This window comes from Dipteris shenzhenensis, chromosome 10 (assembly GCF_047967505.1).
Source record: "Dipteris shenzhenensis isolate YYH24624 ecotype China chromosome 10, Dip_SZ_1.0, whole genome shotgun sequence".
In the NCBI taxonomy this organism is placed as follows: Eukaryota; Viridiplantae; Streptophyta; class Polypodiopsida; order Gleicheniales; family Dipteridaceae; genus Dipteris; species Dipteris shenzhenensis.
Window position 1 is genome coordinate 10,215,611 of NC_141605.1, and position 72,089 is coordinate 10,287,699.

A 72,089-nucleotide genomic window follows, 5' to 3' on the forward strand; every position below is an offset into this window, starting at 1 on the left:
TTACACAAGGTGTCTCCATACAACCTTTTGATAGCAACCTTTGCTGCTTCTTCTGGTCATAGTACATGCCGCACCCTGTGGATCCTTTGGCCCATAATGGGGGCTTGTTAGTAGCCTAATCTTGCTACTCATGCTACCCACATGGCAACCTGCATGCTACACATGTGGCAACATTGTAGTAGCCTTTTCTCTACCCATGTGGCATCTCTCAAACATTGCTAGTACACTTCTCCCATGTGCTCCTCATTTGGGGGCACACATGTGGTGAGGTGACCCATCTAATCCCAATAGATAGTAACGTAATAATTATCCTCATCATAAGCATAATGTGGAGACTATCTTAGCTGATTGCCTTAATGTTGATGTGGATCTCTAGATCTTTTGTTTTGACCATTAGCTAGGTCTCTATGTTTCCCTTTTCACAATCTTGAATAATTATAGTTGCTTGTTCTCTTCAAGTAACTACAATGATTTTCTCCTTTTCTAGGGTTTCCTTAACCTCTAGGATTCCAGGCAAAGGACCATGGGATAATTATGGTTTCTTGATGAGGATGGATACTATATGACATGGCTATGAGAAAGTCTTTCCCATGGCTTGATTGTTGAATCTACCAGTATTTCTATGCTTGCCTCTATGGAATCCACTTCTTTTGGCTATGAAAAGTCTTCCCTCATGGCTTGATTTTTGAATGTACCAGTATTTCTATGATTGACTCAATGGAATCCTCTTCCTCTAGCTAAAGAGGGATGATCATGACTCTTTAAATTAGTGTTTGCACCTTTTCTCATGTGCTCCTTTGAAAGCATATCTAACAAGATTTCAAACGAAGGTAATGCACCTCTAGTGACCATTCCAAGTCACAAACATAATCATAAAATTTTCCCTAGTTCATTGAGAGCAATTTGTACTAGCCTTTCTAATGTGATCTCTTGATCTCTTGACCTATTGAAGTCAACTGATCACCAATTTCTTTCAATAAATAGATAGTTTGCTCCTATCATAGTTTGCAAATTTGATTCATTATTGAGTTGGTTCTCTAGTAGAATGATTCTCGAGTAGAATAATTTTCCAAATTTGATGCCTTGTTGAACTAATTCTCTAATATTAAAACGGCTCTCAAGAGCATTCCATGCATTCATGGTAGATGTTTGACCTCTGAGAATGGGTATCATAACCTTTTTAACATTGAAAGTGATGATGTTAAATGCTAACCATGTCTTCTCATCTTGATATGTCTTCTCTTAACATTGAAAGTGATGTTGAATGCTAACCATGTCTTTATGTCGGTTGCTTCGCTATTTCTTGAAGCTGACCAGGAGTAAGTAGAGTTGTCAAAGTTATTAGAGGTTCATGCCTCTTTGTTATCTCTATGATTATGCCCCACAACTTATTTGACTAGAAGACATCACCATCTTGAATTTCTAGTTGCCAATATTAGTATCATCTAGGAAGATAATATCATCATGTGACTTCACCATATGAAACAACTATGTTAAAAAGATCAGATATATTGCAACAACATGCCAAAGATAGCCAAAATGGTTTATAAGGATGATGTAAGCAACTACAGGAACCACTGTCAAAATAGTCAACTAGTGACCCAAGAGTGGTATGTGAGATGCAAACGAGTACAACTATCCTGAAATCAAGTGTCAAACTGCCAAGTGAGTCACAAAACACTGACATCTTAGTACCAAGTTACTAGTCTACAACTAGACTAAAGTTGGTATGAAGAATATACCAAAATATGTACTTTCTTTGTTTCTTTTATGTGTTGGTTTTGGAGAGGCTACAATGAATGAGGCAGTGGTTCTTATGATGAACACGTGTGAATCCTCTGTGAATCTGCACACGGTGTATATGCCAAAAATCAAAACAAAGGAAAAAAACTATGTAGAGCATGAGATGCCTATCATTTTTGTGTTTTGCAACTCCTTGAAATTTCCTAAGAATCAAAGGTCATGGCTATTTGAAAAATTGCCAAACTTTATCGAGGGGTAGGGGAGAGGAGTGCTTCAAAAAATGATGATGCTGCACATGTGTGCATATGTGCTAAGGTTGCAATATGCCACTTGGGAGATGCTAGTTGACATGGTAGAGCAACATGGCAATGCTGACGTGGTAACGAGGATGTGGTAGAGTAGTGTGGTAGTGCTAACATGGTAGTGATGATTAGTAGCATTGATGTGGCAATGTGAGGTGCTACTATTGACAGGGCTGTAGTGTCTGGTGGGTGATTGTAGTGTCTGATTATACTATCTACCTATTGGTTGTACTATGTGATTGTTAGTCAAATCATGATGACAAGGTGCCATGTGACAATCATATGCAATATGGTTGCTTCTTAGGTGGCTAGTGAGGAGAGTATGGAGCAGGGCTAGAGTAGGGTTTGCATCATGCAAGCATGACAAACGATGGTCATGCTAGTTGGCATGCTTGACAACAAAAGAAGTAGGGTTGATGTGTTCGATAATGATGGATAGGGGCAAAGTAGGCTTGTGGCATTGACAGACAAGAAGAGCAGTGAGTGCAACTAGTATAGCGATGCCGAAGCCGTGGACAGAAGAATAGTGATCCATGTAGCAACAGTTTTGAGGCTATATGTGTAAAATGATGGCAATTGTGTAGAAAGAGAGGGGGGTTCATGGGGTCCGACAAGTGAGGAGCCAGTCTCAGTGGTAGACACAACTTGGGGTTTGAATTCTCATAGTGGGATTTTGAAGTTTTAAAATTGAAAATAAAGGGTGGCTACTTTTGGCTATCCTTTCTTGCTTCCTTTGCAAAATAGGGTGACCTAGAGAAGTTGCCCTTTATGGAGAAAGGGAACCCTTAAAAAGCTGCCCTATCTTCATGCATGCATATTTTGCTCCATATCTCCCTCTTGTAATAATTTTATGATTGATCATTTAGTTTATGTAATGACCTCCTTTGTCCTTGTACTAAGAGAAAAGGGTATGAGTTTCTTACAAGGGAGGGCATAGGTTGAAGATCCCTCTTCTCTAGATGTGCATTTAAATGCAAAGTCTATGTATGCTTGTTGTTAATGAATGCACAACTGGTACTCAACAGCTCTCGAATATGGAATTAAATATTGTTCCCAAAATACCACCTATGTTGGGAGTACATACATGCCAAACAAAGAATATTCCATTGTTTTCAAATCAACTAGCTTATAAATTGTGCTTAAGCATAGTAGTGATATATTTTTTCCTATAATCACTCACCCCTTGATTCGGCATTGCATAGCATGCCATGAAGGGAATAAGTTAATGTCAGCAAGATATCAACTTTCAAATCCATTCAACAACAAAATTTCATCACTTTTATATGAGAAGCACAAAAGATTGCTTTGGGAAGCTTTTTTAGAATGAATTTCTCTTTGTTGTCCTTTGTGGTATAAGCATTGTCATCATCACCTTTCCTTATGTGCCCACTTTTAATGAAAAGATAGCACTTGACTATGTGACTTTGAATTTGATGTGCATTTCATTTATATTCTTTTTTGCACTCATTGCTTAAGTTGATCATACTTCACATCACTATATTCTCAAAGGGCTCACCGTCGCCATCCATATCATCTTCTTTTTTAGACAATTACATAGTCACTTCAATGTTTCTTAACTTTCGTCACATGCATAAGCCTCGAAGCGTCAATCCTACAATTCAATGCCATATTTTGTCAATGAAAGATTATGTGAGAATTTCTTGTAAACAATTATGTAAACATGCATGTTTTTCACAAAAGAAAATATGGCAAGTTATGTATTGTTGCAAGGACAAGACCAAAAGGTGCTAAGAGTGGAGACTTTTCTCCCTCCATTTTCTAGTTTTGTTGCATGAAGGATAAGGTGAGGTCATGTAAAATACATATGCTTATTTAGCGTTGTGCAATTGTTTGTCCTTCACATTGACAAAGCTTTTTTGGAATATGGATTTTTAAAGACTAACAAATACTTATTTGAAGAAGTGGTAGGTTGGAAAAGTTCTCTTTTGGCTAGGATGCCTTATTAGTGCACACTTGTAGTGGATGTGAGCTAAGAAGGCCATTCTTTAATTTTTGGAAACCTGCATGTGAGCAAGTGAATAGCCATTTAAACCTTTGTTTATGGTGGTGGTTGTCATCGTGGGTTAGCTACTTGTGACTCTAGTTTTTGCTCACTATGCAGACTTATTTTTCATGAATTTTCAATCACACATGGTAGCCCCAAACTAAATACCCTTCAAATTAAGAAATTCCTACTACTCAATAAATTAAATCTCACCATCATGGAATGTCAAAACACATCTTTACCCCAATCAAACATCCCAATTGCTTATAAAGAAGAACTAGTGCTAGACATTTGTAGGGTTCACATGGAATTTTTGGCAATTTATGGATGGGGGGCAATTATTTAATCATGTGATGTGATAATGCTGTTGAGATGATGTGGAAAAAGGTATTGTCATATTGTACCATGATGGGGAAGAAATACTCTCTTGGATCTAGTGTGAGAAGACTTTCATTGGTTTAGAGTTAGATGTGACGGAACAAATAGGAGAAGAGCAATAATAAAGAAGCAAAACAATAAAGGGCCCCTTGGAGGTTGGCAAGTAAGACAAACACCACATTCCCAAGTGGGCAAAATGTTGGAGTTCTCCATTGCTTGAATGCTTCCTAATTCAATGTGAATTGCCAACACTATAATATAGAGGGTTTTGGGATTTGTTGGGAAGGTCGTACAATTTTTGAGGTTTTTTGATATTGCTTTGTTTCATCGATTTTTCCTAGGAGGGTGGGCGTCTAAAGGATATAAAATCCAATGGAGTATCTAGATCATAGAAAATGGGAAATACATTAATTAAGAAGAGTGACAAAACTATGCTCCTAAGAGGTGCCCATCATACTTTTTAGATCTTAGTATTCACCGAATTTCTTGGTGCAAGTTTTTGAGTGGAAGCATTGAACTTGATTTATGTGAAGTGCTGCCGCTCATTGCTTTGAGTTTCTCGCTTTTCGCTGAAAGTGGCCGCTGTTGTGAGCCATGACAAGAGCCCCATGTTTTGGTGGTGGGTCAGCCGAGAGCCTCTAGGTTAGATTATGGTGCCCCCTAGTATGAGGGGAAATGTCACCTAATTTTGTGCATGTTTTCACTAAGTACTCCTCGTAGAAAAAGATGAAGTTCACTTTTTTTTAAGAGGGATAGTGCCTTAGTATTGGCCATCGTATGAGCTAAGCGCCCACTCTCATAGTTTTTGAAAGTTTAAAAACAAGAGTGCACAAGTGTGCGTGGGCACTCTCTTTGCTAGTATCGTGGTAAAGAAAGGGCTTTTGGATACAAAAAAACCAAGCAAATTATTTTTAAGGGCATTGGGCTATTAAAAGGCAATTTTCATAGGATGATCTCCATAAATGGGAGTTTCAAACACACAACTTAATCTTTTGTAGGATGATCTCCATAAATGGCAATTCAATTAAAATTTTAAATAAAAGGTTACACATAGAAATTCACGAAAGGACTCTTAATCCTCTCCTCCGCTATAGCCTTGCCTCTAATAAAAAGGAACGATGAAATGCTAATAAAAGTAACTCGCTATTACTATGGAAATTCACAAAAGGAGTTTCAATCCTCCATTTAACATTGCCTCATCAATAAAAAGTCACTCCCTAATATTACTATGCGATGAGATTAGGGTTGAATTCCAACTTCATTAAGGCTATTTTTGCCCCATGAATTAGTGTTAAAAAGATAGGGTCCCATAATACTGGCCTCTTCAAGGGCACTACAAGGTTTGGATAGAGCGAGTGTTAAGGGGGTGTTAAAGCGGGATTAATGGATGTAAGAGGCTATTGCTAAGAGGTTGCTTTTGTATTGATGGCCATAACAATAAGTGCCCACGACGAGTTTTAATGGGGGGATTAATTGGTAGGGTGCACCTGTCGAAAAAGTTTAGGCGAAATAACCTAAGCTCCTTACCTTGCCTTTGCTCATAAGCCGAACTAACCTAAGGTGGAAAAATTTGATTAATGGCAGTGGCACAGGCATGTTTCAGAATGTTCCTTCTTCTTAGAGGCTTCTAGGTTGCCCCGCACGGGCAGAGGCGATCTATCTGAGCGTGGAAAGGGGGGGGAAGAGTGTGGGAAAGGAGAGGGGCAGAGTGAGGAGGAGGGAGAGAGGCGATGAGTGGGAAAGGGACTTTGGTTAATTGGTGAATAGGCCGATAGGAGAGTGAAACACACGTAATTAAACGGTTGGAGAGTGAAAAATAGGGCCCTCTACCTTATTGATAAAAAAAAAATTGCTCCTTTGATATGAAACATTCATGGCAAGAAGCTGCTAAGAATTCTCAACGTGAATCAACTACAAAAGAAAGCATAATTTAATGTAGAAAATTCCCAAGGGGCTGAGGTATGAGGAGGGAGAGAGGCGGGGGATTGGTGGGCCGAGGGGGGGGGGGGGGGGGGGGGAGAGACTCAAGAGTAAGAGCTTATTATGTAATAAAAGAAGGTTATGAAGAGGTTGCTTTTTAAAGTGGTGGTATAATAATTGTTGTGAATTGATGGAGCTTGTGGGAGGCCTTGCTGTTGCTTCTTCCTCCTCAGTCTCCACCTCCCTTCGGTCATGCCCCCTCTTCTTCTCAAAAACAAGTTTCCTCACTTATTTCTCTCCACCATCTCGATTAGTAGAATTTGATACCCTGCTCCCCTGCAGTCGCATTGCAGTATTCCAGTATTTCCGTCCCTGCATCCCCTCTCCCTCCAGACTTTCTTTCTGTCCTCTCGTCAGTATCCTTCCTCCAGCTTCCGTGATGTCCTCTCCTTTCCCGTCCGGATCGTTCCCCGGACATGCCTGATTGCACCGGGTCCCCATTTCGAGAAAAGTAAGAATCTTGTTGGACCGCATGCCGCTTGTCCCTTCGCCTCTTCGCTTTCTGACTCCCTCTCCTCGCTTCTGCTCATCATTAACTTCCCGTGTTCTAGATTACCGCAACCTTTGTTCTCTCTTCTTGTTCTAGAATGCTTTTTCCTCCTTCCCCTAATGTTCTGCTTTGCATCTCTCTATCGTTGCTGCCGCAGATTATGCCCGTAGGTAGAGTTCCGCTCATACGATGGCCCGGGCTATTGTGCCATCTGTTGCGGATATGCAAGCCTTCGCCAAGAAGAAGGCAGCTGCTTCCCGAAATTGGATACTCCTCGATTCTAGAGGAGAATCCATGATGCTGGAGGTGGACAAATATGTCATAATGCACCGTGTCGGCATTCATGCTCGTGATCTTCGCATCTTGGATCCGTTATTGTCATATCCGTCAACAATCCTGGGTCGTGAGCACGCAATAGTTCTGAATTTAGAGGTGAGATCAAGCTGACACCGATTTTTCTTGAGCATTGTGACGGCTTTGAGTGTAATAAGAGCAGTATTTAGACGCATTCGTCCTATCCGCAAGTTTACCAACTTCGATTTTTGAAACCCTTATTCTTATAGTCTTTACAAACTTATCTGTGCGCATAATCGGCTTCTTGCTGTTTAACGTTTCATTGATTGATTATGGAGGAGGACAAGAGTTTAGCATGATTCTATAGCCTCGGTTGCCTTGCCGCTGTCAGCGAGTTTCAGCTTTTTATGATGCAAGTCCGTCTACCCCTTTGAAAAGCTTAACGGACGTTCCAACCCATTTCAAAGCCGAAGTGGCGTGCCTCGGGCTGAAGAAGTTATATTTGTTTATTACGGCTCAAACGTTTCACAGGGATTATGTTTTCCAGCCTCAAGGCTCTTTCTTACTCCAATCGGCACATTAACTGTCCTAAGCTTCTATCATAGTTATAAAGGATTTCTTATTCTTATCACGTGCTGTCCAAATCACAGTTAAGTGCGTGCCGAAGGATTAGATACATGTTTGTACACTATACTCTTTGTGAGAAACTACCGAAGGATTAGATACATGTTTGTACACTATACTCTTTGTGAAAAACTGAACAATCCCATCTTTGGTGTGCAGACCATTGACACAGATTGAATTTCACAATTATTAGACTAGAAAAAATTATGATCATTTCGAGATGATACCATAAGGACCTCATCTACAAGATTCTAGATCCTTCTACAAAATTCTGCTCAGCTTTCTTGATGTAGAAAGCTGACTTATGGATGTTGCATTGTGGATTCTAATTGGATGATATCCATTTTTGAGGTCATCTTGGAAAACACTTGAATTCCATTGAGCTTTTCAAGATATAGTCGAAATCATTAAGAGGGTGATAGTCCACATGTAACTTGGAAATGTTCTGATGAAGAGGATTAGAGTTGCATACGGAATTGCATGGTTTGATGAAACCAGCTTTGAGTAACTTCTCAACTATTGATCTCGTGTATTTGTACAATATATTATTGGCTCTTGTGAGGCGCCAAGTCACAAAAGTCAAGATTTCACCGCCAAGTCACAAAAGTCAAGATTTCACCTAAAAAAACAATTCGGGGAAAGAGTGAAGTTTCTTTATTCTTAAATCAATCCTTACAAATAAAACACTTTATGTAGAAATGGATATTGCTTGTTATAAAGAAAATACTTGGAGGCAAATAAAACAATATTGAAGACAATTAATGGCTGAAGAAGAAATATATATCACAAACGGAACTCAGTACAAGTGAAGATATGAGAGAAGCTCTGGAGGAAGCAAACGTCAATCTTGACAACTGTAGTGGACTTCTGCACTAGCTCCACAAGTTGGAACCGAACCAAATCTGAGACAGCAAACTGATGCAGGGGTTACTGCAGATTTGGAATAGAAAGAACATAATCTGGAGCGGAAATTGGAGGTAGATCTGGAGCAGAATTTGAGGGCAGATCTGGAGCAGAAGTTGGGACAGATCTGAAGCTGAAAAAAAGGCAGATCTGGAGCAGAAATTGGAGCAGATCTGATGCAGAAAGGAGGGCAGAACTGAAGCAGAAAGGAGGGGCAGATCTGGAGCAGAAAGGAGGGGCAGATCTGAAGCAGAAAGGGAGGCAGCCAGGAGGCAGAAATTGAGGCAGCAGAGGAGGCAGCCAGGAGGCAGAAGTTGAGGCAGCAGAGGAGGCAGAAGTGGCTCAGGGTGTGCAGGTACCTCTGGAGCTAGAAGAGAGGAGATGCAAGAATACCTAGCCCCCCCCCCCCCCCCCCCTTGAAATAGGAAGGGGCTTAGTCGGTCAACCAAGAGGTTGACCCCAGAACTGACCGACCTGGTCAGATTTGACCGACCAGGTCAATCTGGTCGGCCAGATTTGGTCAGCCAGCAGAAACTTTTTTTATATTTTATTTATTTTTTTAAAATTTTGTTTAACCTCCGAACCGGGGCTTTTGACAGATTTTTGGTTGAGGATTTTGCCTCCGATCCGGGGTTTCTTTGATAGGGTTCGGAGAGTCACCAGTGGTGTTTGTACCTGTTTATCCTGTCCTCTAGAATTGGAGATTGCCTGGCTTAACACCCCCTCTCAATGTCCAATGTAGACAGGAGAAGCAAAGAGGTGTTCCATGAGTGATCTATCTTCTTCATCAGCCCTTTTTTTTTTTTTTAAATTTTTTTTTATTTTTAAAGAAAGGGTTTTCATTTAGATGGAGATGCCTACAAAGTAGGTTTTCATCTTCACTAAATGCCCAGATGATGGTACAAAAAAGAAAGACTTGAAGGAGTGCCCTCGCAGGGGATTTGTTCACTTCCTTAAGTACACAAAAAGAAAAAACTGCTAAGAAGAAGGAGGAGGTAAACCAATCCCCAACCGTGGGCAGAGATGCTCAAGAGTAGGGCAATTAACCGGCTTGGTAAGAATATCAGCATGATTATCGGCAGCTGGAACATAGATCAACCGAATAGTACCTAATTCCACTTGCTCGCGAGTAAAATGAAAGTGAACACCGACATGTTTGGTGCGGTTGGAAAAAATGGGATTGCCTGCGAGAGCGATGGCACTTTTGTTGTCGACGTAGAGGATCGTGGGTTCAGTACAAGGAAAGTGTAGCTCTGCCAAAAACTGTCGGAGATATATGGTCTCTGTGGTACAATCATACAAGGCCCGGTATTCAGCCTCAGTAGAAGAACCAGCAACAGTTTCTTGTTTACGGCTAGACCAAGAAACAGGTGCCGAGCCAAACGAGAAAATATAGCCGCCATGAGAACGACGATTGTCCGGGTCACCAACCCAGTCGGAATCAGTGTATCCCTGTAGGGTTAGTCCTGGTCTGAAATGTAAACCATAAGAGTAAGTACCACGAATGAACCGCAAGATACGAATACATGCATGCCAATGAGTGAGCTTGGGTTCATTAAAATACTGACTGAGAATAGAAATGGAGTAAGCAAGATCAGGACGAGTGTGAAGGAGCCAGAGGAGTTTGCCAACAACCTGGCGATAGAGATGTTCATCAAAGGGAGGAGACTCCAAGTCTTTTGAGAGCTTTACTGTGGGATCTAAGGGAGTGGCAGCCACCTTAGGCTCATGAGGAATGATTTGATCAAGGAGTTGAAGAGCATATTTCTGTTGAGAAACAAAAATACCACCAGAATGTTGTACAACCTCCATGCCTAAGAAATAGGAGAGCCGACCGAGATCAGTCATTTCAAAAGTGATGCTGAGTTGAGTTTTAATAAATTGAAGTGTAGTGGGAGTGGAGCCTAAAAGCAAAAGATCATCGACATAGAGTAAAATAAAGCAGACCCCCTCTGACGAATGATGGATATATAAATTTGGATCAAAGGGAGTAGAATGAAAACCATTAGTTTTGAGGAAGGTGTCTATCCGGTGGAACCATGATCGAGGTGCTTGTTTAAGCCCATAAAGAGCTTTGCGGAGACGGAAAACCTTATTTTCATGGCCAGGAGGAGAAAAACCTGGTGGGGGAGTCACATAGACTTCTTCATCAAGGTAGCCATTGAGAAAGGCACTCTTGACATCCATTTGATAGATAGTCCAGTGGTGATGAGCAGCTAGGGCGAGAAGAAGACGAAAGGAAGTTAACCGAGCAGTAGGGGCAAAGGTTTCCTCATAATCGATACCATGTTTTTGGCGGAATCCTTGCACTACTAAGCGAGCTTTGTACTTGTCCAGTGTTCCATCGGCTTTGAGTTTTGTTCGGAAGATCCACTTGGTTCCGATGACCTTTTTGTGAGTGGGTCGATTGACCAAGATTCAGGTCTGATTGCGATCAATACTTTCAAGCTCCTGTTCCATAGCACGATGCCACGCAGGATTTTTAACTGCTTCCTGCCAAGTGGCAGGTTCAGAATGTATGATATAGGCCGTGGTAAAAAAAAAGAGGCAGTGGTAGAAGAAGTTATTCGAGTAGAGCGGCGAGGACCGGAAGGAGGAAGTTCGACATGAATAATCCCGGAATCCTTCATAGTTTGGCGATACCAGCGTGGCAGCGGGTCGTGAGGAGAAGCAATGGGTGGGGAGAGAGATGTTTCGGGAGGAGAAGAAGGAATTTCGGGTGGAGAATTGTCGGAGGGAACAGGAGTAGATACTTCATCAGGAGAGAGAATAGAGGAATTTTTTAGCACTGCTCTTTCATCGAAGACCACATCTCGGCGAACCAAAACTTTGTTTGTGCGAGGATCAAATAATTGATAAGCTTTGGCTTCTGCCGAGTAGCCGACTAGAAGAAAAAGTTCAGCACGAGGTTCGAGTTTACCGCGAGTATCATTGGGAGTATGAGTGTACGCGCGGCAGCCAAAGATGCGAAGATGAGAAATAGAAGGACGGTAGCCATAGAAGGCCTCAAAAGGCGTCATGTTCAGGATGGGTTGAGTAGGACAGCGATTAAGGATATAGACAAAAGTATTGACGGCTTCTGGCCAGAGACGTTCAGGCAACTCGGCTGCAAAAAGCATGGAACGGGCCATGTTCATGACAGTACGTTGTCTCCATTCGACACGAGCATTTTGGGAAGGGGAATTTGGAGATGTAAGATGGCGTTGGATACCATGCTCTTGAAGGAATTGAGTGAATTCATGGGAAATGAATTCACCACCATTATCACTACGAGCAATCCCAATAGACTTTCCCGTTTGGTTCATAACCAAGCGAGCCCAAGTAGCAAAGAAAGAAAAAGTGTCGGATTTCTCTTTCATGAAAAACACCCATTGATAGCGAGAGTAATCATCCACAATTAAGAAGAAATAATGTGAACCATTGAGAGAAGGAACATGAGATTTGCCACTAATATCGAGGTGAATTAGACGCAAAATCTCACTGGCTCGAGAAGTGGAATGAGAAGGAAAAGGAGTTCGGCTTTGTTTACCTAATTGACAGGGATGACAAATCTCTTTAGCTCGTGATAATTTAGGTAGGCCATCAACTAGATGATCCCGAGACATTTCATCTAAAGAGTCATAGGACAAATGTCCCAGACGATAATGCCATAATCGTTTTGTGTCAGTTGGATCTTTCAGGATAGCATTACCATAAAGCCGATGAAACTCAGAACCGCAATGGGAGGGAGTCACAAGAAATTGAGTCATGAAGTACAGACCATTAGGTTGAGCATCACCTCGAGCTAGAAGGAGTCCCGAGGACTCATCTATGATGTCAACATGCATCTTTGTAAATAGCACTGTGCGACCAAGAAGGCAAAGTTGATGAACAGAAAGAAGATTGACCCCTAATTGGGGGACATAAAACACTTGATCCAATTGAGCAAGATTGGGACCTTTGTCAGTATCAAAAGTTATTGAACCAACACCATGAATAGTAGCAACAGGGTTATTGCCACAACGGACGCCCCCTGTCGCCGGTTGGCAAGAAATGAAGAGATCAGGATGAGGGGTCATATGATGAGTGGCTCCACTATCCACAATCCAAGAAGATTTAAAGCCACATGAAAGAGTATGAAAAGCTGACCGAGATAAGGGAGAGGAGGAGTCAAGCTCGGTGATATGGATCAAGGCTTGAGAAGTGAAGTCTAGAGAATCTCCGGTGGACCAGTTAGACAGACCTTCAGGAGTTATAAAGGGAGGAGATGGAGTGAAGTGATTAGTGACATGGCCCTGGGGTCTCCAAAGACCAGTGTTCGAAGGAGGAGGAGGAGGACCACCCCTAGGACGCCAACGAGGTGGCTGAGGAGTCATGGTAGGGGGCTGTGGAGTCCAACGGGGTGGTTGAGGAGTCGTGGTAGGGGGCTGTAGAGTCCAACGGGGTGGTTGAGGAGTCGTGGTGGGGGGCTGAGGAAGAAGGCCTTTGGCTTTGGAGCGACATTCATCGTCAATATGCCCAACTCTCTGGCAATGCTGACAAAACCTATTCTTTTTGGGAAGGGTGTGCCAGGCGGGTTTACCACTAGAGGGGTTAGGAGTAGGAGAGGGCTTTCCGGAGCTAGGTTGATCTTTTGGAATCCCTGAGAGAAGAGCCCCCTCTGAAGCAGGAATGCTATGTTTTTGGTGGACCTGAGAGTAAAGACGAGCATAACGCAAAAGTTGACATTCGAACTCATAAAAAGTAGAGAGAGAAGGTTGAGAAATGATTTGTTGCATAAAACTGAAATACTTGGGCGGAAGTTTATTTAAAAAGAAAGTAACTTTGTCATCCTCGGATTTGGGAGGACCAGTTGTGGCAAATTCAGCAACTAACCGCCGGTAATCTGCTAGTTTAACCTTGAGATCATCGTCAGCAAGAATCTGGAATTGTTGGAGATCATGGTCAAGATTGATGCGACGAGTACAATCTCGAGCTGCATAGCGGTCAGTGAGATGTGCCCATCGCTCAGAGGCAAGATCAAAATGCTGTAATTGTCACCAATGTAAATATCCTAAGTCAAAGTACAGTTGACCATTTATTTGATCATAATTAAAGAGTTTTATATGTGTTAATTACGGTCAAAGAGTTATTTTAATGGTCAAAGGATTGACTACGGTCAAAGATACTTGACTCTAGTCAAGTAAACCTGACTATGGTCAGAGAGTGTTGACTTCGGTCAACAAGACTTGGCATGCGCTTAGAGGGGTTAACCCCGGTTAACCAAGATGTGCCAACCTCGGTTGGAGAGACTTGGCTATAATTAAGGCGCCTTGACCTTGGGTCGAAGCTCTTTAATTATAATCAAGAGTGTTGACTCCGGTCAACCAGAGAAAATATATATATATATTTATTAATATATATATATATATATTTGTTTAGATGTGCACATGTGTTCAGTGGGGACGCCCACCGTGACTAGGATTAGTCCACAGTGTGTTATTTGCATGCAAAGCGCTAACAATTAATGGGTACCATGGTGGTGCGCTTTAATTAATTGTTGCAGGTACTAGGAAGGATTATTTTTCCTAAGCGAAATGGGAGCCTGACAAGCACCTAGGAAGCGGTTCGTGTGACCGAGAGCTTTGAAGACTCCAGAATGGCCCTAAGTGGCTTGTAATAAGAGTTAGTCTAGATTGTAGACAAGTGGCATGTTGCCAATTTGAATGGGGTTTGAAGCCCTTGTAAAGAAGGATTTCTTTTCACGTATGGAAGGGAGAGAGACTTACGAGACAGCTTCCTGCTGAACTTTTGTAACAGTTTTTCTGAAAGTAATAAAGACCTTCGGGGGGGTCCAGCCCAACAATTTGTCCTGGGCCCTAATGTATGATCAGAGAGAGAGAGTGAGGGAGAGCTGTGGACAAGGGAGAGCTGTGGACAGTTTGAATTCCGTCGTTGACGTGAAGCCATAGTTGTTTTATTCCTCTCCAACTCGGTTTTAGTAATTGAGAGTGAAATTCAGGTAAAAGTCCTTGCATAATTTCAACAATGGCAGTGGCATTACGATGTCGCCACGAACGAACTACCTGAGGAGGATAAACATGAGGATCAGGTGGCGATTCAGTATCTTGAACGAGTTCCCATAGGTCTTGAGAATCAAGCACATGGCGCATGAGATTTGACCATGTGGTATAATTAGACCCGTTAAAACGAGTCATATCAGTGAAAGCATGTTTGGCTGTTGCAGAGACAGGGTGAGGGGAAGAAAGAGAATGATAGGGAGAAGCAACCGGTGGAGGCAGAAGAGAATTTGGAATAGAAGCAGAGTGAGAAGAAGGGAGAGGTGGCATCATCGGAGAAATAAAAGAATTTGGAAAAGGTCCTGAGGGGGAGGGATGAATATGAGAGGCGGGATAAGACATGAGAGGTGAAAAAGAGGCAGCGGGAGAGATAGAGAGAAATTAACTATAGGAATCCAGTGGCATGGGAGAAGGAGGAGGATGAGAAGCCACTGGAGGAAAGATGGCAGCGGAAGAGATGAGAGGGATGGGAGGGAGGGAAGAATGTGAACCGAAAGCAAACTCATTGTCAGACGCATTTCTCCTTTCTCGTCTGCGAGTGTTCACATGCATGTATGGATCTGTGTTCTCGTGATTACTTGTTCCTATGCCTTGCATAACAGATGGAGTTGCACTAAGGGAATAGGGCAACATACCTTGCACTGATTCTTGTGGAATAGGCACTGTCGAATTATCCAATGTTCTCATGCCGGGCTGTCCTCTTTTGTCAGGGGATACTTGTTCTTTGTTGGCACCGAACTTGAGATGTTGCTCAGCTTCTTCTGAGTTGAATAGAGGTCCTTGTTGACGTATTGGAGAGAACCGTGGAGCGGTAGAGGAACGAGGTGTGTGGGTACCTGCTTCAAGTTCCATTTCTGGAATTCAGCAAATTCTTCAAAGAGTTTGGAGAGGTATTCATCACCTTCAATCCTTGCAGACTCTCTCTCGACATATGTCGAAGGTGGTGGTTGAATAGAGGTCGATTCAGGCTGAGATCGCTTCGGGGAAGAGGGAGAAGACATCTTCAGGTAATGATTTATCTTCCAAGCTTTCCAGATCAAGGCTCAGGTGTCGATTGGCACACCTGGCTCTGATACCATATAAAGAAAATACTTGGAGACAAATAAAACAATACTGAAGACAATTAATGGCTGAAGAAGAAATATATATCACAAACGGAACTCAGTACAAGTGAAGATATGAGAGAAGCTCTGGAGGAAGCAAACGTCAATCCTGACAACTGTAGTGGACTTCTGCACTAGCTCCACAAGTTGGAACCGAACCAAATCTGAGACAGCAAACTGATGCAGGGGTTACTGCAGATTTGGAATAGAAAGAACATAATCTGGAGCGGAAGTTGGAGGTAGACCTGGAGCAGAATTTGAGGGCAGATCTGGAGCAGAAGTTGGGACAGATCTGAAGCTGAAAAAAAGGCAGATCTGGAGCAGAAATTGGAGCAGATCTGATGCAGAAAGGAGGGCAGAACTGAAGTAGAAAGGAAGGCAGATCTGGAGCAGAAAGGAGGGGCAGATCTGAAGCAGAAAGGAGGGGCAGATCTGAAGCAGAAAAGGAGGCAGCCAGGAGGCAGAAATTGAGGCAGCAGAGGAGGCAGCCAAGAGGCAGAAGTTGAGGCAGCAGAGGAGGCAGCCAGGAGGCAGAAGTTGAGGCAGCAGAGGAGGCAGAAGTGGCTCAGGGTGTGCAGGTACCTCTAGAGCTGGAAGAGAGGAGATGCAAGAATACTTAGCCCCCCCCCCCCCCCCCCCCCCCCCCGCCCCTTTAAATAGGAAGGGGCTTAGTCGGTCAACCAAGAGGTTGACCCCAGAACTGACCGACGTGGTCAGATTTGACCGACCAGGTCAATCTGGTCGGCCAGATCTGGTCAGCCAGCAAAAACTTTTTTTTATTTTATTTAATTTTTTAAAATTTTGTTTAACCTCCGAACCGGGGCTTTTGACAGATCTTTGGTTGTGGATTTTGCCTCCGATCCGGGGTTTCTTTGACAGGGCTCGGAGAGTCACCAGTGGTGTTTGTACCTGTTTATCCTGTCCTCTAGAATTGGAGATTGCCTGGCTTAACACTTGTTGCTGTACGTGATGGGCTATTTTAAATCTCAAATATGTATCTCCATTTTCTTCTTGTCATTCTTAAGGCTTGCAATGTCGTGCTCCATCTTCCCCTTCCTAGTGACTCCAAAGACAAAAAATGCATCATGCTTTCTTGTGTCTTCTAAGGATTCTTCACATCGTCAACCTTTATTCTTTTGATTTGGTGAGTTTGTTGTGGCTGGAAAGGAGGCCAATTATCAGCCACGATAGACTCCCCAGGTCAAAATAATAAAGGTTGAGGAAGTGAAGAATCCTTTAGAAGAAACATGAGAGCATGATGCATAATTGGCTTATGGAGTCATTTGGAAGGGAAAGATGGAGCAGGATATGGTAAACCTTTAGAATGACAAGAAAATGAAGAAGGATATTTCAGATTTAAAATAGCATCTGATTTCCTATCACATTGCTTATGTACATTAACAAATGTCCTATCATTGGCTCAACGCTAGACAATTTTTGATTTCTATGACTTGGCGTCTCACAAGTGGTATTAGAGCTAAGTATTGGCTCTTGAAAGAAGCAAGAACTTTGAAACAAGACTTCCAATATTAGGAAAGCTCGAATTATGTCAAAGCTACAAGTTTCCAAAGAATTTGTTCCTTTAAGGACACAGATTAAAAAATTCAGTTTTGATTTTCGATTATGTTGAAGGTACGAATTTGCAGAACAGTTTGGTCTTTTGGGAGGACACAATTTTGAAAATTAAGTGTTTTCATAAAGAGACAAAATATAATTAGAAAATATCAAACTGTTGATGTGCAATGCATGATACTCGAGGAGCAATTACAGGTTCTTAAAGTGCTACCAGTTGAAAATGAAAGATTGGAAAAGAAAATGCATGACCTTGATCTCTTGTAAGAAAGATGGCGCATCAGAATACTGTTGTTAGTGGACAGCCGAGACAATCCTCAAAATTAAAATGAATTATGGAAAGAGCATCCTAGGATGGAACGGAATGAAAAGAGGAAGGATGAGAAAAGATGAAATGAGACCAATTGAATTTTTGACTGTAGCAGATTGTGCACACCTATTCAAACTCTATCACATGGTCGAAGTCCAACTAGAGGAAGATATGCTACTGAGAATAAAGAATTGGATGATTGTGGAGATACCCATATGGAAGAGGCTGAAAGAGAGAGTGATTTTCAAGAGAGCAAACTTCCTGAGCTTGATGGTATTGGTAAGATTCGCTTTGAGAGAGTTCGATGAGGTGGAGAAGGCTAAGGTGGCTATCTTCAACTTAAAGGACTTGCGAAGCTTTATGGAAGGAGGTTGCAGAGCAAGTAGTGAATCCACAACAGATCTGATTACATGGTGACATTCAAGAAATATGCAGAGAAAGATATTTTCCTCTCGAATTCAAGATGATCGAGGATGGGAGATTGCGAGGTTAGAGCATGCTATCACACGTTGATAGTGTTGAAGGTATACATGTTAGTCTCTACACAAAGTGCACACAATTTGTAGGGGACCTCAAGGAATTTCTACATCTTTTTGTAGCGGACCTATACACTTTTTGTAGGGGACCTCAAGGTTCTCTATAATTTTTTTAGGGGAAGCTGTCTTGCTGAGCTGCCTTGCATATCTCAGACCTGCTGCAGCATTTCAAGCAGTCACAACGCCCACAAGAGCTCCTTCTCTGGTTCAGTTCTGCATTCAACGTCAAGAACAGCCTTTAATTGCTGTTGCTGTGTAGTCGGCCATCTGACAGCATTATCTGCAGTACTTTGAGGGGTTTGGACCTGTTGCAGCACTCAGTTCCACATCTCGAGGTTGCTGCTGCTCTTTGAAGTCATTTACAGCACCGACTTTGCTGTCTTGGTTCTGCTGTGTGCATTTCAGAGCACCCCAGGCCATTGATGCTTGCTGCAGACATCTACAAAGACCTAGACTCAGTTGCTGGTTATCCATTTCAGGCTGCTGTCCACTCTCATGAAGCTATTTTCAATCATGACCTCCTTGTCTTCAAGTTCTATCCTCGTGGAGAAGTTTAAAGGGGAAGGTTTTTTCCACATGGCAAACCAAAATGCAGCTTCTCCTTATGCGTGAAGGAGTTTGGGATGTTGTTGAGGATGACCAGGTCGAGTTACTTGATCAACAACACCAAAGGATTTGGAAGCAGCAGAATGCTAAGGCATTGGTCTTTGCTTAGCTGACTCTCTTATCCATCATGTGGATTTCAAGTCAACAGCTAAGCAGATTTGGAGTTGCCTCGAGACCTTTTTTGGTAATAAAATCACCAACTCTAAAGTCTTTTTGAAGCTCAAATTTTATGATCTGAAAATGGAAGAGAGTGACGAGGTGAGTGATCATCTAGCCCGGTTTCAGTCTCTTGTTCAATAGGTCCCAAGTTTTAAAGTGTCCCTGATGATGAAGATAAGATGGCCGTCCTTATGAAGAGTGCATGGAATTTATCGCTTTGAGCACACTCTTGAGATCCTTCGTCTTGCCACGACCATGTTTGATGATATGGTGGCCCTCCTCTTTGAGAAGGATCGTCGCAATAAGGAAGCCGCTCTTGCCTCTCCTATTGATCATGCATTTGTATGATTGGACTTATTCTAGTCTTACAAAGGTATATATGCATTTGCTTCCACAAGCAAATGGAAGACCAATAAGAACATATTTGCAGGTTTTGCAAGAGGAAAGGACACATTGAAGTCCATTGCTTCAAGAAGAAAGCACAGGAACAAGAGCAGCATCATGCCAATCTTCTAGCTGAAGAACCACCTGAACCTGAAGAGCCCCCGGAGGAGATACATGCAGCTACAGCAGAGGTTCATGGCCTCTCTCTTGACGACGAGAATCTATTTGACCAGGGTTGGGCTTTCTAGGCCCCTATGCTATGTGTGTTTGCAAATAAGGATTCTTAGCCCTCTAAATTGAATGTATTTGGAGTCAATAAGAGGTACTCTGCCTTGGGTTGTCTCCCAAAAATGAATGTATTGTCTTTTACTTTGATTGATGACCTCCCAGTTCAGAGCAAGGGGGGATGACGAGTGATGGTTTGCCCTTACCAGTCGCAAGTTGACTGAGAAGTCACTATCACACGGGAGGTGTTGGGTAGTTGGACTTGCTCTTTGCAATATTGCGGTGGAGGGGGGATCAGTCTACTCTTGCGTGTTGGGTCTCACACTCTTTGCTCTGAAGGGGGGTGTTGGAGATATCATAGCCAAAGAGTGTGTTGGTGTGAAGTAGTGGTGTGTAGTAATAGGCGATCTAGTACTAGTCTATGTGTGTGAGTCATGTGTGAGTGCTATGTGTCATCATGGGACTTATCCCATATGCACTAGGTGCTAGTGTGTGAGTGAGTAGCCTATATAAGGCTTGTACTTCACTTGTCTTGACACACTTGATGAATGAATGAAAGCCTTCTTCATGTCTTCATTTGAGCATTATTTCCTCACACCCTAACTCTCTCTCTGTCTCTGTCTCCCTTCACCATGTTTCTAACAGGAAGAATAGAGATGTCCATGCCCTGGCTTTGATCATAGGTTCTACATCGGACTCTTTGATTCCTCACATCCAGATGACTGACACGTTAGCAGAGGCGTGGGCCATTCTGAAGGATCTGTATGAGATAGATAATACATCCTGGATCTTGACTCTTCAACATCAACTCTACAACATGGATATGATGAGGGAGATTTTGTACATTATCAAGTCAATTGGCCTTGATGGTACTTGGGATGCTACCACAAAGTTTCAAAAGCTTCGTTACGATTGTGACATCAGGACAGAGGACCAAACCTTTGACTTTTGAGGAGCTGGGTCCGTTGCTGCTACAGGGAGAAGCTCTACAACAAAGAAGACAACGACAAGGTGGTGGTGGTAAAGGACAGGGCCGGTGAAACTAGCCTTCTAGAAATCCAAAGGGCAGTGAACAGATAACAACCAGCAACTACCTACCTTTCAAACATCCACGACACACCAAACAATTCCATACTATATTTAGGAGTTAGATTGCCCCAGTCTATACTAGACACGAGATTGGCCATAAATTTAGTGCTCCTTTCGGTATTTCTTTATCTTTTATTCAAAAGGCATAAAAAATACAGGAAAAGGACTCGTGTATCCGACCAAAAGCAACCAATTGAATAATTCGTTCACAGGAACCTCCGTCCTGCTATGCAAACAGTTTTAGTTTCATCCCAATGTAGTGCAACATTCCATCACGTCCGTATCTGGCTGATGAGTTCTAACCTGGAAGCTCCAAAGGAGTCTTGGCAGGAGAGCAAATCAGCCAAATCTGTCCTGGCAGTTCCGAAGGAGTCCTGGCAACAGCCAACCATGGCTGTTCTTGGCTCACCAAAAGGTCAGCTGCAGCAAGGCAAGAGACTTTGAAGGTTCTGAGACAACTGTAGAGCTTTCGGGAGGTAAACAATTGATCAGAGGGCTCCAGAAACTCTGGAGCAGCAGTAAGCAAGTAGGCGAATTGTTTTGGAGTGGTTCTCACGTAGTCAAAATCAGCAGCAACAGCTCTGGAAGAGGTGAAAAACAGGCAAAATGATTTCCTTCTAGCACCCCTCAAGCCCCTGGTCCTGGCACAAGCGTTGGCATTGCACTTGCTTCCCAAGTTTCAATTTGGAAGTGCGCGCCATCCTGCTACCAGCTTTGATTTGCATAGGCATTAGCTACTTTTGTACAAACGCCTTTTTTGCAGCGATTTTGCTTTTGTGTTGCGTTGCTCCCGTACAACTAGCGTATGATTTTTCATACACTTCTATTCTACACTACTATACAAATCACATGCAATCTGCAAGTAATCAACCGTGCAGGTAGCCATCCGTACGCTGGACTCCTACTCTGAAGCGTCATCACGTACAACCAAGGTACGTACGTACCTACATTGTTTTGCACAGCGTACAAATCAGTTGTTCATCTGTCGTGCAGTCAAGTGCATGTCGTTCATACACTTGCCGTACATCCCATACAAGGCCGGATGAACCTGCACAATACTCACGTTTATGATGTACTTATAAATTCTCTTTGCAAGCTTGAGTAAAAAATTTGGGAACTCCAACCACTATTCTTTTGATCAGCTTGTTTCCCTACTTCTGCAAGAGGAGCAGAGTTGTCAAAACAGGGTTGCTTCTACTCATGCAGATAAAGCCTTTGCTACTGATCATAGGGGCAGAGGAAAAAGGGGGGAAAAATTACAGCAAGCCCAAACCTACATCCGGTACCTCATCCTCTTCCTCTTCTGCTGATGGGAAGAAGAAGAAACACTGCAATTATTGCAGGAAACCAGGTGATGACATCGCTGAGTGCCTGAAGCGTATTGCTTCCGAGAAGAAGAAGCAGGGACAGCCAGGACAGCAAGGTCTTGTTGTCACAAATACTCCAGCTGCTAATGTCACAAATACAGAGGCAGCCAATCTTGCTCGTGATGAGTATAAATCCTAGTTGGATGCAATCATGTGTGCCAACTATGTGCTCAACCGAGCACCCACTCGGGCATTGAAGACCATGACTCCCTATGAAGCATGGACAAGTCGTAAGCCTATCATTTCTCACATGCGGGTGTTTGTGTATTGTTGATAAGGTTGTCAAATGCATCTTCATTGGCTATAGCTCTCAAAGCAAAGGTTACAAGTTGTTTCAGTCTAGCACATGCAAGGTGATTGTCAGTAGGGATGTGGTTTTTGCTGAGCATGTCCCTTTACCTTGGCTGGACTGTAAAACACAGCCTTCACTGGAAGCCTCTAATGTGTTTGATTCTATTCCACCTTTCACAGATACAGATGACACAATGCAGAGCACCATGCCACATGCTTCTAGCAGCTCCAATCCTCCTCTCGTTGCTCCTGCTCAGCTTGATTTTCCACCGCTAGACGGCCGTGCTATCGAGCAAGCAGTTCAAGAGGAGAGGGATGTCATGAGACAAAAAATCAGTCCCTCGTTGGCTTTTGGATACCCTCAGGACAGCAAGCAAGATGCGACCTTGGTTGCCCACACCAGAGGGGAACAAAAACAGATACATGGCAATTTGCTTGAGCTGAATGTTGCATTGATTGCCACGGCTTGTAAGGAGGAGCCTCTATGTTACAAAGATGCTTTTGAAAGTCATGAATGGATGTAGGCCATGAGAGCTGAACTTGATTCCATTCATGCCATTGGCACTTGGGAGTTGTGTCACTTGCTTGCCAGCAAGCGTGCACAAAGTGGGTTTACAAATTGAAGTGCAAAGCTGATGGCAGTGTTGATTGCTACAAAGCTCGCCTTGTTGCGAAAGGTTATGCCTAGCAGTATGGTATTGACTTTGAAGAGACATTTGCCCCCACTTCACGCATCACGACCATTCGGTGTGTCATTGCTCTTGCATCTCACAGGCTTTGGGAGGTCCATTAGTTGGACATCAAGACTGCCTTTCTTCACGGGGATTTAGTGGAAGTGGTGTATGTCACTCAGTCTCCACGATTTGAACTTCTAGGGTATGAAATAAGGTATGCCAGCTTAATAAGGCTCTTTATGGTTTAAAACATGCACCACGGGCATGGTATGCCAAAATACATTCTTTTTTGTTGTGCCTTGGGTTTCAGAACAGCCCTACGGAGGCTACTATTTATGCCCAGAAGAGTGAATCAGAATTTACGAATTTGATTTTATATGTGGATGACATGCTCATCACTGTCCCGAACTTGCAGAAAATTGCAGATTTCAAGGCTGCAAAAATCCTTTGCCATGACATATATGGGTCGGTATTACTTGGGCATCTAGTTTGCATATGTTGAAGGGGGTATATAATGATATGTCAGTCCAAGTACATTGGACAGCTCTTAGGCCGCTTCCTGTTTCAAGATTACAAGACAATTTCTACTCTTCTAGCACCCCTCAAGCCTGTGGCAGTCCAATCCCGAAAGGCAATTTGAATCTTCTAACAATCTGGCACTCTAGAAGGCTGGAACACTGATTTTGTCTAGTTTTGGGAGCCCTGAGCAAGCTCAAATAGGTGCAAATTTCTGAAAACGACCTGTTTGGTGTTTCTTGAGTGGATTTGCAACAATGAAATCAGGTTTGGCAGCTTTGGAAAGCCGCTGGCAGGTGTTACTCAGCAAATCCTCCCGCTTTGGAAACAAATCGAGTTCCTTGGAAGCCCCAAACTACCTAGAAAAGTGCGATTTTGATAGGCGCCTGGTTTGTAGGGCTCCTAGAAAAATTGCGAATCAGATTTGGGGCTTTGGGAAGGCATGAACATTAGGCATGCAGCAAAACCCAACTGATTTGGAGGCTCTTGGCACAAAATCAAATTACTTTTTGCTTTTGGCAGCCCTGGCAGCCCACTAACAGCCCTAGTAGTCAAAAATCCACAAGTCAATGTGATAGAATAGCCCTGGAACACTTTCCCAGCTTGTGACTTGCCTCTCCTTAGAGCAAATTTCAACTTTTTGCCTTGTCTCACAAGCCAGCTTTGTCAAACGTGGCTCTTGGAGCTATTTTTAGCTAAAGGGTTTTTTACCCCTCTCTAACCTTCAGTCCCTTGCCTCCTAGGCCCATGGAATTAGTTGCACTGAAGTGTTCTTTGAATTGCTTTAATCAGTTGGAGGCTAGGACTAAATTCCTAAAGCTGAGAAATTCATGTCCCCGCGACAGTCGGCAAAGGACATGGCAAGCCTAGTGGTGGCAAGCCCCAACAATGATGATTGTGGAGATGAAGAGGACACTTACAATGTTACGCTCTAGCCGAGGTAGCATGACTTGGAAGAATCAGTCGACATTTCCCTTAAAGGATCTATGTTTGTAATTATTTGTTTGCGCTTCATGTAAATGATCGGGAGGGAATTAATGTCAAGGTCCTAGGTGAGGGTTGATAGCACTAGACTAGGTGGATCTAAGGCTAAGGGCCTAATGCAAGGAATGTGCCTAGGGGCAAAGGATTTTAATGCATCCCAAGAGAGGGGTGAAATGTTGCATTAGGAAGGCCCTGTGATGATATGTAGCATCTAGATCCATCTAGGGAGATGGGGCTTGTTGAAGCTTGAGAGAGAAGAGAATAGTGATTTTCACGTATGTTTGATTCGGACCTGTCTGCTTGAAAGCTTCAGCAAGGTTGGCTGGGTGGATTAACTCCGGTGCTGCTCCCGTGATCTGTAGTAGGAATAGTTGTTTTATGTGTTTACATTTGGTATCAGAGCCCAAGGCTAGGAGTCAGAGAGGGATCGTGGTATACGACGGATCTAGCAATGACGTACGGCTAGTTACCTGACGGGATCGACGCTGATCTACGACAAAATAAGAGGGGGCTGTTCGTAACGACGGACAGCAGGTGTGGAACGGAAGGTTGGCGCTGCCCGTAATCTACGATGGAAGCGTGAGGGATCCCGTAAGGCTGTGACGAAAGGCAGGGTAGATGGACGCACGGGTGGTGGCTCGTGAATGAGGGAGACCCTTCGATGTTGATTGTGTGTTACATTTGTGACTGACGCCAGATCAACGGAGAACCCAATGGAAGGTACTAAGAGCGTAGAGCGATTAGGCTACTGCTGACCTGCGACGGACGGACGAACACGAACAAATAGAGATACGTATCGAGGTGTTCCAACGTGCAACGCAGAGGTGACGCAGATAGGCGTGGAGCGCTAGTCGACGAACAACTGGCCCCATATTTAGGATTTGGACAGAGCACGCAAGCTATGACTGCAGACTGGTCGCAGGAGCGCAAGGGCTTGAATAGTGCGGCAGATTGTTAGCGGGATCTGCATGGAACCAAGAAGGCTGGGGTGAAATCGTTGATGACCAGGGAGCTCTCTTTGACCTCCATCAGTTTCGTGTTTTTTTTCTTCTTGATTTAGTCGGTTGATGCTCTACTTTCATAGACAGGATCTCGTGAGTGATCAGCCTGCATGAGGCTTTGATGTTGTAGCAGGGACAGATTATGCTTGAGGTTATGCGTATGTGCTACAGTTTGAGTTTGTTTGCAGGAGATTCCCTAGGATAGGGAAAAGCGCTGTTTGAGATATATGCCTGTGTCAAATGCCTGGTCAGTGTGCATGTGGGATTGCAGGTATTCCCTAGTATAGGGAATTGTGTCGGAGTGTCAGTACATTGAATTGTGTCAACTTGTAAATACAATTTTCTAGCGGTGTTTAAAAAAAAACAAAACAAAACAAAACAAACCAAAATAAAACAGAACAAAACACCCATTGAACTGAATGGAAGCAGAAGAAGGAGCTTCCAGGAGGGACCCTGGAGAATCAGGAGTCCGGCCGACCCAGCAGGTGTCGCGCCCAGTAGCTCATACTGTATCTGGCAGGATTGCATTGCTTGAGGATGCCTTGCAACAGTTATTAGCGAACAGTTACAGGCCAATGCAAGGCAGTCTGAACTTAGGAGAGCGATACACAGTACGTCTGCCAGACCTTCTTGAGAGGAGAAGGGAAAGGCTCCAATGGAACCGGAGTCTAGTGTCCATACGGTCGAGCCTAGGAAGGCTAAAGTGCCAAATATTGCCAATTACAGGCCAGAAAAGTATTCTGGTCGGATGAACGACCGTAGCTCCGATGTCATTGAGACCTGGTTACACAAATGGGACGAGGCGTTCGCCATTTGTGAAATCAGAAATGACATCAAGAAGATCCGTGAGGCCACCCACATGTTTAGTGAGGTAGCGGATCGGTGGTGGATTAAACAACAAAAAGATGATATAGCATCCACTATCTGGGAGGGGTTTAAAAGAGAGTTCAGGAAACACTTCTTACCTCCTGATGAAGCATCCCGAGCTTGGGATCAATATAGAAACCTTCGTCAGAGAAATTTATCGGTGGCAGAATACACTGATAAGTTTCGAGAGAGTGTAATGAAGGTTGATGAACCCCTGCCTCAATCAATCCAAGTGAAAGATTTCATATTTGGATTGAATGATCGAATAAAAATGGAAGTTTGGGCTAAGTACGCGAACACGTTAGATGATGCAATAGCTATAGCCCTGAACTATGAAGATGCCAAGGGCAGCAGGCCAAGTGGGTTTGCACAGGTCGGAACCCAGTATGGGTATGCGAAGAAATATGGGTTTAAGAAGAAATGGACTAGTAGAGGGAGTGGTTCTCAGCCGAGTGGTCAAGCCAAGCAGGCGAAACCAGCTGAAACTCCTAAACCAAGTACCACCATTGGAGTGAAGAGAAAAGTAACCCCAATGGCAGCCCGGGCTTGGTCTAAGTCTCCCTTAAACCCAGAACAAAGGGAAAAAGCGAGGAGAGAAGGCTTATGTTTTGGTTGCCTTCAGCCTCATCAGTGGAAGGATTGTCCACGTAACAAAGATCGTCGGATGGCTGAGATGGTGATCTCAGAATGCGACGTGGAGATGGAGGGAAGTCCCAGAGCGGAAGAGATGCAGATTCAGCTAGCAGGATCTTCTCAGAGGTTAGTACCTTGTTTGTTATGTGTGTCTGTTGCTAAGCTAGTGACGAGTGCACCTGATAACATCCTATCTAAGCCCGCAGCAACGGGGTATACAGCCTTTAATGATACGGAGTTAATTAAAATGAAAGGGCAAGTGGCCAATCATGATGTCATTGTGTTGTTTGACTCGGCGTCAACTCACAATGTGGTTAACTCCAAGCTCGTAAAGAGGCTGAAATTAAAGACAAGTCCATCTGACTATGCATATACAGTCAGGATGGCAGATGGAAGTTCAACTGAAGTATGGGACCAAAGGGTTACCCAGTTGGAGCTTCGGATTCAGGACTATGCTGAGAAGCTTGATTTTGAAATGACCAAGCTTGCTCATGCAGATATAGCCCTGGGTATGGCATGGCATTCTAGGAAGAATCCAGCCATTGATTGGAAAAAGCACGTATATCAATTCAAGATGAATGATGTGCTTTATGTCTTGCAAGGTGAGAAAGATATACCTCAGGTACCGTTGATTTCCGTGATGGAAATCCGAAAAGCTCAAGAAGAGTTTTTATTCCTTTGCACAGCATTGGTAGAGCCGGTTGATGATTCTTCGGCTAGCACGGATGTTACGCAAAGCGATGAGATGGCCAAGTTGGCTAATCTTATAACAGAGGAGTTCTCTGAATGTTTTAGGGATGAACTACCTTATGGGTTACCTCCAGAGCGGAATGCTCAGCATAAGATTGAACTGATTCCGGGGGCAGAACCTGTAAATAGGCCTCCCTATAGAATGAGTTTTTCTGAAGAGGCGGAGGTGCGTAGACAACTGGAAGAATACCTCAAGTTGGGGCAGATTCAACCAAGTTTCTCACCTTTTGCTTCGCCAGTGATATTAAAGAAGAAAAAGGATGATACGTTTCGCCTCTGTATAGATTACAGAGCATTGAATAATATCACTGTGAAGCACAGGTATCCGATGGCTCGGATTGACGATTTGCTAGATGCATTACATGGAGCCGTGATTTTCAGCAAGATAGATCTTAAGTGTGGCTACCATCAGATCCGGGTTTGAGCCGAGGATGTGCATAAAACCGCTTTCAGAAGCAGGTTTGGTCATTATGAGTTTTTGGTAATGGCCTTCGGACTTACCAATGCTCCAGCGACATTCGTCATGCTTATGAACGATTTACTATGTCCGTATATCGGAAAGTTCGTAGTACATTTTATTGACGATATCCTGATATTCAGTAAAAGTATTACTGAGCATCGTGAACACTTAAGAGTAGTGTTCGATACTTTGAGGAAAGCCAGTCTTTATATAAATAAAAAGAAAACTATACTGTGTATGGTTAGGCTTGAATATTTAGGATTCATAATTACTCCAGAGGGGGTAGAAATGGATCCAAAGAAAGTGGTTGCGATACTAACTTGGCCAATCTCTCAGAGTCTGAGCGCGCTGCGATCATTCTTGGGATTTGTCCAGTTTTATAGAGGGCATATCAAAGGATATTCCGAGATAGTATCGCCATTGACTGATCTGACCTCAGATAAAGTACCTTTTATATGGAGACAGAATCAACAAGAAAGTTTTAACACCATAAAACAAGTTGTGGTCACAAGACCGGTGTTAAAAATAGTTGATCCCCAGAAACCGTTGTTCCTAGAAACCGATGCAAGTGGCATTGCGGTGGGAGCAGTTCTCCTTCAAGAGGGAAGGCCAGTAGCCTTTGAAAGCAAGAAGCTTTCTCCCTCTCAAAGAAATTGTCCAACTCATGAATTAGAGTTGTATGCTGTTATCCATGCTTTGAAAACATGGAGGCATTATTTGTATGGTTTAGAGTTTTATGTGGATGTGGATCATGATACTCTGAAACATTTTTGTAAACAGCCTGACTTGAGGGGCCGCCAAGCTAGGTGGGCAGAGCTCATGCAGGAGTTTAATTTAATGATTCGGTACCGAAGAGGAAAAGACAATAAGGTTGCTGATGCGTTGTCTCGCATTATGCACAACCTGAGTTTCACAGTATTAGAGAGTGCTCTAATGACTGAGATTAGAGAAACTCAAAAGGTGGACGAGTTTGTCCAGAGCTTATGGCCTAAGGCTCATGTGTTAAAACCTGGGGAAAATGAAAAGGATGACCTGGCATCCAGAAAAGGCCAAACTTATGCAAGATATACCATAAGGGATGGTATGCTAGAAAGAAATGGCAAGGTTGTAGTACCTAGTCAGAATGATCTCAGGCAGAGAGTCATTCGACAGTGCCATGATAGCCCGTGTGCGGGACACCGAGGAGTCGAGAAGACATATGATCTCGTGAAGCGAGATTTCTTTTGGCCAAAGATGAAAAAGCATATTCATGAATATGTGACACGGTGTTTCTCGTGTCAGGTAAGTAAGGCCGAGCGGGTGAAGCCACCCGGACTTTTACAGTCCTTGGAAGTACCACTAAGTAAGTGGGAGAGCATTTCCATGGACTTTATTGTAGGGCTGCCTACGACACAAGGAGGGTATGATTCTATCCTTGTGGTGGTTGATCGTCTAACCAAGATGGCTCACTTCATTCCGACTAGAGAGTCTGTTAGTGCCCCGCAAGTGGCGGATTTGTTCATTAGACATATATTTCGTTTGCACGGATTGCCTAGATCCATAGTGTCAGACAGAGATGTCAGATTTACCAGTCATTTTTGGACAGCGGTATTTGAGACACTAAGGACTGAGTTGGGAATGAGTAGTGGGGATCATCCTGAGACGGATGGTCAGACGGAGAGAGTCAACCAAACTTTAGAGGATATGCTGAGGGCATGTGTCATTGAGGCAACATACGTGGGACAAGTGGTTGCCATTGTTAGAGTTTGCCTACAATGATAGAAAACATTCCTCTACAGGGTTCAATCCGTTTGAGCTGAACTATGGTTATAGACCAGCGAATCCAACTATAGTTAGAGTACCTCAGAAAGTGCCTAGTACCGCGAACTTTGTGGTTTAGATGGGGGAGATGCTAGCACTTGCGAGAGCTAATATCCGCCATGCTATGTATAGAGCCAAGGTGTATGCGGATGAAAACTGGTCTATAAGGCTATTTAAGGAAGGAGAAAAAGTTTTTCTCAGAGTTCCTTTGCACTCGAAGTCGTTAACTTCAGGAGAGTGTGCTAAGTTATCACCTCGATACTGTGGGCCGTGGTTAATTCTAAAGAAAATAGGCAAGGTAGCCTATAAATTAGAATTGCCACAGGGGTGTAAGGTGCACCCGGTTTTTCATGTTTCGCGCTTAAAGAAATTTTTACATACAGGTGACTCACTAATCGAAGGTGTGGTTTTGTTTCAGGAGATAGAGGATAATGCGAGGCGCAAACAAGCAAGAATCCTGGACCGAGGAACAATGCAAATACGAAATCGGAAGATATCCACGGTGTTGGTTGCATGGCATGGTCAGCCTCTATCCGAAGCTACCTGGGAATCCGTCTACCAGTTGCGGAGAGTGTTCCCAGACTTTATCATCGAGGACGCTGATGTCTGAAGAGGGAAGGAATGTTACGCTCTAGCCGAGGTAGCATGACCTCGGAAGAATTAGTCGACATTTTCCTTAAAGGATCTATGTTTGTAATTATTTGTTTGCGCTTCATGTAAATGATCGAGAGGGAATTAATGTAAAGGTCCTAGGTGAGGGTTGATAGCACCAGACTAGGTGGATCTAAGGCTAAGGGCCTAATGCAAGGAATGTGCCTAGGGGCAAAGGATTTTAATGCATCCCAAGAGAGGGGTGAAATGTTGCATTAGGAAGGCCCTGTGATGATGACATGTAGCATCTAGATCCATCTAGGGAGATGGGGCTTGTTGAAGCTTGAGAGAGAAGAGAATAGTGATTTTCATGTATGTTTGATTCGGAATTCTCTGTCTGCTTGAAAGCTTCAGCAAGGTTGGCTGGGTGGATTAACTCTGGTGCTACTCCCGTGATCTGTAGTAGGAATAGTTGTTTTATGTGTTTACATATAAGTTACAAGAAGAGGAAGCAGAAGAAGAAGTGCTTCTATTGTGACGAGCCAGGCCATCTTGCAAGGATTGCAGAAAGAAGAAGGTGGATCAAAAGAAGGAGGAGTCTGACTCAAATTTAGATAGTGATATTAAAACCCAAAGCTAATGTGGTAATCGGGGAATTGTTCTTGGTGACATCTCCATGTGTTACTGAGGTCAGATATGCAGACCTAGAAAAAATAGTGAAGATGTCTGACATTGAGATGTGGGTCGACGGGAGTTAGAGACCTTTGTGAAGGTGAAGGATAGCATGGAGTGCTTGGACTCTTCCAGGTGTGTGGATTTAGGGTGGATTCCATGGAGTGCCCTAGGGTTTCAAGTTTAGATGGATGCTGTAATTCAGAAGGGGGCATTACAAGATTACACAGGTTATTGATATGGTGCCTCCATGAGGTGCATAGTTTGCTTTCAAAGCAAGCTCACAAGTAGTACGGCGTTCTGATATGTACTTGATGTCATTAATTTGTGCCTTTATAGCATGCTATGGAGAGAATCTGCTCTTCATTTGTCTCAAGAAATGTCAGATTGGAAGGAATGGGTCTTCTTCGAAGGCAGAAGCGGAACTGCGGGTGCTTCTTGAAATCTCGGAAGCAGATTGCTGAAAGGTGATTATGGACAAGGTGTAGTGAAGCCAGAAGAGTACTTGCTTCAGGGCTCAGTGAGAGATGTCACCACAATGTAAATATCCTAAGTCAAAGTACAGTTGACCATTTATTTGATCATAATTAAAGAGTTTTCCATCTGGGTTAATTATGGTCAAAAGAGTTTTTATATTGGTCAAAGAATTGACTACGGTCAAAGATACTTGGCTTCGGTCAAGTAAGCCTGATCTCGATCAGGAAGACTTGGTTTATACCAAGAAGGTTAACTACAGTTAACCAAGATGTGCCAACTTCGGTTGGAGAGACTTGACTATAATTAAGGTGCCTCGACCCTTGGTCAAAGCCCCTTAATTATGATCGAGAGCGTTGACTTCGGTCAACCAGAGAATAAATATATATTTTTATATTTGTTATGTGTGCACATGTGTTCAGTGGGGACGCCCACCGTGACTAGAATTAGTCCACAGTGCATTATTTGCATGCAAAGCGCTAACAATTAATGGGTGCCATGGTGGTGCGCTTTAATTAATTGTTGGAGGTACTAGGAAGAATTATTTTCCTAAGCGCAATGGAGCCTAACAAGAATCTAGGAGGCGGTTCGTGTGACCAAGTGCTTCGAAGACTCCAGAGTTGCCCTTAGTGGCATGTAATTAGATTATGCTATGGACAGCTTCCACGCTGAACTCATGTACTGCATTTTCTCTCTGATGAATAAAAACCTTCGGGGGGGTCCAGCCCGACGATTGTCCTGGGCCCTAGTGTATCTGTTGAGAGAGGGAGAGAAAATGAGAGTGTCTTTGCTGTCTTTTACGAAGGAGGTTTCAGTTCATGGTCTAGGTTATCTGGAGATGTTCTTGGGATTTCATTTCTCGAGATGGTTCTTTTGTTGCAGACCTTGACAGAGGAAGGATGGGTTGAAATAGACACTGAGAGCATGGTGCCTGGATGGTTGCAGATTGTTCACTCATTATGAGGGGGACAGTTCGAAGATGGTGGCATCTGGATTGCTTGAGTTCGAAGGCGGGAACGTGACTAAAGGTGGTGGTGCCATCTGGTGCTACTTTGGATGGACCTGTGTGGACTTGGAGGAGCAAGAGCCATTGGTTGAAAAATCCAAGAAACGGAATTGATATCGAGTTGTTCTAGTGGGATTCATCATGGGAGTTGCTGGGGCACCGTCATTGATGTGTTGGCATCGGGCCAAGATGTGTTAGTGAGAGGTGGTGTTGGAAAGGTCACCTCCCCATCTATAAGCCCCCAAATGAGGAGAGCATGGGGGAGGGAGACCTAGGGCAGGATATGCCTAGAGAAGTGAGAGAGAGGGGCCTGCCATATGAGCAGCAACTCACAGCATGGAAGGGAGCCATTTTGGGAGTGTGGATCAGCACTAGGGATAAAGCGAGTGGCAGATGCAAGTCCAGGAGCAGATCAGTGGCTGCTTGGAGCTCCAGAGGTAGGAAAAGAAGCGCAGCATATGGCGGCGGAAGTCTTGAAAGAGTCAGCCATAGGACAGGCCTGGTTAGGGCTGGTTGGAGGCATCCAACCAGGGCAAGTCATGGGCAGACAATGAGCTGGGCCCTGCATACAAGAAGGGCTGCTAATGGGCAGTGCCCTGCCCTGATAGGGCTGGGCTGGCTGGTCCGCTGGCCAACCAAGTTGGCCAGCACACAGCCCCAAAAAGGGGTGCCCACAGCCCAATAAAAGGGCCATGTGGGGTCGGTTTTATGACAGGCTGAGATGCCCAGCAAGGCAGTAAAAGTCGGTCAGTTTGAAGGGGTAAAAGGAGGCCCCTTGTGCCTCAGTTATGCATCCAGCAGACCAGCAAGAGTTGGAGCAGAAGGAACAGCCAGAGCCCCTTCCTTGGGCCTACATCCAGGAGGCAAAGGAAGAGCAAAGGAGCTGCAGACTTAGCTCTACACAGGGCTGAACCCTAGGCTGTCTACAAGGGCAGCAAGGTGCTGAGATCTGGAGAGAGAGTCTACATACGCTCGAGATGGAGCACGCGGGCTCAGAGATGTAGGGGTATTCGGCAGATAGTAGAAGATCCTTGTGGTAAGATCAGAGGACCACGATTTGTTGGGATTCTGGATCTATTGTGTCCATAGCTTTGGACGGAAATATATTGTTTTGGTGGATTCTCTATCTGTCTTGGATCATTGTCTATTTGCTAGTCTGCACGTCTTTGTGAAGCACATTAAGTTAAGAAGTTTGTGATTCCACCCCCCCCCCCCACACACACACACACACACACAGTGGGAGCTCCTGGGATATTCAATCAGTCTTCCGCTGTGCGTACCCTTTCTTGGTCGATTTCTAACATCTAAATCTCATGTGAGCCTGCCAATCTTAATCTCAGGGCCCCCTATCGTTGCTGGAATAATAATCCGGAGACTAGCATTCCAGGCACATAACAGTCTAGTAGCCCACAATTCTTCTACAGCAGCCCCTGTTGCTTCCATTGCCTCGATGAGCCGGTCCTTCTGTTTGATGTAGTAGTTGGATTTTAGTGGGATTACTTATAAACACAGATTTAAACTGACGAGGCCTTTTTGTGAATGCAGCATATCAAGGCGATCATTACTGCAGAAGAGGTATCTCTCATGTTGTGAAGTTTTTCCTTGTGTTCTCAAAGTCTATTTCTTGAGCTATTTGCTCTGACACTTGCACATTTTAAACAACAGGTTCTTTTGCGTAATCCAACAGATGAAAATGTCATTCCAATAGTGGAGGAGCTTTGTCGCCGCCTGCCAATGAAGCGTGATGTGCAGCATTTCGATGGACTGGATTTGGTGGCTAATAGGAGTGCTGAAGGCAATCTAGTGGAGCCACCAAAATTAAGACTGCCCTCAAAATCTCGTCAGTCAGGGAACCAAGATATTGAAGAAGGTGGGTCGAACCAATCTTTGAAGGTGCATAAATCCTGTTGCTGTGCAGTCTGTGCCCATGTATAGTAAGTAGGGAATGCACTTCCAACTGCCACAGTAAAGTGCTGGTTGAAGATAGAGGCCCCTTCTGAGATGTGTTTCTTTTGGTTTGGTGTCCAGAAGCACCATTTGAGTTCAAGGCTTTGGAGGTAGCTTTAGAAGCCATCTGCAGTTTTTTGGATGCTAGGACAACTGAGCTTGAGACTGCAGCTTATCCTGCTCTTGATGAGCTCACATCAAAGGTGAGTTGTGAAGAATCTTCCTGTGTTTCTGTAAATTCCAAGCATAAGTGTGTGCCTTAAGGCTCCTGGTGCGCAAGAAATCTTGAAGGTCTGATTTTACAGTGTAATAACACTTTAGAACGGATACTGCAGAATTGTGTAGGAATGTGCATGCTTGCGTTTTTATGGTAGGCGGCAGGCCAATACAACGGTGTGGGTTGACAGAAATCTGTGTTTTAATTGGCAGTCTAACGATTTAAGTATGCTAGGCTAACTGTTAGCTATGTCTTGGCTTCAAATTTACAGATCAGTAGCCGCAATTTAGATCGTGTTCGTAAGTTGAAGAGTGGGATGACAAGACTAACAGCACGGGTGCAAAAGGTAAGTATTTCACGGGTGAAGTCTACTCATGAAATTAGTATGGAAGATCAATCTTCCTAGCTTCTTAATTTCAGTAATACTTTCAAGGCCTGCAGAATGCTTTTTTACCTTAACACACTCATTTGTAACTTCAACACCAAAGATAGTGTATATGGCATAATGGGGCAAGAGAGAAATAGCATAAGTTTGTGAGCTAGGCTGTCCAATAGAGATAGAAAGTTAGTTGTATTAACGTCGATTTGTGGGCCTACGAGACAAAGTACAATCAAGAATGTAACTCATACAAGCCATTGTGAGCTAAAGCAAAGGGCTCGCTAAGGCACTTGCTGAGTGCTAAGCTAATAATAATCTCAAATCCCAGACATGCAAAGCTAGTGCTCCAAATACATATTTGGGTGCCATGGAAGCTCTCCGATGAGATGCAAAGATGTCTCGTATCTGCGTCTGTCGAGCTCTTTATTTCAAGGCATATTCTATCTTTCCATCTTGTGCTCCATAATTTTGTGGAGAGGGGTAGTTTTTACACATTTATTTTCAGTGCAACCAGCATACGAACTTTGTTTATCAGGGGAGGGTAAAGAAGTCTTACTTGGATAATCAATGGTTGTTTTCAAGATTTTGGATTTTGCTTGTATTCCACAAATTTCTTGCCATCTATGATTTGATGGCTTCCAAAAATAGTGGTTGTGTGTGTGTAGGTACGGGATGAATTGGAGCAGCTCTTGGATGATGATGGTGATATGGCGGATCTTTTCCTTACTAGAAAGCTAGTAAGCTCAGCTTCGCCTGTAGGTGGCTCATTTGCCCCCAATTGGGTGGCAGCTTCTCCAACTATTGGATCTAGGATTTCTCGAGCTAGTAGAGCTAGTGCTGGAACTTGTGGTTCAGAAAATGATGTTGAGGAGCTTGAAATGCTACTGGAGGTTGGTTTTCCCATGTTTTTGGCAAATGTTTTTTTTTCTTGAATTGCCTTTTGAAACCGTTTTGAAGATGTTATTTGACTAGATCTGTACTTTGTTGTTTGAACGGTCTGCTTCATAGGAATGGCATACACACAGTAAAACCAACGCATAATTTTACTAGACTCATTTATTGTAGTTTTTGAACAAAAGATATGTGCTGAAGTGCATGTTAGTTTTTGTTCCATTTAAAATTGCAGTTGATTCAAAGTATGCTTGTTTTCCTATATGAGATATAGAGTTTTACTTTGCTAGGAGTAATCTATGACTGGGTTTCAAGGTTCAAATCACTGAAATTAGGGGCCTTGCAAGAGAGACAATGGAGCGAGTTTGGAAAAGAGGACTACGTTATTTTTATTTTTTATTTCTCTCTTTTACTGATAATTTAATTTAAAGTTGCTTACAAAATCCTTTCTTTCCTTTGCTCTTTTGCTTGCTTGATCAAAATTTTAATTTGTAAGATTCGATATATTCTTGTATATATAAGTGGACTAACCTAGCAAAAGCAGAAGAGAAGGGCCATATCATGGATGATGTCAGCGAGATGGGGACGCAATGGCAAAATCAAGACCGTAGCCAAGATCTTATAGGCGGTGTCTAGAAGGATGATAGGGTGCCACTACTGAATATTTGATTTGTCTTCCTCTTTCAAGATCACACAAATCCAGCCATGATTGAGCAACTAGGGGAGCTGTCCGGAGTCGAAGGTCTCTTGGAACTGCAAGGGAGCATGAATGCTCTTCGAAAGTCACTTGAAGGACGGGGTTAGGCCATCTCACCTATTCACTCAGCCCTCAAGAGATTCTTGAGATGACCACTTCATTCTATCGATAGTTGTTTCAGTCAAAGGTGGAGTTCCCATGGGTTCTTGCAACCCTAGCAGTCAATTTGGGCACACAATCCTGCAGTGGTCTCCCCAGGCATCAGTAGGCGGGTGGATGCCCCATTCACATATGAGGAGCTCTTGAAGGCCCTCAAGACCCTCCTTCAAGTGCCACTGCTGCTCTCATCATGTAGTCACTGAAGCTGGGCCCTTTTGAGGGTTTGGAAAAACTGTCAGGTTATCCTGTCTCCCTGATGAACCCAGCATACTCTTGAAGAGTGACATCAGAACTCTTGTTCGTGGATCTCTGTGGCCTGTAGGTCAAGCTACATACTCTTGTATTTGTTTGCAAGCCATTGATAGATTGGGTCTTGCTCCATAAATCTCTCTACGGAGACCACATCTCAGTTCTTTCTCTCGCTTTTGAATCTTTAAAGTGCCTGCGACGATTGAAGTGTAGTAGTACCCCTCTAGATCGTTTCTACTATGTACTTGGCCCATTCGTCTTGCGGGTAAACATTGGCTTGCTAGACCTCCTCCTTTTTTAGCAATGCATCGAGAATCTGCACGCCTTCGGGGGGGAGTCCACAACTGGGCTGCTCTAAGTGAAGCACTCGTCCTCCTTGCCAAAATGCCATGGCTCCACCTTTGTGCATGGCCCAATCCCCAACAATCCATCATTTTGTCATCTCAGGAAAAGTGGAGGCCACCTAAGAGTCTAGAGAACTGTGCCTCATGCCAAGGATCGCTTCCAAGTACTACGCAGTAACGAAGGCATCACCGACAACTCTAAATTGTTGAAGTCTCTTCTAGCAAGCCGTGAGTCTACATCCAGAAGGCTCTTTGTGAGAAAGATCGCCATACACATTTAGGATCTTGATCCTAAAGTCTCCCATCCTTGAGTCAATCCACATTACAAGTCCTTCAATGAGCTCTCCTTGATCATACACATCTGGGGATAGCTTTTAGGGTATTGCAATACAAACCTCCTGCTCCAAACCAATGCTGGGGAGTAGATCTCTGGGTCTCTCCTCGAGAGGAGACGACATTGTTGCCTAACGTCTGAGGCTGAGAACATACGCTCTTGAATCATGAGGATGTCAACCGCCCTCCCACCAAAGCCCATTGCAACTCATGGTATTGGTTGGGGCTACTGATATGCATGGTCATGATGCAAGTTCCAAGGAGGGGGGCATGGCAGACAAGGTCTTCTTGTGTGTAGAGCCTGTGTGACGATCGTGGACTTTTATGACTTTGGGGCCGTTTTGAAGGAGACTAGTCTATGTTTGTGCGACAGCGATCCAAAGATGTGATTAGCACTTTTAGTGCCCGTGCCCAGTGCATCAAGAAAGAGGTTTCCACCTCTGGCCTGCTGGTGTATTAATTTAATGGCCAATAGTTTACTTCAGGGCTCAAACGAATCACTGCTACTACTAGACCATAGCCTCGTTTGCAAATGTTGGGTTTCCATACCATACGTGTATGGAACTAACTATGTGAGAAGTAGGAAATACGAAGACGAACATAGTTTTTCCATACGTGTATGGAAAAAACTATGTGAGAAGTAGGAAAGACGAAGATGCGGGAGGGGGCGGGGATGACCATGGGGAGGGTGGTGAAGGTGATCACCGGCTCTAGTACTGAGGCAATGGGGCTGGTGGGGAAGAAAAGGAAGCGCTAGGGGGTGGAGGGGGAAGAGGAGGAAGGGGGAGAAACAACTTGAGGCGAGGACCTTGAGGAAGCAAAGGAGGGCATGATGGGCGGATTGGGAGGGGCTCCTCTCTTGTACTTGGGATTGGGGTAATCTCCCGAGTCGGATGGAAACCTTGAGGCACTGATGGGAGAGGGTCTGTCGAAATATCCTAAAAGACCTCATCCTCAAGTGTCGAGGGGCATCCTGAGGGGGCCCTCTTTGTTTGCTTTGCTTGGGTGGCCCTCTCCATTTTCTTTCCTTGGGTGGGGTAGGGTTGGTGGGGTTCTCGTGCTTGACGTTTATGGTTCTTCGTACCTGGTTTTCTTTGGTCCTTGCGAATCCAAATCCCTTCGATGGCTCTACCCAAGGGGTCTATGACTCATGCTTCTATGTGTTTGGACAGAGTGGGGCGCTTGACGTGCACCTGGACAAGGCAGGCTCTCACCAAGTGTCCCATTTGTCAACATATGAGGCACAGTCCCGAGAGACCTTGGACTCGCCCTCGTCCAAGGTCTCCAAAAGGATCTCCTTGGACATGCACTCTTGGTACTTGACGATTACCCTCAGCTGTGAAACCTCGTCACCTGCAAGGATTGCGCTTGCTGTAGGTGGAGACTCGAGCATGGTACCGAAACAAGTTCTGATGGGAGGCAATATGGACCAGTACTCCTTCGAAGGCTTGGGAAACAAAGCGGCACTGGGAACAGGGGCACATTATGTGTCGTATTTATATCATTAATTGTGAAACCATGGTACCATGGTATGAAGAACGCTAGATGTGAGGCGAGGAAAATAGGACTCTGCTCTACTAGGGTCTGGGTAGTGTCAGGGGAACTTAAGAAAGACACCTCTTCCATAGATGGCGACCTCGTGAATGAGGGAGTCGCCATAAGTGCTGCTCTAGCGAGACCAAGTTTCTTTGCCAGGATTATGATTCCCAAGGAAATGAAGTGAGAATGAAGGGAGGGATGGATTATGAAGAAAAAGGGATAGAAAAGGGAGGAAAGGAGAGGGGAGACGGCGAGCTGTAACCACCCAAAAAATCCTTCCTGGGCTGGCAAAAAAATGCCATCATAGATAGAGAATAGGGGGGATAAGGCCGCTCGAGGCTGCTGGCCTGGCCCCTTAGCAAAAAGGCCTTGCTGCAGTCCTATGAGTCCAGCTAAATGCCTGCTTCAAAATGGGCCGAGGGAAAGAAGCCAGAAAGAAATAGTGACTCCAAACGACAGCTGGGCAGCAAGAGCGGGGGGTAGACCCTCGGGCTGTTTGAATCAGACCTGGGGAAGGGGAGGCTGCAGGGGTGGAGAAAGGAGGAGGAGCGGAAGGTTCCTCCTTCAGCAACACTGGCTTCGCTTTTGCTTATTAGAGCTCTGGCATCCACTGCTGCTCCAATCTCAGGGAGAGAGACAATGAGGTGGCATGAGCAAGAGGCAGCGGAACAGGAGGAAAGGCAAGCGGGTTGTGTGAAAGAGGAAGAGAGGGAGGTGGTAGATCAGGTGAATGTTGGAGAAATAGGGTCAATGTCCCACCTGTGAGCCTCCAAATAAGGAGTGCTCAAGGGGTTGACACCTCAGCATGCATGAGGGTATATGAATCTGTAGGGGGAAGGGATGAGTCTGCCATCATATGGGCAGCTAATGATAGGACAAAAGCATGATGGTAACTGGGCTTGTACAGCGGTACACATGAGCTGAAGGAGTGTGCAGCATTAGAAGGGAAGAAGGGCTGGGCTGCATTACTTTGTACACAGGAGAGCTCTTGCAGGGAAATTCAGAAGTCTGCAGCACATCTAGGTGCATACCGATTTGTTCCATTATGAATGGCATGGTGTGAGTCTATCCTTTGGGCACTTTTTGAGTAGGTCTTTTCCCCTACGAGATGGGTGTATAAGCGAAAAAGGAAATTAGGTTGCGCCATTGATCGATACAAGGCACAAAAGGCTATGCTTAGAAAAAGGCATAGATTATGAGCAGGTGTATTTGTGATTACTTGGGGAAATCAGGTGGTGCCATTGATCGGTACAAGGCACGATTGGTCACAAAAGGCTATGATTAGAAAAAGGGCATAGATTATGAGCTGATTCAGCAAATAATGGCAGATCTACTCACCAAGGCACTACCCAGAGAAAGGTTTGAAGCTTTTTGCAAAGCTTTAAGCTTACTTCCTTTTTGTGATTGATCCATTTGTACATATTCACACCTTCACTATAAGGGGGATTTGCTACCAACTGCCATGTGGAGTAATTCTGACCAGGAAATTTCTCGATATAGCTGTCTGCTGTAGTCTCCATTTTTGCAAGTCTCTTCAGCCAAATGGCTCTGATACTAACCAAAAAAGCTAGATCTTATATAGTTCAAGTTTACATTACTGCAATGGATACACACATTGAATATATGAACTCTAGATTTTTTGCAAGGCAAAAAATTGGACTATATTGCAGTAAAACAAATAGACTTATGGATGCTCGAAGGCCTACGGGCATTGTAGTCTGCTTTAATCAGAACTAGTACACCATGAGTTCTCAAGTCTTTGAAGGGCACATGCCTAAATATGACGACATAGCCTAGGAGCCATCATGGCTCCTGTAAAGCTGCATGGGCAGCTTCGATGTATACCCAGATTCATGCAACTCATCAATGGTTGCCATCTCACTTTTGCTTCACACTATTCTCTAATTTGAATCTAGAGAACTCAACTGTTATTGCGTCACTTGTTTGTTTTCATGGATCAACATGGTCATCATTATCTTACAAGTGACATTGGTCTTTGTGAGATCTTATGTAAGGAATCAGGCTAACTATGAACGCCTCTGGCCAATTTTTTTTGCCGAAAGTGCTGTTGGGTGACATTAATCATCTGGAAGAGAACAATAGAAAATATGTGAGAGTGGTGGCAGCATTCTTACCAGCTGTAATATTAATGGTCTCTAATGGTGTAGATGGGATCTCATTTGCAGGCATACTTCATGCAGATCGATGGAACTTTGAACAAACTCATAACAGTTAAGTACATGCTCCACGTGTGCTTATGGGATAATAATGATGCAAAATAAATAATGAGTGATGTTTGGCATGGCACATTGACTCTGTCTTGATGTTGCTCAGCTTCGGGAGTACATTGATGACACGGAGGACTACATCAATATTCAGGTCAGCAAAGAATGATCAGTTCAAGTAATTGAAGCACTTTTGCACTAGTTTTGGAAATAGTTGGAAATAGTGTTTTTACTGGACTTATGAAATGCTTGCAGCTAGATAATCACCGGAACCAGCTTATCCAGGTAAAATACGGAATCAATGCATGGTTCTATAGCTGTGCTTACAGTCTGGAAATTGGAAGCTTTCTCTTGTTATAATCTTGCCTGTAAAGGAAGGTACCTTCAAGAGCTGGGTATTAATGCATACACAGTATAAGGGGGTTCTACCTTCTCTAAGAAATGGCAAAATCTTAAATCCAGCTTGAACTTGTTTTGAGTGCGGCAACTGTGGTCATGGCAATATATGCAACCGTGGCTGGAATTTTCGGCATGAATATTCCTTATCCCTGGAATGGTGGTCATGGCTACGTATTCAAATGGGTAAATATTGTCAGATTCCTTTCCATTAAAGCCTTATTGGTCTACATGCTTGTTTGGTGCAATAGTTGACGTAGCCTCTTCCTGGTTAAGCATTTTTGGCTACTTTCAGGTGGCTTTGTTGTTCTCTCTCCAGATGGCTTGTTATGCTGACACATTTGTAAAATTTGTGCAGGTGGTTCTATTGACTGGAGTAGTGTGTCTCATCCTTTTCTCTGCTATTATGTTTTATGCCCGCTACAAAGGGCTTATAGGCAACTAAAAGTCCCTGTTTTGATTTTATCTTTTTCTGGCAAATTCATACTATTTGTTGTAATGATCACGTAATGGAGGGTCCTTGTACTTTTTCCTTCTCTTCTTTATGTTTATGTTTATGTTCTGGATGTGCAATCTCATTTGAGGTGCTCCATGTTTTTTAAATGTTACCTTCGGGCAAGAGCAGGTGCTTCTCTTAGCTCATCCATCAAATGAAAGAGAGTTGTAGAGATTTGTGCAAAAGATGGGAAGCAGAATTTTGTGTACATAATTGTTTAACAAGGAATTGATTTACTTTTCTTTGGAAAGTAGTCACATACTGAAATTCTGAAAATTTCACATGGGGAAAGCTTGAGTAGGGGGCCTTATACTCATATGGAAATCATTTAGGCTAAAATGTACGAGAGCATGCTCATAAATGGCCACCTCACTTTGACTACAGGTAGGTTGCCATTGAAATGCAGCAGCAGAAGTATGAAAGAAAGGGAAGTAGCTCTTGCCAATTTGATACATACTGGTTGATGACTCAATCACTAGGATCATTGCTGATGCTTGCATGGATCTTGTTTCTGCTTCATACCTCTGCATTGAAAGGAGCAGGTGGCCATGTTCTCAATGCAGTGCTGCTAGCTACTCTTAACTTTTGAATGTTGAAACATTTCATGAACTGAGACAATTGAGTGAAGTGGAAGGAAGGAGAAACAGAAGCGTTAAGAAGAGGAAAAGAGGAAATGAATGAGAGATCATATGAGCTCTCCACGCATCCTTTTGGAGTGGGAAGAAGCTGATCCTTGGTTGAATGACTTGGAATGGTCCAAAACTCCCACAAGAAGGAAGGCGAAAGAGACGTGTGAAGAGGAGGAAAAGAGGAAATGAATGAGACATCATATGAGCATCCTTTAGAAGTGGGAAGAAGCTGATCCTGGGTTGAATGACTTTGAGCTCGTCGTACCATGTCTAGAGTTTGAACAATGAGAACATTTTAGGCCATTATAGAGCAATTGCCTTCGATGCTCACGTTCATCTCTGCTCATCAGTGGAGAACTCTACAAGCATGCTTTGGGAGTAAGATTCCCATGTGTAGTCCTTGGGTGTTGCGTTTGTGGAACATTATTGGAAAAGTGGTTTTGCAGGAAGATTTACACTATGATACATACTCTCTGCTCATCAGTGGAGAACTCTACAAGCATGCTTTGGGAGTAAGATTCCCATGTGTAGTCCTTGGGTGTTGCGTTTGTGGAACATTATTGGAAAAGTGGTTTTGCAGGAAGATTTACACTATGATACATACAAGGCCAAAAACTTAACCCTAAACATCATTAGTATCAACAAGGGGCACACACGTGCCTACAACACTGTCCCCAAATGGTTGAGTAGAACTCGAGTTGATCCGCTTTCAAAGGGCCTTAAAAATGAAACTTCAACTTAAAACTAAAGGTTGTCTTTGATTAACAAAAAATTAGTGCACTTTCCATAGAATCTTTGAAAAGATGGGGGACTAACTACATGCCACCTAGGCATTAAATTTCCCTCAAAAATACCACAAATGTCGTAAGGCCTTAAGTCTGAAATTTTTACTTAGCAATATGTTCGGCATGGGAAGAATCTTAACAGTCGACAAAGTCCTCTCCGAATTCTTTCAAAGAATCCCTAGCAAACCATGTTTGAGTAATAAAGCACTTCCCATATACAAAGTCTTCTCGGAAACTATTTAAGGCCTTTGTAAGTCTATTATGAAGTCATTCTAAGAGTCTCTAGAAAGCTGAGCAATCCAAAATTATTCAATGGTGAATTTTTCAACCAAAATAAAGGTGTCCATGAAGCCATTTAGTCTCTTTGAGTTAATTTTTTGAGCAACCCAAGATTATATGGTATTACAAGGATTCAAAACCAAAATAAAGGTGTCTATGAAAGCTCATTTAGTCTCTTTGAAGACTAACTTTATCAAGACCTTTCTATGTTATTGTTTGGTGTTAGAAGGAATTTTCAACCAAAATAAAGGTGTCTATCAAGCCGAAAGAGCCATTTTTAAAGTCATGTTTGAACAGTCTCAAGGGAAATTTTTTAAGTTATTAAGGAGTTGTTCACAGATTTCAAAAAAGCCTTATTCAAACCATGGTCAAATAGGTGCTCTCTATAAAAGGAGGGAAACTTTGATACTTATCCAAGGGTATTTTCTAATCAAGATGAATTTAAAAAAGAGCCACTTATTTGAACCATGTTGAGTAGCCTATCTAAAATCTAACGGTTCAAGGATACGAATAAGGAATGTTCTACAAAGAGGACGATTTTATTCAAACTAGTTTAAGAAAGGAGAATTGGCACTTTGAGATCTAGTTGGTCATTCTATTTGAATCATGTTTCAGAAAACATCACTATGGTGGAAGAGAGTTTACACATCTAGGGATACCATTAAGGAGTGTTCGACAAAATGGATGGTTTTATTCAAACGAGTCTAAGAAAAGAGAATTGGCACTTTGAGATCCAATTGGTCATTCTATTTGAATCATGTTTGAGAAAACATCACTATGATGGAAGAGAGCGTACACATCAAGGGCAGTCACGAGCACATACATCATATATTTTTGAGCATTCGAAATGGCATCATTTCCTTTGAGCTTTGTTTTGGACATCAAAACTTTGGGTACAATGCGACTATTTCTTTTGGCTTCTTCGACTAGAAGTGTGGTAAGGCCATCTAGCAATAATTGCAACCTTGATATTCTCACATAATGGAGTAAGACCTCTAAGAATTGACTCTACAAAAGGTGCTTCTATTGATCTAAATTTTATGATTATATGTCTAAGAATACACATTGTTGTCAAAATATCCATAACTTCCATTCTGATCTTAGCCAATTGTGAATTTCACCAAAGACTTTTCATAAACGGTTATGGCAAGTGTTAGTCTACTTTCTATGATTATATACTTGAGAATACACGATTTGTCTCAAATATCCATGAGAAGTTCACCTTTTCCCATTCTCATATTGGTCAATTGTGGCTTTCACCAATGCTTTCCCCTCATAGGCCATGCTAATTTTGCTCAAGTATCTTTTGCAAACTTTAAGCTCATTGTATGTGCAAAGATGGTGGATTTTAAGCATGCCATGAGGACATCTAGTGCCTTTGAAATCTTCTCAGAAGATGTCAGCCTTTCAATGGATTTCTCATCTAGTATTATTGTAGCACTTGAGATGATCCATAATTACCTATCGACTTGAAAGTTATTGACCCTATTTCCATATGTGATAATTGTTCTCAATGGCTTTTGAGCCCACTACACATGTCTGATCAACCTACCCGAATAAGCAATACAAAATCTTGAATCTCACTCAGCTCTCCCAAAGACAAAACTATAAGGTGAAATGACACATAATTGATTCAAATTGATATTTTATGTGCATTACCTCGACATGACAGACATACTTTTTGCACATGCTTAGAATGACCTAGACCACATAGACATCCCTCTCTGCCTGCTTTTATATCAATTGTCGGCTTTTAATCCCACTACACAGGTCTGATCAACCTACCCGAATAAGCAATACAAAATCTTGAATCTCACTCAACTTTCTCAAAGACACAACCATAAGGTAAGATGACATAGAATTGATTCAAACTAATATTTTATGTGACATTACCTCGACACAACAGACATACTTTTTGGTCATGCTTACTAGCCTTTTTGTAGATTACAATATGACGATTAGACTCAACTAATGACCCTAGAAACTACCATAGGAGCACCTACTCACACTCTAACATTAGCAGAGAGAGCCTGAAAGAAATGACATCACGCTTTGAGACTCTCATGGGCAAAGCCCATAAAGGAAAGAGAGAGAGATTCGCAAACCAAAACTCCTTCTTGAAGCCTCCATGAGCCTTTGTAGACATCCATGCACTGCCATGTACCATGTGTGATAACCCATCACACACAAAGCTCCCCCAATCCTTGAATTCGCACGTGAGAGCATACATTATCCTAGAGACACCTATGAAGATTGAGTACCCAACAAGGAAAAAGCAGAGCTCATTTTGGGACCCTGTAAGATGATTTTCTAATTTTCTTGGCTCAAAATTAAGAATTTCTAGAGCGAGAAGCATAAATTTATACAGTCGAGCATTTAATTGGAGATATGAATCACAAAACAGATAAATTGACATTTTGGAATTCTCACTCGAGCATTTTTTAGTGTGTCCTTAATGCTATGTCCAAGGACCCAAATGCATTTCTACTATATTGGTGTGGAATTTGGCATCACCATTGTGTCCAGAGCAGGCAAAACCCCCCAAAACGACTTTTGAATCACTAAATTTGGCCTCAAACAGGGGTCAAAATGACCAGAATAAGCGTCTGACAGGAGTGTGCTTAAGAAAGCCAAGTTCCCAAATCACTTTCTTAAGCACATTCTTGTCAGGCATTGGTAAAGGAGAGAGGGAGAGGGGAATTTTGGAGCGATAAAGGGGGAAGCGACAAGGGAGTGGAGATAAGTTTAAATAGATGCAAACGAGGTGCTAAATAAGGATAAGAGGGATGTCGGGAGGCATCAAGGCAAGAGTGACGATTATTGTACAAGTGAAAGGCAAAGAAGAAACGAAGGAGGATAAGGAACAAAAAAGATGTTGGCTAGAAATGAGTTGTGGATTGGTAACACTCATAGATGGGGAGACTTGAGGAGGTGAGGAGCTTGCAAGCTCCTGCATGAGCTGCTGCCCCCGTTGCATGCCTAGTTGATCCCGTTGCCCCCCGCCATCTCTTCCTACATGCAGCCTCCTCTGCCTCCCCCCGCTCTCCTCCTCCATCTCTCCCCTGTCATCTCCTTCGCCTCGCCATCTTCTCCTCCCTACCATCTCTTCCGCCACCCTGCCTTCTCTTCTACCCCCCGCCATCTCTTCTGCCCTCCTCGCCTTCTCCTTAGCCTCCCCCTGTCGTCCCCTCTACCTCCCGCCTCTGTCTCCTCCACCTCCTGCCAGCATCTCATCCCCGCTGCCATCTCTTTCGCCCCCCGCTGCCTTCTCGTCATCCTCCCCCTGCCATATCCTTCGCCTCCCTATGCCCCCCTCACCCCTCCCCTCTGTCTCTTTCCGCTGCCCCTTGCCTCCCCCTTGCCTTCCCTGTCTTCTCCACCTCTTCCCCCCTGCCTCTTCACTTCCTCCCTACATTCCCCCTCGCCCCTTTTTCACCTCCTTCCGACTTGGCCCCATCAAGTATTGATAATGTACTCCAGCCTCTGTTTCAACACAACAGAATCCGCAACATAATGTACCACCATGCCAACTTGAAGGAGCTGCACTCTCTAGCATTCTAAATTGCCTTGAGTCAATTCCTATTGGAATCCTATTACGGAATTGTCCCAATCTTTGTGGGATTTTCAAAGGCTGGATTGAACTTGCAAATCCTCCTCCACCTATGGAAGACATAGAAGATATCCCTTTGCAGATGGGTGAGAGAGATGGCATATGCAACATCACTATGCCTTTGATCCACAAGGCATATGATGAAGTCCAAGCCATAGTGGATGGTGGAGCAGGTGTAAATGTCCTATCCAAGGAGCTCTATGATGAATGGGGTCTTCCACCAATGCAAAAGGCTAATTTTAATGTACGCTTTGCTGATGATTCATGGGCAAAACCCTTGGGAATACTGAATGGTGCGTCAATAAAAGTCGCAGGAGTCCGCTTTTCCCTTCAATTCACAATCTTGGATCTCCCCAAGAAATCCTATCAAATCTTGTTGGGACGTCCTTGGTTGCGTGAAGCATCAGTCCTCCATGATTGGGGAATTGATAGACTGACAATCCAAAATCATGACACCGTAGTAAATGTTAATGTGGGGACACGAGCAATAAAACCAATTGTGCCTAGAGCATTGGATGAAATCTCTTCAACGACAATCTCAAGCAAATCAGCTCCCCTGCAACAGCCTGCCATAGCGGTGATACACAAAGCAATGTCAATAATTGGATATAAGCATTGGCAACCATTGCCAACTACCATTCACTAGACCCCATCTTCTCACAGATTGATGCTAAGTCATGCCAGTAGATCCTCTACTCACACATGAAGAACCAATTGATCTAGAGGTGCCATTCTTTATGGTTGACTTCGAGTGGAATAATGAACCTAAAGAAGATACCCAAACCAATAACGACTCATACTCTCCTTGGGTACTTAAAACCGAGGTTGAGAATGCTCAATTTGAAGATCAAGTCTTTGACAATGACTTAGCCATTCTGTATGCCCTAATGGCAATCGAACTTTCCAAATTTGAAACTCCAAAGTTGAATAATAGTAGAAGATCCTGCAAGAAAGTTGGAGGATATCGCCACAAAGCTAAGGCCGAACGCTTCAATGAGTTTGAACGAGTCCAAACTAGGATCGTCGAATTGTATCTTACCAAGACAGCTCCCTCAAAATCTGAGCCACCTCCTCTTGAATGGTCCCCTGATACACTTGAAGGAGTATGCACAACAAATGAACCCTTACTTGAGAATACTTTGCCAGTGAGAAAGATACCCCACAATTCCCAACGTAAGAAGTTTCGAAAGTATAAGCCACATGTGCGGATGAAGCTCAATCAAGAGACTTCAGAAAAAGAAAGTCCCCAAGAGGCTCAAAATTGGTTAATGATAATATGCCACCTAGTACCCATAGCACATGTCGGGCTAGTTCAACACCATTAGAGGCTGATCTTCGAGAAGTGCCGGAGTACTTCAAGAACTACACAAGTGGTAGTGTCCCCATAGCATACCACTAAGAGAATCTGAAGTCCAAGAAACCAATAGCATTGGAGAGACTCTAATCTATGAGGGATCGGCAAAAGCTCAAACAATAAACCTCGCCCTTGAAGGGAAGGAAGAAAAATTGGTATTCATTGGGAAACAACTTGCACAGGAAGATTAAACAAAACTCAGAGCACTCCTAATGGAATATCGAGACTCCCTAGCATGGTCATACAAGGAAATGAAAGAAATTTCACCAAAGTGGCAGTACACATGATACCTATAAGGGAAGGTGCCCACTCTAAGGTATGTGGACCTTATTGAACAAATCCAAAATATGGCACCATGATTTCAGAATCCTCCAAGTTGAAAATGGTCAGCTTACACTTGACAGGGATAGCTAGTGCATGGTGGAGTGCACAGACCATAGATGGGTCAGCCCCAAAGAGGTGGAAGAGCTTCAAGAAAGCCTTCTACCAGTAGTTCATGCCTAAGCAATTTAGAGATCATGTCCTTCAAGGTTGGGATAGTTTACATATAGATGTAGGGGATACAGTGGAGGTGTACAATCAAAAGTTTTGGCATGCTTATTTGTAGGTTGAACCTTTCAAAAAGATCTCCAAAAGAACCCAAGTTTTTTGTACCAAATGCAGCATCAAACTGCCTAATGAACTATAGTGCCTTCTCTGTAACAAGAAGCTAAGAATATGCATTAACTTAAAGAATGTGAATGCCGCCACAATCCGAGATCACTATCCCCTACCCTTAACAGAAATAGTGTTGGAAAAGTTGGCAGGTTCCAAGATATATAGCTTCTTGGATGGCTTCAGTGGCTATAACCAAGTGCAAATTGCTCTTGCAAACCTATCAAAAATAGCATTTGCTACAGAATGGGGTATATTTTCCTACAAAGTCATGCCATTCAGCTTTTGTAATGCCCTGGCCACATTCTAAAGAGTCATGTTCACAGCTTTCAAGTCATTTTTGAATAAGTTTCTATAGGTATTCTTGGACGATTTGTGCATCCACTTGAACAAAAAAGACCACTTCAAATGTCTTGAAGCAGCTTTAATCAAATGCAGGGAGTATGGCATCTCCTTAAATCCAACAAAATGCCAGTTCATGGTCACCCTCGGAGTTGTTTTGGGACAAATCATTTCTCAACATGGGATTGCAACTAGCATGGAAAAAATTAAAATCATCATGGAATTGCCTCCTTCTACAATTCCAAAGGCATACAGGTCTTTATGGGACATGCTGGCTATTATATGATAGCCAAACCACTTTACAAATTATTAGTGGAATTCTTATGGACAGAAGAGTGCGACCAAGCCTTTGAGCTTTTAAAGTGGCACCTAATCACAGCACCGATCCTTATATCTCCCAATTGGGATATTGATTTTCATGTTCATACTGATGGCTCCAAGTACACAATTGGGAGTGTGCTTTGTCAATCTAGTGAACATAAGAAAGACTACCCATTCTACTTTGCCAGTCGAAAACTCAATGATGCAAAAATCAACTATACTACCACAGAAAGAGAAGCCCTATTAATGGTTTATAGTGTTAAGAAATTTCGGCACTATCTATTGGCAAATGATTGTCTTCTATGCCGACCATCAAGCATTGCTTTATATTGTGAACCATCCATGTACAACAGGAAGAATAACCAGATGGCTCCTCTTACTTCAAGAATTCAACTTCAAAATAGTGGTCCGCAAAGGTGCCCAACACTACATTGTCGATCACATGTCTCGTGTCAAGTCGAGAGAAGAAGCCACTGAAGTAGAAGATGACTTGCCAGATGCCACACTATTTCAGATAGATGGTGTTCCAGATTGGTGTGCAGATATCATTGGGTACTTAATGGCAGGAAGACCACCCCTTGAAATTAAAGAAGTGGATGCCAAAAAACTAATTCTAAAAGCTGCACCCTATCAACTCATTGTAGGACAACTGTACAAGATGGGCAAGGACTTGTTTTTAAGAAGATGTGTAATACCTCATGAGATCATGCCATCCTGAGTGAAGTCCATGAAGGCATTGCAGGAGGACACTTCCAAGGGAAAGAAGGGGAAGCCACAACAAGAAAAGTCCTCCTTGCAGGCTACTGGTGGTAGCCAACACTTTCTGGGTAGATGCCTATGAATATGTCAAAGGTTGTGATGTATGCCAACGGACTACTAATCTAGAACACAAGGAATTCAATCCCCTAACAACATTTGTTGCACAAAAACCATTTGAAAAATGGGGGATTAATTATATGGGTCCCATCCATCCAGCAGCAAAGGGGACACATGCATGCTATATCATTGTGGCCACCACTGATTACTTTACCAAATGGGCTGAAGCTAAAGCAGTCAAAAAGGCAGATGCCAAAAGCACAGCAAGATTCTTGTATGAGAATGTGATCACTCGTTTTAGATGCCCCATTGAAATTGTGTCAGATAGAGGCATGCATTTTGTAATGAGGTAATCCAAGTACTCTTGTCTGGCTTTATGGTAATCCATAGAAAAAGCAGACCCTACTACATTCAAGGGAATGGACAAGCCAAATCCACCAACAAAATATTATGCATTATACTCACCAGGGTAGTAGAACCACAACGTTCTGATTGGGCAAAGAAACTAAATGCAGCCTTATGGGCATACCGAACCACACTCAAGTTTAGTACAAGGAATACACCTTTTCAATTGGTGTACGGCTTTGAAGCTGTGGTCCCACTAGAATTTGTAATACCAAGCCTACGCATAGCAGTACAGGAACACATGGGAGATCATAGTAGTACGGAATGCATGGGAGATCATGCATCCCTGAAAGAAAGACTCTATCAATTGGATAAGCATACAGAGACCAAATTAGTCACCGACCATGCCATGATAACAGAAAAACGTAGAAGAAAGGCATGGTTTGATAGAAAACTCAAGTATCTAGGTCAAGGACCCTATCGAGTAAGAAAAATGAATCCCATCGAAGTTGTGTTGCTAGAAACATTGGATGGACCCCATTCAACACAACCATAAACAGGAGCCAACTGAAGCACTACTACATCAACACGCAAGCCATCCTCAACAAAAATGAAGATTTGGGAAACCCAAGTCTTCCTTAGTCAGTATTAGATTGTACCACGAGCACTCACTTGCATATTTACGTCTTCGCACATATAGGTAGCATCAACCAATTTCAACCCAGGGCTCGAAAGTGATGCTATATCCTAGCAACAACAAAAAAATCATATAGTTAGTTTCTACCTAGTTACTGGGTCACTTGCACTCACATGATTTTGCTTAGACATATAGTCGATTGCATGAATAATTGTGCCACACACTTTCATTCCACACTCTCAAAGCATGTATAAAAATAAGATCTCTCACAATACACACACAAATGTCGTCACTGCATGTCAACTAATCTAATGATCAATGGAACACCATATGAACATGGATGCAAGTTTATAAACAATGCCTCCACTAAAGAGGATGCAAAGAAAGAGCCCACCGCCTCAACCATGAGACCTCCTCTAGAGTTCGCAGCCATCTACCTCCTCTCAACCACGGTGACCACATGCATTTGTGGTTCAGAGTTATAGCTCTGAGGAGGATTCTGTGCATGACATGGAAACCCAAGAAGAACAAATGCCACCCTAGTCACACCATTGGCCTACACACCCATTGATGGGGCCTAGTCCTTGGAACTTGTGTGGCCACCTACATTGACTTATGCTCTTTCCAATGCAACAACATCTTTTTTAGAGCAAAGGGGTTTGGGCAATTTTTATGAGAGCCTAAGATCCTTGGAGGACAGTCCTACAATGACCACATACATCAGGGACTTTCTCCATTCTTACCACTCCAACAATGCACAGGTTGGCCAAGTACAGCACCATCATTGTACATCAGAGCCCACTCAACATTATCCTCGATAGTATAGTAATTCAAAGGGCCTTCTCACTCCCAACTCAAGGTGCAAAATGCCCTACAAGGCCTGTTGACGCGAAATTTCTCGAAGGGCACAAAGTTCCATAGCGATGGGATATTAATTTGCACTATCATTAACCCTCGCCTCAAGGAAGAAGCACAATTCCTATCCATTATCCTGGGGGTTAAGTGTGGTAAGAATCGGTCCCTTCCACTCTGCACATTTGTTTTGCTGAGTAGGAAGCTAATGCAAGATTGGATTCAACACTATCATCTTCTTCAAAAAAAAACTCAATGGTTCATTAGGCCAAAAATGTAAAATTCCACACTTATTGGCTATAATCATCAATAAAGAGCTACAAGAACAAGGAATGACCCTGTCCTAGTCACCAAAACCTATTGAGGAGTTGGACATTCCCTTCTCACAAGCATGGGAGCCATCACCAACTTCTCCTACTATCATATTAGCAAATGCGGATACCTCAGAAGAAATGCCTATTCTGGAGGTCAGAATTGAGGAATTGCCCCATGAGATGCTAGAGCTCGGCACACAATTGCAACCAATATATCTCCAACAATAGTAGTAGTGAGAGTTTGAGGCTATATCGACACCAGCATCGCCCATCAACGCCATGCCAGTCCATGAGCCACAAGGGGAGCTAGTGCCAGATCAATAATATGACTATTATACCCAAGTGACTGACTTACCATTGGAACAACCCACAACAAGTACTATGGAATCATCAGGATGGCTACATGGGCACCAATTGTATTAGTAGTATTGCCAATCCTCATCACCGTCTATCATTCTTCATCATTAAGCTAGCCAAATGCTTCAAATGTCAGAACTATTCACTAGCTTGGCCAAGGAGGAACATGCATGAGAATTGGAAAGACTAATTGTATAAAAAAGCATTAGCGAGGAGCCTTTAGCTATTGCATCTTGCAGCCTTGGAGTCTGTGAGATGGTCAAGATCCTTCCTTGGAGATCGGCTGGATCATTGCTGCCCTTCACAAGTGCCTTGTAGTGCTTAGTCGGCTTTGGTGCTCGTCTCTCCTCTCAAAATAGGAGGAGAGTAGATCTCTATCTCACAAGGGACTCTCTGCAAAAATGAATGAATGAATGAATAGAAATCCTCACAATTTCTTGTCTCAATGGAAACATCTCTCTCTCATGGACGGAATGAATGGACAAAAATTCTCAATGGAAGTGAATGGATGTCTTTCATCATCGGAATGAAATCATGGGAGCTCAATGTCTCAATCACTCAATCTCTATCACAAGGATGGTGCTTTAGCGGAAGGCAAAACCATGCTCTGATACCATGTTAAAGCGAGGGATCAAAGAGGATCAAAGCACCACAAGAGAGACATAGGGTAGCAAACACTCAGTCTATTGCAATGTGTACTTGAACAGTGTACTTGAACAATACAAGATAGGCTTCTTATATAGAGAGAGCCTTTAGAATAGTCAACCATGTGAGATCCTCTCATCCACATCTCTCCTTGTGGATATCCTTGATCCACATCCCACATCATGTAGTCCATCCACATCATAGGGTGGCTACTTTAATTCTTTCCTATACCATACCATAGCCTCTAATATGTTCTCATGGCACCATCTCTCAACAGGACAAGGGGGGGGAACTCAAGAGGAAGGGTAGGGATTGGTGAGGGAGAGGGATCCGAGGGGGGGATGGGGCAGGGGGGTCTAGGGGCGACCACAGGCCCACCCTATTGATCAGGCTTGCCGGGGCTCTCAATCTGCTCCTTCTCAACCGCCATTGCCAGGCTAACTTCCGTAGCTTTTGCCATCGTAGCATTAAGAGCTACTCGGGCTAGCTATTAATACAAGGGTGAATGCGGACGCTGGACCTCCATCATGGGATGATCACCTAGCAGAATAGTAGCCCCTGCCATTGCTGGAGGGGGTGGGTCTCGACATATGGGCTCCTGCTGCTACTCCTTTATAGGTGCCTCTCGAAATTCTCTCTCTCTCTCTCTCTCTCTCTCTCTCTCTCTCTCTCTCTCTCTCTCTCTGTGCATCTAGCCCTCTGCATGCGGTGCTCTCAAGCCAATTTGCTTGGTTTCTTTTTCTTTTTAACTTGGGTCTAGTCCCCTTCTAAAGGGGTCACCCAGGGGGTCTGAGACTCCTGCTTCTCCTGTCTAGGGGGGTGCTGGGGGTGCTGGCCTTGCCTAGTCTATGGGGGTGGGAGGGAGGAGCCCACGGCCTTGTCCGTGAGGGTAATCTCTGGCTAGGTGATCCATTTGTCTGCAACGAAGACACTGGCCTGGGAACCCAAAAGTCTCCACTTGCTCTCGAAGTGTACTGCCTTCAAGGGTCTCTAGGAGGATCAGCTCTAGGAGGGATTCTGGGCTCTCAACCACTAGTCTGATCCTGGAGACCCCATCGTCGTCTGCTACCACGGATGTGGCCAAATCTGGCAGAGACTCTAGCACAGTGCCAAATGCTCGACCAATGGAGGGGAGGATGGCTCTATATTCCTTTGGGAGCCCCAAGAAGTGGAGCATAATCGGAAAATAGGGAACATGGTGTATCGTGTCCATGTCCTCCACTGTAAAGCCATGGTACCAAGGAAAGAGGTACACTAAATGCGAGCCAAGGAGGATGGGTCCTTGCTCCACAAGTGTTGAGGCAGTATCGGGGGAGCTCAGTTGATGAGGAACACACCTCTTCCGTAGATGGTGACCTCCTGAATGTGGTCACCCTCCAGTGCCAAGCTCGCCTGGATCCACTCTCGCTCCTGTCTCCTTGTGAGTGTGAGGGCCACAATTCTACCCATGATTGCCTTGTCCTAAAGGGATTGAATTGCTTGATGTACTCATTGCTTGTCAACTGGAGAAAAAAGGACCTTAATGGTTATGGGATTCGAGGGTGTTACCATAGAGCCCCTCTGGCCAAGGGTCACAACCAAGAATTTCTTTCTCTGAACAAGCACAAAAAACTCCCGCTACAAAGGAAGAAAATATTAAAAAGCGAAGAGGAGGGATGAGATGGAGAGATGTCGATGGAGGAGGTAGAGAGGAGGCAAGGAGGGTTGAGTTGTCATTCGTTGACTACACAGTGTTGGATGATGCAAGCAAGGAAATATTTTGTATCTTTTGAGTTGATGGTTGGCGGTTATAAACACTATAGTAGGGTGATCAAAATATGATGAAGCCTCATCAAAGAGAACATCTCCAGAAATGACCAATCTTTGTTTGATTGGGTCATATAACCTTTATGTATTGGATTCTTTTGCATATCTTTTAAATACCCACGTGATTGACTCCACATCAAGCTTTTTCTTGAATTCGTCTAGAATATAAGAATAGATGAGAGATAAATACTCTCAATGACTAAAAAAGGACTCAATTTCTATGAATTACTCTTCTAATGTCATGTTCAGCAAGATAGATGTGGGACTTTTGTTCAGCATACCCAAACTATCGTGTCACATGATTCTACTATCAATGTGGTTTACTAACATTAGCTAAGAACACATCAAGAGAGAGCAGTTGTGCTAAACAAATAGTTATGAGTTACAATAAATAAATAGATAGATAGTGACATCGAAACATTAAGAGACACACAAAGTGATTAAAAAAAACATAAATAGGATGCTAGAAGTTCTATTGAAAATATCAAAAACATCGACCACATCCATTTCGTTGAACACGAACTTGCAACAAGACCTTGCTCTAGCATACACGCTCACAAGCTCACCCCACACCAACCCGTCCAGCTCCGTCCACCTCAATCTTCATCCACCTCACAAGCTCCGTCTCACTCAATTGAAACCCCATCCAACTTCGTCAAACTCGATCTCCATCGACCTCTCCCTCCTATATCCAAGCTCTGCCTCAAAACTTGGTGTTAATCACCACTCATGCAAAGGACACCACTACCCCAACAACCCACCACCATGTGTAGGTTACAATGGCCACCGCCACCCACGTTGACACATAATGCCACCAGGATGCCAACTACTCGCCACATCACACGCCACATCAAAATGACCCCATGTCAACATGCCAGCTACTCGCCATCGCGATGCCACATCAAGATGGCCCCACCTCCCAGTGTCCCTTGCCAGTCAGGAAGGTCTACCAGTCGGTCTTTCCCGGTTGGAAACCAAGCTCAGGAGCCAAATCTCTTCTAACTTTCTCTCGGGAAAGCCCTCCCAGTGGCCCTCCCCTACTCCTTCCTCCTCCACCCCCTGCCCCCCCCTTCTCTCCCTCTCATCCCCCCCCCCCCCCTCCTCCACCCCCCCCCCCTCTTCCTCCCCCCCCCCCTACTCCCCCTCCCCCTTCCACCACCACCACTTCCCCCCCCTCCACCTCCCCCCCCTCCCCCCCCCCCCCTTCTTACTCCCCCCCCTTCCACCTCCACCTCCCCCACCCCTCCTCCCCCTCCACCACTGCCCCTTTCCCCCACCCCTCTTCCCCCTCCACCACCACTTGCGGCGGTAGCGGATACGCAGAACCACCCGCGGTGGCGGAGATGGAATTTTTTTTAATAGAAAGTTTTTCCATGGAAAATTTTGAATGAAAATTTTTTCGTCGGAATTTTTTTGACGAAAATTTCACCGAAATTTTTTTGACGAAAATTTTTCATCGGAATTTTTTTGACGTAATTTTTTGCCTTTATGAAAAAATTTAATATCTAAAATAATATTTTTTCTAAAAAAACCCAACATTAACCTAGGTTAGGTTAAGTTAGGATAACCTAGTGTGGGTTAGTTAGGATCTGGTTAGGTTAGCCTCAGAATGGTACCTAGACCTCCTAGTGGAAGAAAGAGCCATATGGGACCTGCTGCAAATTGAATTCAAGAGGCGCTTTCAAACGGAGAGACTAAAGATGATCTCGCTCTTCAACTAAGCGAGCTCGAACAAGGTCGATGAGAAGATATACACACGTACCTGGGCAAGATGAAATGCTTAATTGCCAAATGTGACCCATGTCCCGATGCTAAGTACATCACGGCCTGGTTCATTGCAGGCCTAAGGAAGAAAATTTGCAAAGACATGAAAAAGATTAGTAGTTACGAAACATTTAGTGTTGCTCATGTGGCTGAGCAGTAGCCATTGACATCGAGGATGGCATGACCAACTCAGCAGTGATGATGATGAAAGAGCCAGTGCGCACTACAGAAACGTCTAATGAAGATCGCCTCACATGTCTCAGCCACCACCACCTCAAACTTATCCACATGGCAATAAAATGCATGGCGCCCACATTGCATGGCCAATCATATAACAAATGAATGCCCCATCCTAAAAGTTCTCCCTCCTTTCCTATCTTCTGCGCAAAGAAAAGATGTTTAATAAATGGACACATTCACCATCATGGCTATCACAAATATCTTAGAGAGTTCTGCTACAATCTCAAAAGACCTACTTGTGGTCAAATTGGACCTAAAAAATGGACTTATAAAAGCAATTTTTCATTCATTTGAAGTAATGGAATTCAAAGAATCAACCTCATTCAAAGAAGCAATACAAGTTCTAGAATGGCAATATGTAATGTATGAAGGATACAAAACTCTTATAAAAAACTAGACTTGGACTTTAACAGACCTCGTTGCCAGGAAAAACCCCATAGGTTGCAAATGGGATTACAAAGTGAAGCTCGATAGATGCTACAAGGAACAAAGCTAGGTTGGTTGTGCCAAGGGATATACCCAAGAGTCTGGAGAGGATTGTGAGGAGAACTTTGCACTAGTTCCAAAGGAGAGTACATTTGGATGGCCATGGCTGAAAGAGTATTACAAAAACAATGTGGCATTAATTTTCTATTTCATTCATGTGTAGGTTAAACGTGTGTAATCCCATAGTGAATTTATTGGTTAGATTGTTTGCTTCAAATTACACAATAATAAGGCATAGTTTCTATTTCTCTTAGAAAGGTTGAAGTAGCTAATAACATGAAGAGACAAATTAAGAGAGTGCAATGAAGCATGGTTTAAGTTATCCTAAGAATAAGAGACATGATTTCTTTTGCAAGTTGAGAACTGTAGTAGGTTCTTTTGCAAGTCGAGAACCGCAATAGGTCTTGGAGTGACGTTAGCCATTTGGATGCCTCGGTGACATTCACTCAACATTTTGGGTCTATTCCTTGTCTTCTCACATTGGTCTTAAGAATCTTGATGTGTTACAACCATATCTTGACTTGATATGAACATCCTCCTCATAAAATTACTCTTGGAGGGCCTTGGTCTTAGTGCTGACCTTGATCACCTCAATTTTTGCCTCTTCCTTGCCCTTGCTTGGCCTTGGTGGTTGCTCATCTTGGTCTTGGCTTCTTGGGCAACATATTTGACATACACTGAATATCCTGAGTAAAGAATTAGCATTTCATGGTTAGGATCCCCACAAGTTTAGACAGTAACCGCACACCCACAAAACAACTTTATTTGTTTCCTAATGCACTCATGAGCTGTTAGCATGAGTAGTTTTGTTAATTTTTGCTATGTGCATTTGGGTGAAGAATAAAATTTAGGGGGGGAGAAAGGTCAATATTTGGCATTCATGATGCAACACTAGGAAGCATTGAGTAGGTGATCCTGTGGTGTGCAAAAAATGCATAAAACAAGTTGTCTATGTATTACTAAGAGTAGCATGCTATTTTGTAAGGCTATTTTTAGGGGGTGGAAAAAAGGTATTAAAATTTGAATGGATTATCTAAGATATAAAGTTAATAAACTTAGGTGAACAAACTTGTCTAATTCAAAGAAAGATCCACATTTGTTTATGATAGTTTGCATAATTGTACAAAAAATGACAGGTATTGTGGCTACCATTCAAAATCACTGCCCTTAAAGTTGATAGACATGACCCTTAGTATATTACCATAATAAACTAGTTCCTTGGCTGTTAAGCTAGAATTCACACACATAACCACAGGAGCATGTACACCGAAATGAGGTACATTTCGATAAGGAATCAATCCTAATATATGAGGTGATTTTTGTACTTCAAAGGATTGATGTGAAATGTTAAAATCATTTTGTACACAAATTTTTGGCTTAATATGCAACAAGAATCATGGCCTATATGAGATGGAGGATATTCAAGAAAGTACAATGGAAATACAATTGTTGTTGAGTGGCAAACCTAGTAGTGAAGGACAAACCGCACACCCATGAAATTGGCAAGGTGCAGAATCTAGAAGTTCATGTGACATACTACCAAGCCCCTATTGGGTTTGTTAGTGATATCATGATAGTTCAAGACAAGTCCACTTGCATGCCTATGCCTTAGCACTCTGCAATGGAGTAAACTACTCTTTTATGAACCCCTCTTGAGGAAACCACCACTATAACTTGATTCGTTTAGCTTCCAACTTATTTGTCACACTTGAGCAAAACTTGTGCTCTTTCAAGTAGGTGCTACACATACCTATTTTCCTAGTCAACACTCTCTTCTCAAATCTTTAACACTTAAGTAATTGAGCTACCAAGTTCCTCTTGCAAAGCTACTTCAAACTCAAATTCATTCATTGAGACCTTACCTGATCACTCCCAAATGTAGTAAATCTTATGAATATTCTATTTGAAAGTACTTTAATCTTTAGACTTTAGAACTAAGATGCTTCTTTAGTTTTTAGAACTAGGATGCTTCTAAAGTCTTTTTGTATTTAGACTTTAGAACTAGGATGCTTCTTCAATTTTCAACTTAAAGGTATGCCCATGATGAGAAAAATCCTATAGGATAGTTCTCCAGAGATTTGTACAAGTTAAATAGGATGAGTATGTTTAGCTCTTGATGCAACTCCAATTTCTTGTTCTTATTGCCACATTTCTACCCTAAGACACTAGAAACATCCTTGGCTTGTGGTGATTGTGTGTTTTGTTCTTGAAAATTTTATGGCTATCTGAGCTTGATTTTAGTAGCATGTAGAGGCTAGATCTCATGTAAGGGAGCAATGTGTGCACCATTAGGGAACTTATCTCTTGTGGAGATAAAGAAAATAGCTTGGAGAGTTAAGAGTGGTTTTGCTATGTGTTGATACTACCCCCCTTCAACTTGAGATTTAATCCCTTGGATCTTATTGAGACTCTTTAAAAGTCTAGCCATTGGGAACAAATGTAAAGTCTATTTTGATCATTGTTAATCGCTTTGAGTTCAATTATGAGGAAAAGATCTTTCCATGATCTCTTTAAATTGCCAAAGTGAGTCATAACCTTCTATGAATGGGTTTGATAGTTTTACTTTAGGTTTGAAGTTAAGACACATTCGCATTGCTCTTAGTTCTGAGTTTATAGAAGTGTTAAGTCAATTGGTATACAATATAGTCAAGGATGTAATTGTATTGGTGAGATTATGATTGCAATGCTTACTATAGATTAACAAATGTTTGGCTTCTTGATCTCCCTAAATTGTCAAAGGCTCCATCTATTCGGTCACATAGATGATATTGACACATATTGACCACAATAGTAGACATGCTTTAACCTCATTGGACTACAACCACCCAAATTCGATCACATAGATGATATTGACACATATTGGGCCCCTCAAGCTAGATGTCCCCACAAAGAAGAATGTACATGATAAACAGATAGTACACCCCTCCCATTTTTCTTATGGCAATCAAGGGATAGTGAAATTGTTCGAATTCTTAATTCCTTCAATTGTGAGATGGGGGTGAGTGCACTAAATAACAAGGTGTATTATTGCTGATGAATGATTGTTGATGGGATCTTGCAAGCATGACATCTCTCTCTCTCTCTCTCTCTCTCTCTCACACACACACACACACACACACACACACACACACATGAACATGCACATGCACTCGCACCCGTGCAAACGCATCATGTACGTGCACGTGCACACACACACACACACACACACACACACACACACATAGATAAGCAAAAATCAGACTAGAAAAGACATACCATGATACTATAATAACGTCAAAATGGTATGCAAAAAAAATGTGGAGAACAAAAGACCTCTACTGAGTTTTATGCTTACCTTGTAAATGACGGATAATTTTCTCATGACATCCATTGTGAATTAATTTTCTCATTCTTATTCCACAAAACAATTTATGTGGAACACATATTGACTACAATTTTGATTATGTGACATCTACAAAACATATTCCATTTCCCATATTACTAAATGACATTATGCTGTTTGGATATGGTTAAAAGATCGTCATTGTGGTGATTTTTGGAGTTCTAAATCCTCTTAAAAATGTTTAAAGCCCTCTTCTCTAAATTTCAAAAATCGAGCATGATTTTATTTATTTATTGATGATGCTTCAGGGATAATGAAGTATGTGCATCTTCCCTGTATCACAAGCATTTGATCTCCTTCCTTGTGCTTTGGTTTTAGAACGGCTTATAGTAAAAAAGTAGTTAATGTGCATTTTGTAAACTAATACAGTTTATTAAAATGTATTAAAAAAAGCATGTAAATTTTACATCATTAAGATCCTTATAGTTTTTCAAAAGCTCAATTACCTTGTATCGATACTACTTTTAAGCTAATGATTTAGTTAAAGTAGCATCATGCCCCTAAGTTACAGGGTTCAAAGTCAAATTCAAAACAAGGGTGGTGCTTGGTTAATGCTTCGTGCTTCATTTTTTATCTTTTGATGGTGGTAGGGTCCAAGTTATAAGGTTAGTAATGAATGAGAATAGAATTCCAAATATATGGTCTAATGATTCTTTTAGGTAACTATCTACAAATCCTCCAGTAAGCCTCTACTCTTTCTGTGGGGGTTAAAGGTCACTGTGCCTTAACCCCGGTTATGTACAATACTCAAACACACATATAAATGAATGAAAAAGAAGATTAGGGTGGTTCTGCACCCACCAAAACTTGTGTGGCTCTCTATCTCTCTCTCTCCTTCTTCCGTTCTTGCTTCCGTTGAGAGCACTCTCAACTGGTATCAGAGCCTGGGTGATCTAGCTAAGCGTGCGTAATGCTTGAAGCTCAGTAGCTCTGTGGGAGGAAGGAGAAGCTTTGTGGGAAGCTTTGTGGGTGACTTTACTTGCATCCGAGTGTGCAGAGACCTTGGAGGAACCTTTGGAAAAGTCACTTTGGCTTTGCGAAGTGGTTTTGAGAGCCTGTTAAGAGCTTTCAAAGAAAAAGTCATTTTTTGAGCTTTTCCATGTTCCGTGCGACGACAGAGACTCCATATTGACTTGTAGAGGCAACTATTGCTTGCTTTTGGTGTCCACATTACTTCAGGAGCTTGGAAATACCTTCATTCTTGAATCTGGGATCATTTCATTGGATTTCCGACTCACTGTGTCAGTTTCTGCGTTTTTTGCCCGGGTGTTGGAACTCAAGTTTGGAGCAACCATTTGCAGATCTGTCAGTTCCAGTGGACTCAGGAGGTCCTAAAACTTCTATGTTGCTCATCATTCGCACTCCGGTGGAGTTTACATATAGCTCTGTTTCCAAAAACGTTTTTCAGTCCGTGTGTTGGACCCAGTGATTGAGACCACGGTTTCCAAAACCGTCTGTCCCATTGCGTTCCGGACGCCCAAAAACCCCTACCTATCAGTTCTTGCGTGAGTCGGTGGAGGATTTTCAGAGTTATAAATCTCTGTGTATTCGATTTCGTCTCTCTGTTATGCATTTTTCATACTAAGGTTTTGAAACCTTAGATTTATGCCACATGGCAATGGATGAGTGTTGACTCCCATTTCTCACTCATCGGTTGGGATTTTGGAGTTCTGGCAGAAGAGAGATATTTGCAGATTTTCTTGCTGATTTCGATTATGCAATGGCGCCCATGTTTTGAGGCATCTCAGGTTCTATTTTCAGTAGCGCTCATGACCGTGGGACTATGATTTCTTGAGCATACCTTATGCAGATCACTCTGGTTGCAGTTGAGCAGTGTGCGCTCATTCGTGGTGTGCATTGGGTTGCAGTGGATGATTTATAGGCCATTTGGATGCATTGCGGTCCTTATTGGATGCGCTGATAGGCCCAAATTGCCTTGTGGGATGCTTTTTGTTAGGGACGCTTTGCACATGGATGCTATTTTATGCTGAGGGACAGCTTTGACACATTGCAGGTGATGCACTGATAGTGCTATGCTCTCTTGGATGAGATATTATTGATGCATATGCCAGTGGACGGTGTTTATGCTTGAGTCATTTGGCACTTATTGGCATTTTCTTTTGGGCCAGATTTGCTCATATGGATGCATAGTATATGCACATGAGTCAGATGCATCTTTTGATGCTTTGAGCTTTGAGTTTTTTGTGATATTTCAGTCTATTGTGGCATACACATTTGGGTGCACCTGGTATTTGGTGTGATTCTCTCTTGCATGGACTAGCATTTGGGATTTTGTTTCATTTTGCATCATGGCATCCTCTTCCACGTCTGAAAAGGAGTTTTTTAGCATTAAAAAGTTTGATGGGACAAACTTTTCTTTGTGGAAAGAACAAATAAGGGATGTGCTTATTCAAAAGAAGCAGATTAAACCCTTGGTAGGGATTGAAGCTAAGCCTGCAAATATGTCTGAGGATGATTGGAATGAGTTGGATGCATTAGCAGTCTACTATTAGACTTCATCTTGCAGATTCAGTTTATTTTACAGTAGTAAATGAGCAGACTACTGAAGATTTGTGGAAGAAACTGTGTGCAACTTATGAGAAGGAAACTGCCTCTAATAAAGTTTACCTCATGAAGAGGTTGTTTGAGCTGCAGATGAAGGAAGGGGTCTCCATTTCTTCTCACTTGAATGAATCCAATATTATTTTCAGCCAGCTTCAGGCTCAGAAGATGAATTTTGATGCGGAGACTAAGACAATATTTCTCTTATGTTCATTGCCATCCTCATGGGATACCTTCCGTACAGCTGTCAGTAACTCTGCACCTGGTGGAGTACTGAAATTTTGATGATGTTGTGGGTAGCTTGTTGGCCGAGGAGATTAGACGGAAGTCTATGGATGGCAACAAGTAGGATGCAGCCTTAAATGTGCAAAGGGGTAGATCACAGTTCAGGGGGAAGTCCCAAGAAAGAGGGAAGTCACGTAGCAAATCTAGGGCACGGAACATTGAGTGTTACCACTGTGGCAAGAAGGGCCATATGAAAAAGGATTGCTACAAGCTAAAAAGAGAGCAAAGGGATAAGAAAAAGAATGCAAATTGGGGTGCAAATCAAAAGGAAGAGAGTCCAAGGGAGGACAAAGGAAAAGTGAAGATCAAGGAGATCAATGCAGTCACACATGATAGTGACAATGACGTTCTCTTCATGTCTAGTTTATCTGCAGAGTTGCTTACCACTTCAGATGATGCATATTCCCAGGATTGGATTTTGGATTCTGGTGCTTCATTCCATGTTACTCCCCATAGGGAATGGTTCTCCACTTATGATAGTGGAAAGACAGGTCATGTGCATCTTGGAAATGACTATGCATGTGACATAGTGGGAGCAGGTGACATAAAGTTTTCTTTTGCAAATGGCTCTGCATTTGTTTTGAAACATGTGAGACATGTGCCTAAGCTGACCACGAGTCTTATTTCAGTGGGTCAGCTAGATGATGCTGGTTTTCATACCACTTTTGGCTTTCAGAGTTGGAAAATTCAGAAGGGCTCTATGCTTTTGGCTAGGGGTGCCAAGTGTGGGACTTTGTATCCCTTACATGTATCAGGGGTATTTGATCATGTTGTTGCAATAACCGAGCAGCCAAGCACTTCTTTGTGGCATTGCAGGTTGGGGCACATGAGCCAGAATGGAATGAAACTCTTATGCCGTTTGGGTTATGTACCGCATTTGAGTTTCTCTGATTTTGAATTTTGTGAGCACTGTCTCTATGGGAAGCAGACTAAATCAGCCCATAAAAGAAGGGGAAAGAAAGAGTTTGAAATGCTTGATTTGGTGCATTCAGACGTATGTGGTCCCATGCCTACACGGTCATTAGGCGAGGCTGAATACTATGTGACATTCATTGATGATGCAACTAGGAAAGTGTGGGCTTATGCTCGGAAGAGTGATGTGTTCCAGGTATTTCAGAAATGGCTGGCCTTGGTTGAGAATTAGTCAGGTAGAACGCTTAAATCCCTACGGACTGACAATGGTGGAGAGTATCTCTCTCATGACTTTCAGCATTTCTGTGATACTTGTGGGATTAAGAGGGAGCTTACATCCCCTTGTACTCCAGAGCAAAATCCAGTTGCAGAAAAGATGAACCGTACCATTCAAGAAAGGTTGCAATGCATGCTTTCCAATGCAAGTCTTTCTGGTGGTTTTTGGGCTGAGGCAATGAAGACTGCAGTGCATGTGATCAATATATCACCTAGTAAGAGTTTGGATGGTGGTATTCCTGAAGAGGCATGGAGTGGCAAGAAGCCCTCTTACTCTCATTTGCGTATATTTGGGTGTGAGGCATATGCACATGTGCCAAAAGAGCTTCGAAAGAAGCTAGATCCTAAGTCTAGGAAATGCATCTTTCTGGGTTATGGTGAAAGTGGAGAGATGGGCTATCGTCTCTGGGATCCAGAAGCAAAGAAGATCATACGTAGCCATGATGTGGTCTTCAATGAGAAGAAGATGCATAAGGCACCATGAGGGATGTGGAAATGAGGAGAATCACTTTCCAGGATGTGAATCCACCTGCCTATGTTGATAGACAGCAAGCTGTCCATGCACCAAATGTGCAAGAAATGGTACCACCAAGTACTCCCACAGGTATACAATCAAGGGTAGATGATGGATCATCTATTGGTGGAAATGATGAGCCAAATTTGGCTGATATGCAAGTGGGACAGCAAGTTGAAATGCCCTTGAGAAGATCATCTAGAGTGTCTAGACCGCGCCTGATAGGTTTGTTCCAGGGGTAGACTATGTGATGCTTACTGATTGCGGGGAGCCTTCTTGCTATAGAGAGGCTATGATGCGTGAGGATCAACGCAAGTGGGAGTATGCTATGCAATCAGAGATGAGTTCACTTATGAAGAATAAGACTTGGGACTTGGTTTCTTTGCCACATGGAAAGAAAGCATTGCCATGTAAATGGGTCTACAAAATGAAGGTCACAGGTGATGATGTGCCTAGGTACAAGGCCCGTTTGGTTGCTAAAGGGTTCAAGCAAGAGAAGGGTGTGGACTTTGATGAGATATTCTCTCCGGTTGTGAAGATGACCACACTTAGATGCATGCTTAGACTAGTGGCAGTAGAGGATATGGAGTTTATGCAGATGGATGTCAAGACAGCTTTCTTGCATGGGGATTTGCATGAGGAAATTTACATGGTGCAGCCGGAAGGCTTTGAAGAAAAGGGCAAAGAGCATTTAGTTTGCAAGCTGAAGAAGAGTCTCTATGGTCTTAAGCAAGCGCCTAGAGAATGGTATCAGAAGTTTGATGCTTTCATTCGGTCCTAGGGTTTTAGAAGGAGTGAAATTGATCATTGCCTCTACACTAAAAGGGCTAAGGATAATAGCCTGATAATCTTGGCACTATATGTGGATGATATGCTATTGGCTAGCAAGAATACTTATGAGCTAGATGCATTAAAGGCTAAGTTGCATGAGGCCTTTGATATGAAGGATTTGGGATTTGCAGGTCATATTCTTGGTATGCGCATCACGCGTGATCGGAGTAGGAAACTCCTTTGGCTTTCACAAAAAGAGTATGTTACAAAAGTATTGCAGCGTTTCAATATGGAGGGGGGGAAGGCAATGAGTACTCCATTGCCTCCATATGTGAAACTGAGTCATACAGATAGTCCCAAATCAGAAGAGGAGAGGGCCATGATGGCTAAGGTTCCTTATGCATCAGCGGTTGGGAGTCTTATGTATGCTATGATAGCTACTAGACCAGACATTGCATTTGCAATGGGAGTTGTTAGCAGGTATATGGCTAATCCAGGAAAGAGGCATTGGGAGGCAGTTAAGTGCATCATGAGGTACATGAAGGGTACCAAGGAGATGTGCATTTGCTTTGGTAGAGGAGACATGCGTGTACTTGGGTACACAGATTCAGACTATGCAGGGCATGTGGATAGTAGGAGATCCACTTCTGGTTATGTGTTCACCTTTGCAGGTGGTGCAGTGTCGTGGATGTTTCATGCACAGAAGTGCGCTGCTTTGTCTACCACAGAGGCTGAGTATGTTGCAGCCACAGAGGGTTGCAAGGAGGCTATATGGCTTGATCGGCTAGTGGGAGATTTGGGGATTCATACAGGTGTACCGACATTGCATAGTGATTCCATGAATGCTATTCAGCTAGCACGGAATCCGATCTTTCATGCAAAGACCAAACACATTGAGGTTAGGTACCATTTCATCAGGGAGGTACTTGAGGACAAGCGCATAGAGCTTGTCAAGGTTCATACAGATGATAACCCTGCAGATATGCTGACGAAGAGTCTACCTAGTCAGCGGTTTGAGTATTGTCGTGTATTGATGGGCATTGGATAGTATGCTCACTGGTTGTTCTCCCTTAAAGGCACATTGTCCTTTAAGTGGGAGGTTGTGGGGGTTAAAGGTCACTGTGCCTTAACCCCGGTTATGTACAATACTCAAACACACATATAAATGAATGAAAAAGAAGATTAGGGTGGTTCTGCACCCACCAAAACTTGTGTGGCTCTCTATCTCTCTCTCTCCTTCTTCCGTTGAGAGCACTCTCACTTTCTACTGCTTTTCATTTCCTGCTTCTAGGTCTTGTCGATCTAGCCGGTCTTTAAGAGTATTGAGGAACATGCATGGTTTAGTCTAGTATATTTTTCATGCATTTTTTGGGAGTGCTCTATGAGTGTTATTTGTGCTTCTCAAGTATTTCTTTTCTCATTCTTGCTACGATGGTTTGATTGCAAACATAGCGGATTATGGCATTTGCTAGGGAAGTAAGATAGGTTAAACTGCTAATCGTAGGAGCCTCCTGAACGAGTTGTGTGTAGTTTAGTTCAACGGTCTGGCATCTAATTTATATATATATTTTGTCCGCTGAGGCTTTCGTCTTGTTGTATATTTATATAATGGTCTCCAATGCTTTCTCTGTGTCATGTATATATAAACACACACACACACACACACACACACACATGTATGTATGCATGTATGACAGACAATAAACATCTACCCATCCCAGGTTTCAAAGCAATAACAAGAGAAGAAGGCCTAGGGATTGCAACATACTATAAGCAAATGTTAAACATCAGACAAGTACATTACGAGAACACAAATAGTGCCTAATCATTGCTCATTGAAATCATAACAAACAATAAAACAAGATTGGCTATAATCAATGTATACAAGCCACTGCCAACAACAACAGAAAATTTAATAAAAAACATGAAAAAACAAATGCAAAAAATACAAAAAGACACAATCACATACATAGTCGGTGACTTTAACATCAACTACAAAGTAAACACAAAACAAACAAAACAACTGCAGGACTTCATGAATGAAAACAGCATGAAACAAGTAATTACAGACCCAACAACAGTATATGGATCACTTTTAGACCATGTTTGGACCAACAACGAATCCCAACAACAAAACTTTGGTACAATAATCGCTTATTGGTCAAACCATTCCCTTTACATTTGCTACAACTTTATGGCGTGTAAGTTTTATGATTGCTATTTTGGTCCCCATTATTTCATCCCCCTTTCTCTCTCTCTCTCTCTCTCTCTCTTCTTCTTCTTCTTCTTCTTCTGGTTCTCTCTCCAATTTCAAGGGCAGGCCTCTTGAATGGAATTCATCTTGTTTTTGACACTTTGACACAATGAGAATCCTGAAGTTGATGCAAGGGAGCAAGATGTGTTCCATGTACCTCAAACTTGAAGAAAAGGTTTCATCCAAACCCTAAATCTCAAATATCCTCCAATAGAACTTCTATTGAGGGTTCTATCCAAGTGACATGAAGGATGATCTCTTGAATTTCCTTAATACCATTTCTCAGCTAAAATTGGATGTTATGTGGCAACATTAAAGGCATGACAAGGGAGATGTTCCAAGTAACTATGTGTTTACGATGTTATGATTTTAGCAATCTTGGGATTTCTACCTAACCTTTGCCACGTTTACGTACGTGACCACCTTTCTTTTTCAAAATTATAATGTTAATCCAAATGGCATTTTGAAATTCTTTGGTGAGCTAATGTTTGAAGTAAGGTTAGCGTCGAGCAAAGTAAGTCTAGCTATTATGCAAAGAAAGATTCAATATATAGTTCTATAGAAAAGGGGCAAAAGTAGTTTGCATTAGAGGTTGTGAAGCTAGACATTTATGGATGCCAATCCACATTGAGTAAATTCATGGTGAATCCATTTTTGATTTGTTCTCTATAAGAACATAAGACAACGTCATATGTTCTTTAACTAGTCTATGGCTCTCACTGAAGTGCTCATGTTGGGGCATCATTCTAGCATGAATAATGCTAAAGATGGTCACCTAGGGTGGGTGTCCTGCTGGTTCAAAGGCCCTACCTTTTTGAGGGGGAAAAAGAATGGTCCATGGAGAGTGAGAGGGACCATCGAAACAATAACCTTCTATTATGCTGGATTTTCTTGGGAGAGTAGTTAGCTTCGGTGAATGTGTGGACAAAGAGAGCACAAAACAAAGGGGTGAGTGAGAAAGGCATAACCTTTTATTGTGCTTAGCTCCAGGGAATGGGTGGACAAAGAGAGCACAAACAAAGGCGTGACTTGACCTTCTATTGTGCTAGGATTTTTGAGAGAAAAGTTAGATTTGGACAAAGAGAGCACAAAGCAAAAGTATCCCAAGGAATGGAAGATTTGAATCTATTTTTGAGTCCACCCCCGCTTTTTGTGGAGTGGTTCCAGTGGAAAAGATGAGCCACCCCCTAGTGACTAGAGATGCCCACTTTGCATTTTGTGTGCCAAAATTGCAGACGAATTTTGTTTCTCAGTCCAAGAATTGAGGGCTCCTTGATTCGTTGGCTCTGAATATTCTGGGCTTGGAGCTATGCGGAGAAGATTACGCTCCGAAATGTTGTTGAGCTGGTCCATGGGGACTGGGCTCTAACCATCCTATTGTGCTGGTTAGTTGTGACGAATGGACTCGAGAGAGCAAAGGGGATGGAAGAGAGAGAGAGAGAGAGAGAGAGAGAGAGAGAGAGAGAGAGAATTGCACATGTGAGTGATGAGGGCAAAGGGGGAGCTCCAATGAGAGGGCGAGGACAAAGATGAGAAAGGATAGGATGAAAAAAAAAAGTGCAGGCTTGGTGGGACGATGGGCCTTATCCGAACTGTCCTTGAATTGAATTGCGAGCTGACAATGATCAAGGGGTTAATGGGAGGAGCTTGGTAAAACAAACTACGGCCACCGTCCAAGGTTTCATCGCGTGGGCGACTGCAAAATGGCGTGCGGGAGCTGCCGTGGAGCGGGTGCGAAACGGCGAGGAGGAGGAGTCGCGGCGACGCGCGGTCGGGGGTGAAAAAACTGGAATGCGGAGGGGGTTGAAAAATGCGAAAAGTGTGAGGAAGGTCGGCGATGAAAATTGAGAGGGAGGAAGCGAGAGAGAGAGAGAGGGGGATATGATCGGTGAGCAAAGAGAGAGAGATGAATCAAAGGGCGGTGGAGGTGGGAGAAAAAATCAGAGCGGCTTCAACGCGGCTGCAGCCAAAGCGACAGGGACAAAGTACGAAGGAGCAAGCACGAGAGCAACAGTAGAAGAAGAAGAAGAAGGAGCAACCGTGGATCGAGGTGATTAGTTCTGTAGCTTTTTTTGTTACGGCAGTGAAAAAGGCGCATCACAATCTCGCTCTTTTGTAGGCTTTGAACGCTGCCCCCAGCTGTGGCTGTGAGTTCACGCGAGCCTACCAAGCCCCTGTAGCGGATCTCTTCCCTCGGA

General features: G+C 43.1%; 2 protein-coding genes across 3 annotated transcripts in view; both read left to right on the forward strand.

Moving 5' to 3' along the window:
- The first annotated feature begins 6,588 nt into the window (after window positions 1–6,588).
- MGT9 (magnesium transporter 9) lies at window positions 6,589–42,863 on the forward strand. Of its 2 annotated transcripts, XM_087380016.1 has the most exons (12): window positions 6,589–6,859; window positions 7,056–7,330; window positions 34,373–34,402; window positions 34,493–34,697; window positions 34,856–34,977; window positions 35,263–35,337; window positions 36,036–36,260; window positions 41,769–41,813; window positions 41,917–41,961; window positions 42,063–42,092; window positions 42,270–42,389; window positions 42,562–42,863. In XM_087380016.1, the coding sequence occupies exons 2-12, from the start codon at window positions 7,088–7,090 to the stop codon at window positions 42,646–42,648; spliced, it is 1,227 nt and encodes a 408-aa protein (XP_087236142.1). In that variant the 5' UTR covers window positions 6,589–6,859; window positions 7,056–7,087; the 3' UTR covers window positions 42,649–42,863. The 2 variants fall into 2 exon arrangements, with proteins under 2 accessions (XP_087236142.1, XP_087236143.1); XM_087380017.1 differs by lacking the exon at window positions 6,589–6,859 and having other exon boundaries at window positions 6,959–7,330.
- Window positions 42,864–71,963: 29,100 nt separating this feature from the next.
- LOC147897389 (uncharacterized) overlaps window positions 71,964–72,089 on the forward strand; it is a 3,731-nt gene continuing 3,605 nt past the window's right edge. Inside the window, exon 1 of the mRNA XM_087380246.1 lies at window positions 71,964–72,089. This exon is cut by the window's right edge and continues 252 nt beyond it. The gene's annotated coding sequence lies outside the window, so the exon portion shown is untranslated.

Bases quoted from the DNA above. Each gene is read 5' to 3' on its own strand.
- MGT9 (XM_087380016.1), top strand. From the start codon at position 7,088: ATGGCCCGGGCTATTGTGCCATCTGTTGCGGATATGCAAGCCTTCGCC. The intron at 7,331-34,372 runs GTGAGATCAAGC...TTGTGAATGCAG, and splicing joins CAATAGTTCTGAATTTAGAG to CATATCAAGGCGATCATTAC. The intron at 35,338-36,035 runs GTAAGTATTTCA...GTGTGTGTGTAG, and splicing joins TAACAGCACGGGTGCAAAAG to GTACGGGATGAATTGGAGCA.